The sequence below is a fragment of the Lactuca virosa genome, chromosome 7 (assembly GCF_052849685.1).
Source record: "Lactuca virosa cultivar CGN04683 chromosome 7, Lactuca_virosa_CGN04683_v6, whole genome shotgun sequence".
In the NCBI taxonomy this organism is placed as follows: Eukaryota; Viridiplantae; Streptophyta; class Magnoliopsida; order Asterales; family Asteraceae; genus Lactuca; species Lactuca virosa.
This window is the reverse complement of record NC_136432.1, coordinates 36,358,531-36,430,619: the sequence shown is the minus strand read 5'-3', so window position 1 is coordinate 36,430,619 and position 72,089 is coordinate 36,358,531. Positions and strand designations below refer to the sequence as shown.

The following is a 72,089-nucleotide window of genomic DNA, read 5'->3' as shown; positions in this document are numbered from 1 at the left end:
GATTGTCACATTGAATAAGTAAAATATTTACATCGGTTTGATACATAGTTTGTATACATCAAAAGTATAGAAAGATATAAAAGACGTGACTCTATACGCTCCGTCTTCTCAAAAGCCTGCGGGAGTACCTGTCTACTGATTTCCTGAGAATACAAGCGGTTTTGAAAAGAGTATCAGTATTAAAGCTGGTGAGTTCATAAGCAATGTTTTTGTAATGAAAACATGTTGAATAATCTGTGAAAATGTTTGTATGTTTCCAAGAAAAAACAATATTTTCTTTAGTAAAAGCATGATAATACCAGTTCCTTCTATGACCACTTAGTTCATACTAGTCACGTATAAACCAATATCGAACAGACAATTGATTATGTGGATCTGTCCTAAGCCCACAACCAAACAAGGAACAGGAAATGAGGCGGAAACCACACATTTCACAGTCTATCGGATATTCTTCATACATAACCCAGATGCATAAACTAAGGAATTATAGAATTTACTATGAATGGTTGTTACTGTATCCTGTTGTAGTATATGAAAAATGTTAGTTTGTATGCTTGGTTACTACCAGATGTATTGTATGGTGTGTTCTGTATGAAAACCTCTATATAGAATGTTATGTATGAAAAACCCTGGCTACCACCAGTATGTATAGTAGTTTTTTTACTTAAAGTAAAACCATGTATTCAAATTCCCTGGAATCCTCCAGATGTAATGTATGATAGTTCTATTAATGAAAATAAAACTAATTGAAGAAATGAATTCCATAAACAAATGGTTAGTTTATACTATTGTGAGTTCGTATAACCATGCTTGATATGACCTAGTGACCCCTACGACGTTCTTCAAGTGTCGGATGTTATGACATTTGTCACCTCAGGCATGTCTGCCTAACTGTAGCTAGTAGTTCAGGTATGGGATAGTCAATCCCGAATAGATATCTTCACAAATCTCACGCTCTCCCTCGAGGAGACTCGGGTTATACGGTGTTAGGATTTAGTTCCGTACCTCGAAGGATACAAATTGAATTAGTGTCTCACAATCCTGTATTAACTAGTTTACGCGTAGTGTTGAAATGTTCACTTGTACTTGAAATCGTATGTATACTTTACAGTGTAATAATAATTATACATAAATAATTATTTAGTGTGGTACTCTTGTATTCAGAAAGTAGTAGTGTATACCATAAACTATATCTGTCACAGTTTAAATGATTGCTAATGTATAATCCTGGGATGATAAAAATGTGTATTGAATTCCCAAACTATACCTATTATAGTTTGCATGTGTGTTAAGTACTCGGTTCGTGTATTGTTCTGAAAACTATGCAATTATAGTTGTGAGTTGAAAACTTCCCTTATGCTCAGCATGTTACAAAAGGGATAAAATATCTAAATACTTTATAAAAATGTGGTGATCTTTTGGGTGTACCAATTGCATAAGTTTTAATTCCGTTGAAATTCTGTGTATAAGGTTCACAAAAACTATTTGTGTTTGGCTTGTATTCCCCCGTGAAAACGTTAAAATAGAGAAAGCGTAGGGGTATAAACTCACTGTTGATTGCGTGTAAGTGTCGGAGAACGAGACTGGAAATGAGGACCCTCAAGTTGTTGCACGCGAAGTTAACAAAATCCTAATGATAATTTAACACATATCGTAATTAAATTAGCAAATCTATTAGTTAAAGTGTTAGAAAAAAACTTGCTTTTGGTTAAGGAATGTTACCGAGACTCGACCAAAGTGGGAAAAGTGGGTTTGCAACCAAGATCCACAATGTAGGGATGATTGCGGTCGTGAAGGGATTACGGTCGGGAATTGTTCTTGTCCATGAACGGTTCTTAGCCTTTGAAGGGTTTACGGTCTTTGAAGGGTTCACGGCCTGTTCTTGGTGTTCTTGGTGAAATATGAAGATTTGAAGGGTTTACGGCCGTGAACTCAAGAATGAGGGGTGTTCGATTTGATGAAAGAATGAATGTTTGATGCTCCAAAACACGTTCTAAGGAGGATTGAGTGAAAGATGAAGAGAAATCTTTGAGTTTCCGGTTGATGTGTTTAGAGAGAGAGAGAGAGAGTGGGTTTTCGGCCAGAAAATTATAAATGAGGGTAGGAACACACACACACACACACACACATATATATATATATATATATATATATATATATATATATATATAGGGTGAGGTTCAATAGAGAACCATAATTAACCAAGGAACCAATCTTTTTTTCAACATTTAGAACTTATTTTTTATAAAAAAAAAACTAAAAATACAGAAATTCATAAATTTTTATCCTTTTTCCAATGATATCAAATTCGATTTTTTTTTACGTCAAATTCACAATGTGAATCTTTGAAAATTCACAATGTGAATCCGGATTCACACGGTGAATCCGAAAAATAATTTTCACATTCACAATGTTAATATATGAATTTAGATATTTTTAGATTTTTTTTTCGATAAAGAATAAGCTCTAGAAATTAAAAAAAAGATTTGGTCCTTGAAGAACCAATAATTATGGTTCTCTATTGAACTTTTCCCTATATATATATATATATATATATATATATATATATGTTGGGTTCATGGTCGGTGGTGGGGTCCACCCAACCGTGCACGGTTCACGGCTGTGAATGGTTTACGGCCGTGAACACGGGTGCGGCCTTGAACACCGGGTTGCTCGAGACTTGGCTGATTTTTCGAAGAAAAACTTGATTTTTACGCACGATTTTAGACCTGACACTTATATAAATTTAATTTATATAATCCAAGTTATGTTCAACCCTTACAAGTTTGCCAAAATAAATAATATCCGAAATTTTATTTAACGGGATTTGACTTTCGTTGACTGAAAAAGGTTCGGATTGTCACACGTCCCAAGTGCTATCCTCTCAGATCTATAGTCTTCATTTGCGCTTATGCCATAAAGGTGCCAACTTTATGGTCTTAAGGGCTTCATGCATTCATTAAGTCCTTCTTATGGCTTCTTTTGGGCATTTGAGCTTCTTCTAGTCATGCATGAGTGTAAAGTAGGAAACTTTACGTGGCCATTTAGCTTTTTGGAACAGATCTCCAGTTTGGGGTTGTGCCTTTGGTGATGTAATGCTTAATGATTAAGTCATTACCCTTTTAAGCCTAGGGTTTGGGTTTTGAAACCATTTTGGTGGTTCTTGGGGGTAAAGTTGGAAACTTTACCCTTCTTGAGGCCATTTCCGTTAAGATATGAGTTATGAAGCTCTTAGTTTTGATAAGGTCGGCTTAATGGATTAAGATGTTGGATTTTTGGTGAACTCGACGAGTTGGATCGGTTTCTTCACGACTTTGCAGACTGGAGGAGAAACACGGTGAGTTAAAGGACAACTCGGCGAGTTGGTTCAACTCGGGCCGTTGACTTTGACTTTGATTTTAGTCTTTGACCAAGTTTGACCTATGAGGGGCTTTTCGGTATTTCATGTTGTACTTAAGGAAATCTTTTAAGTTTAGGGGTTGAGTAGAGTCGATATTCGGAGCCGGGATCCGTTCAGCTACTCTTCTATATTCGAGGTGAGTTTCTTACCGGGTTAGCGGGTCGAAGGCACCAATGTCGGCCCATAAGCGATGTTTTTGTAATAAAAACCTGTTGAAGACACTGTAAAAATGTTCGCATGTTTCCAAGAAAATCCAATATTTTCTTTAGTAAAAGTATGATAATATCAGTTCAATTTATGACTACTTAGTTTATGCTAGCCGTGTATAAACCAATATCGAACAGACAGTTGACTATGTGGATCTGCCCTAAGCCCACAACCAAACAAGGAACAGGAAATAAGGCGGAAACTACACATTCCATAGTCTATCGAATATTCTCCATACGTAGCCCTGATGCCTAAACTAAGGAATTATAGAATTAACTATGAATGTTTGTTACTGTATCCTGTTGAAGTATAGGAAAAACGTTAATTTGTATGTCTGGTTACTACCAATCATAGTACGCGTGTATTCTTGTACAAAAACCTTTGTATAGTATGTTCTGTTTGAAAACCCTGGCTACCACCAGTATATATAGTATGTTCTGTTTGAAAACCCTGGCTACCACCAGTATATATATAGTATGTTCTGTATGAAAACCCTGGCTACCACCAGTATGTATAGTAGTTTCATTACTTAAAATAAAACTAATGAATAATGAAGTCCCGTAAACAAATGTTTAGTTTATACTATTGTGAGTCGTATAACCATGCTTGATATGACCTAGTGACCTTTACGACGTTCTTTAAGTGTCGGTTAAATGACATTTGTCACCCCAGGCATGCCTGCCTAACTGTAGCTAGCAGTTCTGGTGTGGGATTGTCAGTCCCGAATAGATCTATTCACAAATCTCACGCTTTCCCTCCAGGAGACTCTGGTTATACTATGATAGGATTTAACCTGTACCCCAAAGGGTACAATTGAAGTGTTGTCTCACAATCCTGTATTAACTAGTTTTCGTGTAGTTCTGTATCGATCAACTGTATTTGTACTCGTGTGTTTAATGTATAAGATAATAATTATACTTAAATAATTATTACTATTGTAGTAATGTATATCATAAACTAAATCTGTCATAGTTTATATGTTTACCCATGCATGTAATCTGAATCGGTAAAAGCTGTGTATTGAATTCCCCAACTTAGTACAAAAGGGATAAAATATCTAAATATTTTATAAAACGTGGGAATCGTTTGACTGTATCAATTACATAAGTTTTAAACTCGTTAAAACCTTTTGTTTTAGTTCACAAAATCATTTGTATTTGACTTGTATTATCATTTGTATTTGGCTTGTATTCCCCCCCTGAAAACATTAAAATTCATAAAAGCGTAGGGGTATGAACTCACTGTTAGTTGCGTACAAGTGTCGAATCAATGAACTGAAATGAAGACCCTCGAGTTGTAGTGTGGCACTTAACGGAATCCTAATAACAATTAAATACATATATGTATCTAAATTAGCGATTTCGTTAGATAAAGTGTTAGAAAAACACTTGCTTTCGGTTAAGGAATGTTACCGGGACTTGATTGAATCGAGGAAAGTGGGTTTTCAGTCTAATGCACCACTTAGGAAGTATTTACGGCCGTGAATGGGGTTTACGGCCGTGAATGGGGTTTACGGCCGTGAAGGGAGTTTACGGTCGTGAACTGTTTCGGCCGTGAACTGCCTCTCGAAGGGTTTACGGCCTTTGAAGGTTTGAAGTGTGTACGGCCGTGAACTGGTTTACGGTCAATGAAGATTTGCAGACTTGAAGGGTGTACGGCCGTACACTCAAGAACGAGGATGCTGTATTCGATGAAAAACGTGTTCTAGATGCTCCGAAATGACTCCCAATGGTGATTCTCGATGATTCCCGGAAGAATAAGGGTGTTTTTGGGGTGTACGGTCAAGAGGTAGAGAGAGAAGGAGAGAGTCTTCGGCCAGAAAAGTGTAAATGAGGGGTGGGGAATCGTATTTATAGGGGGTTTTCATGGTCGGTGGTGGGGTCCACCCGACGTTGGCCGTAAACGAGTGTACGGCCGTAAACTCACTTAGGCCGAAAATTGTTTGGTTTTTCAAGAACATTCGGGTTTTCGCGCGATTTTGGTTCCGACTCGTATAAAAATTTAATTATATAAAACTAGATGATTTTCTAAACGAAGAAGTTTGACGGGAACTTAATAAAATTCAAATTTTATTAACGGAAATTGGTTAATGGAAACGGAAAAAGGTTCGGGTTGTCACATCATCCCCCCGTTAGAGGGAATTTCGTCCCGAAATTCAAACACTGAATACAAATCATGGACTCGGAAAAAGATGAGGGTACTTCTGTTTCATTGAATCTTCGCGCTCCCAAGTGAATTCAGGTTCCCGCTTGGCATTCCAACGGACCTTCACTATCAGTATGCGACTTTGTTTCGTTCGCTTGAATTCCCGATCCATGATTTCTACGGGTTCCTCTACGAAGTGTAAGCTCTCTTCTAGTTCGATCTCATCGAGGGGTATCACAAGTGTCGCTTCGGACAGACACTTCTTTAGGTTTGACACGTGGAAGACGGGATGTACGTTGCTAAGTTCTCGTGGTAGGCGAAGTTTGTATGCTACGGGACCGATCCTAGCGAGGATCTCGAATGGTCCTATGTATCTTGGATTCAGCTTTCCACGCTTTCCGAAGCGTATCATGCCTTTCCAGGGCGAGACCTTCAAAAGAAGACGGTCACCAACCTGGAACTCCAAGGGTTTTCGTCTCTTATCGGCGTAGCTCTTTTGTCTATCTCTTGAGGCCTCTAGTCGTTCTCGGATTTGTACGATATTTTTAGTAGTCTCTTGGATGATTTCTGGGCCTTTGAGAGTGTTATCGGGGACTTGACCCTTGACTAGCTGCGTGTCACCCACCTCAGCCCAGCACAGAGGGGATCTGTACTTACGACCATAGAGGGCTTCGAACGGCGCAGCCTTGATGCTGGTATGGTAGCTGTTGTTGTAGGAAAATTCAACCAAGGGCAAATGAGTGTCCCACGACATGCCAAAGTCGATGACGCAGGCTCTCAACATATCTTCTAATGTTTGAATGGTTCTCTCACTCTGTCCATCTGTCTGTGGATGGTAAGTTGTGCTCATATCCAGCTTAGTTCCAAGAGCCTTCTGTAGTGACTGCCAAAATCTCGAGGTAAACCTGCTATCCCGATCGGAGATAATGGATACAGGTACACCATGTAGGCGGACTATATCTCGAATGTAGATTCGTGTCAATCTCTCCATTTTAAAGTTTTATTTGATTGGCATGAAGTGGGCGGATTTAGTTAGTCGATCGACAATTACCCAGATGGCGTCGTGCCCACTCGGAGACTTGGGCAACTTAGTGATGAAATCCATCGTAATCCTTTCCCACTTCCACTCAGGTATTTCTGGCTGCTGAAGTAGACCTGAGGGCTTTTGATATTCCACCTTCACCTTGGCGCAAGTCAGGCACTTGCCCACGAAGGTAGCGATCTCTGCTTTCATGTTCGGCCACCAATAGAGTTGTTTGAGATCCAGATACATCTTATCTGAACCTGGGTGAACGGAGTATCTAGTCTTGTGAGCTTCGTTCATGTCAACCTCCCTGTAACCGCCGTACTTTGGGGTCCAGATCCGGTCCATGAAATAGTAAACTTCGTATCCCTTGACCTCTAATTTCTTTTTCATTCCTCTCAAGGCTTTATCCGACATGTTTTCTGGCTTTAAGGCTTCCAACTGAGCCTCTCTCATTTGAGCGGATAGATGGGAATGCATGGTCATGGTTAGTGCCTTCACTCTACGGCCTGAATACTCTTTTCGGCTGAGGGCATCCGCTACCACATTGGCCTTGCCGGGATGATAGCGTATTGTTGGGTTATGAGCATTCTAACACTCCTAAGTGTACATGCAACCCTAAATACCTTGGATCTATGTTTTCTCTATTATACATACAATTATGAACATCCAAGGTATTATCCTAATCTAGCATACAAAATAATAAATATAACAAGATAGAATACATACCTCTTTGATGTAGAATGTCTTCATGAAGCTTGAGTGCCTAGTGCCCCAAGTGTGACACCTCAAATGGTTCACACAACACCAAATACACTTGGAATAACTTGAGATAAACTTGAACACTCCTTGAAATCGTCTAGCCCTCACACTCACACATTAGTGCACGATTTCTTGAGCCATGGGATTCTTTTATATGGTGGCTATTAGGGTTACACCATGTAACTCATAACTTTACCCATTCCTTATGCTCCATGGATTTTAACCTCCATGGAGTATCCATGGGTCACCCCATGGACTTAGTCCAACATAAGGAATCTTGGATCACAAGCCCACATATATAAGAATGAATGATTTACACAATCAACCCATATATTTAATTAATCTCCTTTTGATCACTTAATTAATTCCAAATTAATTCTTGATCAATACTAATTAAATAACCTTATTAATATATTAGAACTTATAATATATTAACCAACCTTAAGTGTTATTTCTCTCATTATAGTCTATCCAAATGCATGATGCCATGCAACCCAAATGGACCATGTCGGGTCGGGTCAAGTCTTACCAATTATAGTTATGGACTTAGACATTAATCCAACAGTCTCCCACTTGGATAAGTCTAAAACTATTATTGCGTATGACTTCAGGAACCGATCAGCAATCATAGCTCTCAAAAGCTGCTGTCGAACTCTGACCTTGTCGATGAACTCTGACCTTTGTCAATGACTTGTCCATTAGATAAGGGATCATATATTCCTCCATTCTAGATATCATATGGACTGAGACATGGATTATCAATCATTCTCTCTGTCCATTTGTTGTTTCCCGATTTCCGATTCATGATGACTGACTGATTGAACAAATCAAATCAGTCCTGGCTTGGCCAAGCACTCACATGTATCATCTTTAAATCATCGAGGGGCCCACAGATATCGCTTTTATCCCGAAGGTAAAAGGAATGGATAAACTTCGACTCATATGGCTTGTTCTACTATTTGTTGAATCATACACAAAGGCACGTTTTATAACATCGAGTTACCAATGCGTTTTCGTGCAATCAATGTATAACCAACTCATAGTAACAACTCATATCTCTAGGTTTGAAGAATATAAGATATTATCGTCTCATGATCACTCGTGATAAAATCCATGAAGTGATTCAAATGAGCGCGGGTTGAATCCAATACTCAGAACTTATGAGCACTCATGAGTGTTGTAGCACCACTTTTGTCCACCAACTTGGACCTCTACAAACAAACCCATGACAGTCTTGATTCATATCTACTTCCAACATATGACCGACTGTGGATGGTTTGAATAACTTAATCATTCAGGAAGAGCGACTTAGTTATTCTGGAAGTCAAAACATGCAAAGTGAAACACAAGAATAAATGAATCAAATATGGTATCAAACCCTATGAATATAAATAAACACTTTTATTTATCACCATACTGATTACTCATTATTCATTGTTTCGGTTTTATCAACTTTATACTTGAATTTAAAACAATAGTTGTCCCATGCTCCAAGCATGTACACTATGTTTTCTAAACACTAGTCATGCCATACACCAAGTATGCATACTATGTTTGTCTATGATCTTTACTTTGTAAAATAGATCAATTGAACATCACTCCAATGATCCTCTTTTCACAGTCCCAAATCCTTACTGCAAATGCAAGAATTCCAAATTCATGCCATTTACTGAAATCTGTTAGATTCTAAACTTATATGCATTGATCCTCTTAATGATTATGCACGAAGTCAGAAAGACTTGACAACAATCATTACAGAGCATTCCAAAGGAGATCAGCTCCTTGGAAACATCCTTCTTTCATTAAGTTTCCTAATCTTACACAGATTGAATAATTTCTAACTTTGAAACATTTCCATATTCCATTTTGACTATCACTTCTGAACAAGAGTTGCCTCCTTACAGATTATGTCAATATGGTCCTTCCAGAATTAACATTATACTTCCAACTGTCCTTGAGCAACCAATCTTTGGTAAACCTTAGATTGTCCTCGACAATTGCTTAATCATTTTAGTCATATCCAATTCTAGACCTTTTCCCTTCATAATGCCCCAGGCATTTGGAAAATTTTAGAAAGGATGAATATAGCACATGTAATCGATCCTATATCCGAAGCATATGGGACACGATTCATGATGTCTCACATAAAGACTAAACCAGTCTTTTGCTATAATATTTCCATTTCAATTTGCCAAGTTCTCAAAATTCAGATTATGAAAAGGGATGCCGTAATCATAATCGAATTTTAGAACGCAAATAATGGACCCATATATAGAATTTCCTTATGTTGAGCCATTCCAACATGAAATTCATATATATATCCTTGATTAAATACGATTAAAATCTCAATCTAAGCTTTTAGAATTGAAATGAAGTATAATTTCCTCTCCCTTAATTATAGCAAAACAACTTTTTCAACCCCTGCAACCTCACGAATTGAAACTTTTGTTTTCTATAATTAACATTGCTAACTTGAAACCTTTGTCATAATTATCATGCTCCCACTAACATGATGATTATTAGCATAACACTTATGCTCCCACTAGCTTTGACATGTACTCAGAAATCAGCTGACTTTCTTACCAAAGTTCAGATTTCTGATACTAGATTGTTTTGATAAAACTTTATCAAAATCATACACCTCTCTTAGATAGCTCACATGTGTGTCTAAACAATTTTAGAACTATGAAAAGGGATGCCGTAATCATAGTCTCAATTGTTTAGACCTTTGCCACTTCTCACAAGTCCATGTTAGTGTGCCGGTAAACCACACACGCTCCACTAACGACTTTGAGAATGCAAATATCACAATTGCTATCTAGCTAAAATCTACTTAGTGAAAGTGTTTCCTCACCATCATTTTCATGAATCGGAGAGAAACCTTATGACACTTAGATTTAATAGTGTATGTGTTCTTATCCATGTGGATTTGTCAAAACCATAATCACAAGACAAGGTTAGTGACAAATCCAAACTCATATTGATTAAACTTGTGCAATCTTAAATTCTTGCCATTTGGCAGCTCAGGTGCCTGCCATTGCTTCCAAGTAGTTGTGCAACCAATTGAGAACTCTCAGAACTCCTATGCAAAGCCAACTTGAATAGGCACAAAAATTTCAACACGATAGGTTATAAACCTCAAGTCGTGTGCTAGTGAAGGACTTTAGGTTTTATTCTTGATTAAGTCTTGAAACTTTCAAGAGCTTTAAGACTCCCACTGTCCTCTTGACATATAAGACTCCCTTGTCAAATATTCAAGAGATAGTGCAGATTCTTTATCAAGACTAACACTTTACACAATTGGCCTAAGTTGGTCTCTGTTTTATCCAAAACATCACAACTTACCAATTTCAAATGTACAAGAGTAGATAACCTTTTACTCTTACATTTGACTAGTGTTAACAAACCCTCTTTAAGATATGTCACTCAAGTTACAATCTTGGAGTATGACTCTAAGAATTGTTTTGGAACGAAGTATGACTCATCTTTTTGATTTAACCATTTCAACAATTCATGACTCCTCTTCTTAGTCATAAGAATGCACTAAGATGACTTTAGAGGACCAATTGTGATATGGTATCTTAATCATTAAGATGATCATAAACATGATACTAAAGTACTCTCCCATCTTTTCAGATTTGAGAAACTTTTATCTTTCTGCCATTCTTTGATTCTTCTTATTCGTTCTGTCTCACATTTAAACTTCTCCAATGCTACAGACTTATACTTAAACTTATAAGTATAACCATATTTACCGAACTTAAGTAAATCATGACGAATAGTCTTCTTGATCTTTTGTGGTGGACTTGACCAGTGCACAAGAATGTGTACTCGATCCCTTAGTCCTTTCCTTATTCACATAAGGAATTAGTCTTAATTTTCCAAGCTGAAAGTTCTCATTCATCATACTATACAACTTGCATGATTCCAAGTTTCGGTCCAATTGAACCTTGGGTGATGAGAATCTTTCCTTATTTGGTAATATTAGACACTACCACAACCGAAAGAATCAAATCCATTTTTCCAATATTGCTATCAATGGAATCTTATAAGCAACAACTTTTCACAAATGCCATTGTAAGGATACTTAAAATAAATAAAATCAAAACCTTTTTCTTTTATTTTAAAACTTTGCGGAAAAACTTATCCTTACAATCCATATGAAAACCTTGTTGTTATCTATTCCTAAGCAATATAAATATCATAACTCTTTAAGTAATAGCCCAAAATTCTGATCACCGAACCATGCGATTGAAATCCATCTTCGCGATCAGAATCAGCATGTACTTAATAGAGTTAGACAATGGACTTTACCTGAAGTAGAGCCAAACTTATTGACTTTAACATCCTTAGGTAAATTTGGCAGCTTCGTATCCAATGCCCCTTCCTTTGGCAATAGTTACCTATGGACCCTTGATAATGAGACTATCTCAGACTTCGCCTCTCTCTTTACCATTGGGTCAACCGAGTTGACTATGGCCGATCCCTTTCCATTGGGAAGAGAGAGATTTACTGGATATCCAATGTCATCATTGTCAATGTCCATAGCGTTTTAGGAAGTTGATCTTAGCAAATAGATAAGATCATTAAGGGTCTTGTCTTAGTCTGTTTCATAGGATTCCCAAAAGAACTCACTATGTGACTTAGAAAGTAGTTGAGCCACCAACTTTCTCAAGACTTTGACACCCAACTCTCCCGGCTTGTCAATATGTGACTACATCTCCAAGATGTGATCACACCTAGACCTTGCCTTGCCAATAGGGTTTGAGTGACCTTAAACTTTTTAGGAACTTGTGGGTTAGGGAGAATAATTGGAGGAGGTGAAAGAAGTATGATATCCATGGGACATCATCTTCATTTAGGAAAGCTTGTTTCAAGAGATTTGGGAAGATCATAAATGTCTAGACCAGACATCTTTTTGGGAGATATTCAAGATAGTTGATTTAAAGTCCTTAATATGACACCCAATATGAAATATTAAGGCTAGGACCCAACAAACTATTTTATAACTTAGAAGAGGGATGCCGTAATCCAAGCTATAAAATATTTGAAGGTAGGTGAATGACGATTCACCAATTTCCACCATGAAAAACGAAATAATTTATTAGGTTTTAATTGGATTTGAAAGTCCTAGATCTTTGAGATTCATTGAACTGTTCAAAGGCATGTTTCAATCTCGAGTGTGCCCTTCAGGTTTTGTGACTGGGATGCCGAGGATCACAAAACAAGGTGTGAATAACCATGCAAATATACTTGGTACCCTTAATATTTACCCCTTAATCAGTGTGCCGGTTAACCACACACGCTCCACCGATACTATGATAAATATTAAGTTACCCTTTGCCTACCTTGTTAAGTCCAGGTTAGTGTGCCGGTTAACCACACACGCTCCACTAACGACTTAAGCAAAGTGCAAAGTGTAATTTCATGGGTTAGCACCAAATTCACATTTTCCTAAGTAACTAAGATTGGGTATTAATAAGAGTTTAGTTACTTAGTATTTATCATTAATACTTTTAATGAAAGGAGAATTATAGTCCTTGTCCTACCCGTTCGGCTAACGACCCTCCACCAGTCAAGGAAGCGGTGGGTGAGAGTGGACACCCATTAAACTGCCATTTTATAGGCAGTAACCTTATACCCCCCTTATAGACCGGCTTCGTGAATGAGGCCTACTAACGGTAAGACTGACTTTACTCTTATACATATATATAAATATTATTAACTTATAATATTATAAAGTATAAGGGTTGAATTTTAACTTTTAAAATTCTAAGGGCTAACTTGGAATTAAAGTATTCATAAGTGAAAACTTTTCAAATTCCAAAACTTGAGGGCAAGTTTTGAAACTATTCAAAACTAATTAATTCCATAACTTATGAGTTTAAAGTAGTTTTAATTAAAAAAAAACTCTTCAAGTTCCATAACTTGAGGACAAGTTATGGAAGACTTTAAACTAATTAATAAAAAAAATAACTTTTTTTTTATTGTAACTTATGGAACTAATTAAGGTTACACTTTTTTTTTAATTTAATGAAGAGACTCTTGAACCTCCATAACTTGAGGACAAGTTATGGAGTCATAAAACCATTTAATTAGAACTAGACTCTTCATTTTGTAACCTTTGCCAACTTTTATGAGTTTTATGATTCTTAAATGTGACTTTTCATATAACTTGAGGACAAGTTACAAAAACACACTTTGGAATCAACTCTTAGATTAAAATGGATTGAAAACAACTATTTCACACAACTTTTCTATTAATCTAAGAACCTCATAAGAACAAGATAATTCAAATCATCAATCTTCAAGAAATTAGCATGAACATACAAACTAATACAAATCTTGAAATTATGACAATTATCTTAGAAATTGGATTAGCATGAACATTACCACATCAAAAACAAGTTTATAAGTCCAAAAACATCTTAGGGTAATGTTCCTAGTCCAATTCCAGCCAAAACAATCGAATATATGCATCCAACTCGATTTTTCAGCTACTTTTGCAAGTATAACAAGAAAACAAGCCTAGACTCTGATACCACTGTTGGGTTATGAGCATTCTAACACTCCTAAGTGTACATGCAACCCTAAATACCTTGGATCTATGTTTTCTCTATTATACATACAATTATGAACATCCAAGGTATTATCCTAATCTAGCATACAAAATAATAAATATAACAAGATAGAATACATACCTCTTTGATGTAGAATGTCTTCATGAAGCTTGAGTGCCTAGTGCCCCAAGTGTGACACCTCAAATGGTTCACACAACACCAAATACACTTGGAATAACTTGAGATAAACTTGAACACTCCTTGAAATCGTCTAGCCCTCACACTCACACATTAGTGCATGATTTCTTGAGCCATGGGATTCTTTTATATGGTGGCTATTAGGGTTACACCATGTAACTCATAACTTTACCCATTCCTTATGCTCCATGGATTTTAACCTCCATGGAGTATCCATGGGTCACCCCATGGACTTAGTCCAACATAAGGAATCTTGGATCACAAGCCCACATATATAAGAATGAATGATTTACACAATCAACCCATATATTTAATTAGTCTCCTTTTGATCACTTAATTAATTCCAAATTAATTCTTGATCAATACTAATTAAATAACCTTATTAATATATTAGAACTTATAATATATTAACCAACCTTAAGTGTTATTTCTCTCATTATAGTCTATCCAAATGCATGATGCCATGCAACCCAAATGGACCATGCCGGGTCGGGTCAAGTCTTACCAATTATAGTTATGGACTTAGACATTAATCCAACATATGTTACAGTTCAGCTACTTGTGAGGTGAGTTTTCCTCACTGTACTTCGGGTCGAAGGCACCAAGGTTGGCCATTGGTTTGATAACCTGATATCGTTGAGATGCTGCGTATGGAATATATATGCATGCTAGTTTGATATGCTAGTTGGTAGATCTGTAGGACTACCTGTGATACTGCCTGTTTATCTGTATATGATGTTATCTGTTATATGTCGACGTATTGTGTGGGTTGGGTTGAGATTGTACTGCTCTGTGTTGTAGCCAACAAACCGTGGAGCATACCAGATATGAGCTGAGGGCCAGGGAGGGCATGCCAGACTCATACTGAGGGCTCATGAGCATTCCAGATACGAGCTGAGGGCCGGGAAGGACATGCCAGAATCATACTGAGGGATTAGCGGTATTCAGTCCGAGGACTGATCAGGCTGGGGAGCAAGCCAGACATAAGCTATGGGTCAAGGGCAAGCCAGACTTATGCTGTGGGCTCAGGGGTAATCCGGTCTGTTAGCTGTGGACCCATTGCATGTTGTTATTATATTTGTACTATTTTCTATGTATTGGTATTTTAGGGGAACTTACTAACCTTTGGGCTTATAGTTTTGGATTATGTTTTAGGTACTTCAGAGGATCACGAAAAGGCGAAGGCGTGATCGTGCACCTCCTCATGTTTTGTTTCATGATTTTGGGATTACTCTTATATTGAACTCGTTTTGAAACCTATTTGTAAACAATTATGATCTTTTTGGTTGATTGAAGTTTAAATTTTTATGAGTGTTACATGGACTGCTATTTCTTGCATTTAACCCTAACCCTGAACTTTCCATATGCACACAGCCACTTATACCATACATAACAGCTTAAATTCATTTCTTTCTATAATAATTATGAGTCTTCAACGTTGTACTTTAAAATTTATTTATTCTTAGACACAGACACCACGCCACACCATACATACACCATCTTGACACCAGAGCCTCTAATATACCATTAAAGCAACATCAATTTTTGATAATTCACACCTCAAGTCTCCTGGACTTTATTTGTAATTTTGTTATATGAATTTGAGAGATTTTCTAATTCCACCACTCACCACTAATGTCATTCTCTTGTTGATATGAATTATAGATAATTGCAGTCACAAATGGCACAAACCTAAATGCAATTCAAGATTTCTAGGTCAGAAATCATGTTAGAAACTCAATGAACCAAAAAAAACACACATACACACAAATAGTATGTGTTTGATTGAGTGTGTGATTGTGTGTGTGTGTGAGAGAGAGAGAGAGAGCGAGAGAGAGAGAGAGAGAAGGAGAGAGTAACATGGGAGTGTTACCTCATTGAGTTAAGAAAGAGAAAGATAATAAAAACTGCGACCACATTTTATCTCTTAATTATGAAACCTGTATAGAGGCCTTTCCAGAATGGTGGTTTTCCCCTTAAATCCCATGTGTTTACTAATTTGCCCTCAGCTATGGAACCTTTGTAGACACTTTTCGTAAAAGAGAAAGATAGATCAATGTTACTAACAAAAAGTATAAAAAGCCATACTACTTATACCCTTGGTTAAAAGGTTCCAATTGACAACCATAAGCTCCACCTAAGAAAAAAGCTCAAGAAAGAAGCCTTGCCAATCCAAATGTAGGAATTTTGTTAATGTAAATCTCTAAAATGTTCCTTTTCCAAATATTAGGTCACTATACTCAAGCACTCCATATAAATAAGTCAAGAAGAGAAAAATCACATTACGAAGGTTTCAAACATAAACTGAGCACAAAGAGATAAGAATAGAACCAAGGGTAAAACCGTCCATTCTCCCTATAACATCTATCCTTGACCTGCACATTTGATTAAACCTCCAAAAGCCATTTTTCATCTCAAAATAATCACTTTACCTTTCTAAACCAACTTTACACTTCCATGGAAAGAGAGAACACAAAGCATTGGTAAAATAAACAAACAAATGGGTTATTCTTGTTAGTGTGGCTACTGCGAATCCAAAATTTTCATCACTTTTATGAGATGTTTCTCCTGAAATCTATTGTAGACCAAAAAATTAGGTAAAGAGTGCATGGGGGTGTTGCCGACTTAAACATCAAAAGTAAAATTAAACCAACAAAAATAATCAAATTTTGATGAAACCCAATTAGATTCAACATCAAAAAATTAAAATTTACAGAACTTAAACATAATACCCTTGAAATTTACAGAATTTAAACATAATACCTTAGATTTTATGAAGAAATAACAAAATCAAGTAAAAAAGTATCTATAATCTCGACAATGAAGATCGATTCATCATACAAAATTTGAACACAACCAGATTCTTTAATCATTCTCTAACAGAAAAGTGTTCAGAAAAATGAAGATGAAGAAGCTACCTTGGTGAATCCGAGTAAACGGAGCACACCAAGAAGGAAAGGAAGTTTGGTGGCAGATTAGGACAAAGAAGGCAAATAGAGCAAACTTTCGGCTCACCTGGATGACCCCTCGCACACAAATGCGTAAAACAGAACACCTCGACATTCTCATTCTTCCATTGATTTAAAATATGTACATCAATATGGATTTTTTTTTTATTTTTAACGTATTAGGATGGAAAAGGATGATGAACAAAGAAAGAGGCGTCGTGAGTGAGAGAGTGGGTTGTTTCTTCCTGCATAGAAAACAAAACTCATAAAAACCCGAGATGAAGAAAGTGTAGGAATAGATAACATACATAACAAAATAAAATCAGAAAAAATAAGCATACCCCCTTAGATTATACGGGAATCCAAAGGAACTAAAGAGGAAAGGAAAAACAATGGTTTGAATCGATTAGGGTTTCTTATAGTGAGAGAAATAGATCGAACATGATGAGATGGACCGTGGATGAAAATGGAATTGTTTGTTCCTTAAGATGCACAACAAACAATAATTGACAACACAATCAAGCCTCCTAGTTCTTTTATTGGTGCAGATATGGGTGGTGAAGGCGGCTTTATAGAGTATTTCCACTTACCTATTCAATTGGCAGAAAATACTGGTTCTTCTTTAACTATTGACTAGTTCAGTTTGAAGATGAGAGCTGAAGACCTATTCAAAACGTGAGTAATTCAATAACTTGTTGACTAGCTAAGATTTGGTTTTTTATATGCACAAATTCATTGTACAAATTGCATTTGGGTATGTACATCTTAAAATTCAGCATTTAAACCTAAATGCTTATTAAGGTATATATATATATATATATATATATATATATATATATATATATATATTAACTTAATTAATATAATTAAATACGTTAGATAATAAGATACTTAAAAAGAATGTGAGTATGTCTTCTTTAATCGTACAACGTTAAGTATGTTTTTTTGATTTTTTTTTATAAACGGCAAACTAATCTACTTCTAACTATCACTATCTATTTCTCAAATGAGACTTTAACTCATGAGTTCAATTAAAAGAGTCTCTCTTGTTAAACCGAGTGACGAAGGTTTTTGAGGGCGAGGAGGGGCTATCCCCCCTCCCCCTTGGTACAACCAAAATTAGACAACACAAAAGAGAAACCCACGAGGAGTACAAACGTAAACAATCGACTCAAAAAGGAAACGAAGAGGCCATGTAATGTTTATAAACTATATCTAGGTTCCCAAATCTTCTTATATATTCATTTTGAATTTAAAAATAATTAGAAAATATATGGAAAGTTAAATATTTTAGATATCCAAACATTTTAAAAATAATTATCCGAATATCAAATAAATTTGATTCGGATTTTCAGATTAGATACTCAAATACAAATATTTTCGAAGACTCCTAATGATATGGGAATTGATTTTTCCACTAAACCTTTTTATTAATCCACTGATACGTTAATTTATTGACAATTATACCCCTAGACCTATTTTAGTTTTAGTGATATTGAGGTCGTCCGGTATGGTTGCAACGGGCGTGTTCGTGGTCTAGCTGGCCACGAACCACGACCGTGCACACCATCCCGATGGCAAGTGGTGGTTCGTGGTCGTGAGGAGTCGTGGTCGGGACAACGAATGCAAACGGAAAATGTGATTGGGTGTAGAGTAACGGCCATATTTAGGGTTTAAAATCTTTTTTTTTTCTTTTTTTTTTTAATTTTACTTTTTAAACAACATTAAACCACTTCTATAAATACCACACCTATTCCTTCATTTTACTCATACAATTCTTTTCTCTTCTTCTCACCATCACACACTTCTTTTGCTTCATAAACTCAAAGTCAATGGCTCCTAAAAGGATGAATTGGTCAGAAAATGAAGAAGAGAACTTAACATTAGCATGGGTAGCTGTTTCAGAAGACTCAGAAATACCTCCTAATTTTTGGGTAAAAGTTGGAAACGTTTTCAATGATTTAATGGGTTGCCAAAGTCGTAATCTTGATAAAATATGTTCCAAGTTTCGCGACATGAGGGTAAAATGCCTTGAACTCAATGAGATTTATAACTTTGTTATAAACAACGTAGACGAATGCGACCCGTTTGTTGTGGCCATGCACCAATATGAAGACACGAAACACACGCCGTTTAAACACGTCAAAGCTTGACGAAAATTGAGAGAGTCCCCAAAATTTAGTCATTAAAAATAACGGTTAAAAACTAATTTAAGTTTTTTGTGGTTTCATTTTTATGTTTTTTTTAATATGTTTTTTATTTTATGTTGTGTGTTTTAAATTAATGTAATCTTTGTTTTATTGAATAAAAAACTAATTTAAAAAAAAATATGTTTTATTGTGTTTGTGAATTAAATTTAAACAAAAAAACTAATTTAAAAAAATATATGTTTTGTTGAATAAAAAAAATATGTTTTATTGAATAAAAAACTAATTTAAAAAAAGTATGTTTTATTGTGTTTTAATGTATTTTTAAATTAAATTTAAATAAAAAATGAGGTGAAGTTGTGTGTTTAGTGGTAGGGAATGTGGTGCTGATGTGACACCCACCATATATGTGGTATGTGGTAGGTATACCGGATGGTCTTGAGGAGAAAGAAATTCAAATGTTTAATGCTACATGACTTGTGGAAGACCCCTAATCACATTGAGATGATAATTATCGGTTTATGTTCTTGAAAGTAATAACTTTTTTTATACAAAAAATGAATATGTTTCCGTATTTCAAGCTCACTGTCTAATCCTTGTCCAACGATAATACACCTAATGAAAACGACAACACAATCCCTGCTTCTATCATAAGTTAGATCATCAAAACATTGTGGTCAACACATGTTTCGGTCAATAAAAAAAAATGAAAATGAAGTAGCAAGTCGCTAACATAGACAAAGATGAAGAAATAATGAAAGGTGGTGTAGTTTTCTTTTCCGATTGTTCACAACATAAAGCAAATAAGTGAAGAAAAATAATATGCCATCTTTATTGGTATTCTTACAAAATACAGTAAATTTTAAACGTTTAAACAATTTTGAAAGTATTTAAAAGTACAAATACTATATCAAATATAATTTTAAAAAAATACGATCCTTATTATAAAAGTTATTATTAGTTCCATTGGAAACGAACATAATCTAGACAGCCCTTACAGCTCTATTAATGGCTGCTGATGGACACACATGGGGCATATTGGTTTTTGTCGAAAAAGATAACCCAAAGGTTTTGTCCCCGGGTTATTAAAAAATTACAGTTTTGCTCCACAACTTGAATCTTTAACGTTTTCCATCCCTAAATTAGTTTCTGTATTTGCTTCTTATCTTTTCTGCTGACGCCGTTTATAAGAGGGTTAAGTTATCGCTAATTGGTTATTCTGTTACATGTCGCCGCATTCCAAACAAACCAATAACCCCTTAAAATTTTGGATTTCGCTTTCTAAATAGAAAATATATAACGATAAAAATTAAGAATCAAACCTTATAATTTGGCTGAAAGATCGAGATCTTAATCAACAACTCTAAATAAAATCAAATATTCACTTTTAAAACACTATATGTTGAGATAGAAAACTAACTAAATGCAAATATAAACCTACAAAATTTTTTAACAATCTAGAACCTATATAAAAACTTAAAAAACACACATTTTTGTCAACTTGAATAGTGTTTGACTTTAATGCTAGAAATTAAATGGTTAAAGTAATTATCTATATATAAATAAGGATAAGATGATCATTTTTTTATCATTAATGTTGTGAATTAAACAATAATATGAATTCTGGTTATGTTTGTGTTTTGATTTGTTTATGTGATATGATTCTTAACTATAAATTTAACGGTTTTACTAACAATGACACCTCTCCTAAGCCCCAACATTCATCGACGAGTGCCATCATTGTATTTAGACGCGTCGAGGTTTACGCTAAAAAAGAAACAACTATGAATTGAAATTCTTTATTGCATGCACGAATCCAATAAAGTTTTCCTATCATGAGTTTGATGAGTGAATGTTTTAATGTGTGACAAGTTGTTTTATGCAAAGAGACAAAATCACAAAAAGTTATGGATTTATAATTAATACGTATTTATTTGATTTGTATTTGATATTTTTAGTTTCATAATATAATAGAATATAATAGAGCATATATAATGATGATATGATATCAAGATGTTGTTTTTCAAAATATAGTTTTACAATCATAAAAGAATAACAACGAATCTTGTTGCATATTTTCCTCTTATTTCGATTTAAGTTTATATATAAAATTAACTTATAATTATAATTGAAGTATAAAAAAATGAAAAAATCACAATAGAAACCAAATTTGTAATTTTAATATACCCGCAAGGACTGAATTTATAATTTAACCTTACATAATCAATGGTGGAAAGCCGAATGACAGCACTGAGCTCCTTTAATGGCTGCTGGAATAATATGTTAAATTCCGTCTTTTCAGATATATATTTATTACAGTTTAAACCCTTTTTCTCCTTCTCCATTTCCCCCAATTTTTTCTACTTCAAATCTGTAGTTCTTCAAGTTTCTTCTACAAAACTTCGTCACCAAATCCAACAACGTTAGAAAGAAAATTTTCAGGTGCGACATTATATTCTCTGTGTTCTGGTTGCTTTTACATGCTGCTTTTTAAGCTAAGAGAATGAATCTGCTTTAAAATAATGGAAACCGTTGCAGTTTTTGCAGCAGCGGACATGGATCTAGCTCCAACCACACCGTGGACGCTGCCGGAGGAATTTCTGAAACGAACGTTTTCGTTGATAAGCTCCGACAAGGATCGAAACTCGGTATCGCTAGTCTGCAAAGACTGGTACAACGCTGAGCGGTTGACCCGGCGGCATGTATCCATAAAAAACTGCTACTCTATTTCACCGGAAATCGTAGCTGCTAGGTTTCCGGCGATCCGCAGCGTAACGCTGAAGGGAAAACCTAGATTTTCCGATTTCAATCTGGTGCCGGCGGACTGGGGAGCTGATGTTCAACCATGGCTAAATGTTTTCGCTACTGCGTATCCTTTTCTGGAGGAGCTGAGACTGAAGAGAATGGTGGTGACTGATGAGAGTTTGGAGTTTTTAGCGTTGAATTTTGATGGATTCAAAGCTCTATCACTCTTAAGCTGTGATGGATTCAGTACTCTTGGCCTCGAATCCATTGCTACTCATTGCGAGTAAGCTTTTCCATCTCCCTTTTCGATTCTACAGATTCTTTGTTTTGATAAACTTTCGAAATCTTCATTTTGTAGAAACCTAACAGAACTCGACATACAAGAAAATTCAATTATTGATCTCGGTGGAGACTGGCTAAGTTTCTTCCCAGAAACCTTAACCACATTACAAGTTCTTAATTTCGCAACTTTAAACAGCGAAGTAAGTTTCGAAGCATTAGAGAGTCTCGTTTCTCGATGCAAATCGTTAAAGGTACTAAAAGTTAACCGGAAAGTAAATTTGGTTCAATTGCAAAAGCTTCTTCTCCTTGCTCCACAGTTGACGGAGCTCGGCACCGGTACATTCTCCGACGACCTCGACCCCAATCCTACTTCAATCACCGACCTTGCAAACACTTTCGCTAAATGTCAAAACCTTCATTCAGTTTCTGGTTTTTGGGACGCTACGTTGATTTATCTACCCATTATATATCCTGTGTGTGAAAATTTAACCTTTCTGAATCTGAGTTATGCGAGTCTTGGAGCTGATGAACTCGAACAGATTCTTCCTCGCTGCAAACGCCTACGTCGCCTCTGGGTAAATCAGTGACCTTTTATTTTTCACTTAACAGAATGACTTAATGAGTTAAGCCAAAGTATGAAAGTACTTTCTACATTAAGACATTAAGGAATTGATATTGTTTTCAGGTTCTTGATACAGTTGGGGACAAGGGTTTGGAAGCAGTCGGATCATACTGCCCGTTACTAGAAGAGCTCCGAGTTTTCCCTGTCTTCCCGGTTGACCCGAGTCAACCGGGCGTGACCGAGTCCGGTCTCGTATCCATATCTCACTGCCCGAACCTCAATTACATCCTCTACTTTTGCCAACGAATGACAAACGCGGCCGTAATCACCGTTGCCCGAAACTGCCCGAATTTCACCCACTTCCGTCTTTGCATAATAACCCCCTACGCACCCGATTCCATAACCAACGAGCCAATGGACGAAGCCTTCGGTGCAATTGTCAATTCCTGTTCCGACCTTCGCCGGCTTTCCGTTTCCGGCCTTCTAACCGACCTAACTTTCGAATACATCGGGAAACACGCGAAAAACCTTGAAACACTTTCGGTCGCGTTTGTGGGCGATAGTGATTTGGGCATGGAATGTGTGATGAGAGGCTGCCCGAAGTTGAGGCGGGTAGAGATACGGGACTGCCCGTTTGGTGACGTGGCATTGCTTTCGGGGTTGGAAAGGTATGAGTCGATGCGGTCTTTGTGGATGTCGGCTTGTAATGTGACAATGGAGGGGTGTAAGAAGTTGGCGGAAGAGATGCCGAGGTTGAATGTTGAGGTGATTAATGATGAGGAAGATGGTGGTGATGATTTTGTTGCGAATAAGGTTTATGTTTATCGGAGTGTTGCGGGACCACGAAAAGACGCTCCTCCGGTTGTTGTAACATTGTGAGGGGCGTTTGGTGTGTAGAATGTTATTTTTTGGAGGAATGTAATCGGTTAAAAGAATTGGAATATTATGGAATGTAATATGTCATGTGTTTGGTTTAGGTTGGAAGGAATAGGAATGTGTTGTGTGTTGGAAAAGCTTCTCGATGCCCCGAGTTGTTGGGTCGAAAATTAACGTTGTTATTGTTTAACTTTAACGAGTTCCATTGTTTATCTATGTTTATGTTTTGAGTTTGGTTTTTGGTTCTTTACCTAAAAATTATTGGAAACCCATATTTTATTGATCAAGTTGAAATTTTATTGGAAACCCATATTTTATTGATCAAGTTGAAATTTTATTGATTAAAAGTTACACTTTATCTTAGTAACATGTCATTTATTCACTTAATGTTTTATTCACAAACTATGTAAAAGGAAAAATAAATAAAGGTGTCTTAAGTTGTATCATCATGAAGTTTATTGAGTTAAAAAGTAAGTTAACCACAAATTATTTTTAAAATAAAATGTTTGGTGTATCATCATGAAGTTTATTGAGTTAAAAAGAAAGTTAACCACAAATTATAACTAAAGTACAATGTTTGGTGCCAACTTATGGAAAGATTCGATAAATCACTAGGGCATATGGTTGAATTCGAATAAATGTAATGGGCGACAAGTATGGATGGCCCTCAATTACATGTTCTCTTGTAGCATTGAACTTCAACACCACGATTCCATTCCATCACAGATTGGCCATGGGTATGAGTAGTGTGATTAAGCTACTAGTGGATCTTTGGATTTATGTTTATTTTGAGACTACCACTAAAATATCAAAATTGGTGGTCTTATGGTCTAATAAATTGATAATTTCTTTTGTTCTTTTAACAAAATGACCTAATATTTTGCAATTAGTAAATTGCAAACTTGCTTTTACACAAAAATTGTTTTGTCAAATCTAACAAAAAAAAACTATAAAAATAATATTATTAGAGAAAATGACTTAGAAGAGCAACAAACTTTACATTATAAATTGATAATTTCTTTTGCTCTTTTAACAAAATGAGTTAATATTTTGCAATTAGTAAATTGCAAGCTTGCTTTTACACAAAAATTGTTTTGTCAAATCTGACAAAAAAAAAAATATAAAAATAATATTATTAGAGAAAATGACTTAGAAGATCAAACTTTAAACGTGTCTAAATAAATATTTATTTATCAAAAATTATTTTACCAAAAATCATAACTTAACTTTAAAAGATCTCTTGTTTTTTAGAAAACAAAATTTTGCATCTCTAGTGTTTATATATACAAAAAACATATTTATACAATACAAAAATAGAGTTTAAAATCATTTTTATAAACAAACTAATTTTATTGTCTTAAAATCATTTTTACATAGTGTTATTTCCTATAATTTTAATGCATTTGGAGAAACAACACTTTCTGAATTTGAAGCAACACTTCCTGGAATGATACAACACATTTTAGATAATATACTACATTTTTTTTTACTAAATTGTAAAAATAGTCATTGTGGTTGTCAAAATTATATAATTTTGATGGTGCATCAGTAGTCTAATTTTAAATATTTTTAATGATTTTGGTCCATATTAGAGGTGACAATGAGTCGATCTGGGTTGGGTTTGGCTTCAACCCATTTAATAATTGGGTATAAAAGTTCAACCCAACCCAGTCTGTTTATCTAAATGGGTTGATATTTCCAATATAACATAACCTTTTAGATAAATGGGTTGTTACCGGGTTGTCATGTTTATGTAGTTTCTGACCCAACCTATTAAATAAATGGGTTAAACTTGAGTTAACCTATTTAAAATCAATTAAATAAATTATATAATTAAATATTATACCACTTAAATTATAAAACTTAAATAAAACTTCATATAATTATGACAAAAGCACAATGCTAACTCATATATACAAATAAATTGTTCAAATAACATTAAAAATGTCTAGTTTCACAGTGATTTTGGAAAGTGACCAGTATTATCGTCGCTAAAAAAATGGAAATTAGGATTGAATTTTATTAAATATAGATAATAATAATGCAACATTATAATTTACAAATTAATACTTCGATTAATACATAATAATATTTAAATAATGTTAAATTATATATATATATATATATATATATATATATATATATAATTTAATATTATTTAAATATTATTATGTATTAATCGAAGTATTAATTTGTAAATTATAATGTTACATTATTATTATCTATATATATATATATATATATATATATATATATATATATATATATATATATATATATATATATATATAAAGTTTAATAGGTTGACGGGTTGAAAGCAGGTTGATAATTTTTACCCAACCCAACCTATTTTATTAAATGAGTTAGACGGGTTGAACCATTTAAGTTAAATGGGTTGAAAATCTCAACCCAACCCGCTAATTTTGGGTTAGATTGGTGGGTTGGGTCGATTTTTTTCAACTCTAGTCCATATACACTTGAAATTACTTTTATACCCTTATAATTTATTTTTTCCAATGTTTTTTAGTAGTTATAATACTTAAATATTATAAAATTTAACCTCACTCACCCACGCCACCGTCTTCTCTCTCCTCCACAACACATATCCCACCCTATAATGGAATAAAAGGCCCCCCCCCCCCCCAAAAAAAAAAAAATCTGAAAACGTCCGTTAAACCACCGACCTACACGTCGGAGTCATCAGACTCTTTCCCAAATGTCCCCGGATTTACACCGTTAACGTCCGTTAAACCACCGACCTACACGTCGGAGTCATCAGACTCTTTCCCAAATGTCCCCGGATTTACACCGTTGTCGTAGATCTAAACTAGATGAAAATAAACCATATATATTCTCTGTCGTCGTTTCCACCTTCATCTTCGCAGACGCAAACGCTATGGCTTCGACAATCTCCGCCAGCAGAATGGTGGCACTAGGGTTTCGACAATCTTCGACGATGAGTATCCCCACTAGGAATAATCACCATCTACGTGAAAACCCTAATCCAGAGCTTGAAGCACAACCCTCATCCAGATGAGAAGGGCGGCAACGCTAGGGTTTTGGAAAATAAGAAGGGTAGCGATTTTAGGAGATCTATAAATGTTGACAAATGTGGTGGTGGTGGATGAAAACCCTTATCATTAAAAGATGAAGAGAGGCACCGATGAAGGTGGTTTGGGTAGGTGATGGTATCAGTGAGTTTTCTAGCATGGCATGTCCTGTTTTTATGACTTTCCATGCCAGATCCCGTTTTTCAGACGACGCTAGGCTTTTCTACCATGGCAGGTGGTGGTGTTCGACATGTGTGGTGTCCGACAGATGGCGATGGTAATCCTATGATGGTGGTGGTCCTACACGTAATGGTGTCCGAAAACGATATATATATATATATATATATATATATATATATATATATATATATATATATATATATATATATATATATATATATATATATATATATATATAGAGAGAGAGAGAGAGAGAGAGAGAGAGAATGTGTGTGTATGAGTGAGTGAAAGAGAGATGGAATAAATGTCTTCAACAATGAGGGATGGGTGGGTTAAAAAGAGAAGGGGCGGGTGGGTATGAATTTTCTTTTTTGGTATTTTAATTTAAATAATTAGAAAATAATTAAAAGAAATTAAAAATGAATTATTTAAGGGAAAATTTGTAATTTCAGGTTATGTATGGACCAAAAACACACAAAAAACGCAAACCATACGGAACAAAAACCACACAAGGTATCCAAAATAGACAAATGATGCACCATCAAACATTTTTAGACCAAAATCACATAATTTTAACTACATGGATCATATTTGCAATTTTAATTATTATGATTGTTAAAATGGAAAATTTTGATGTTATCATATATATATATATATATATATATATATATATATATATATATATATATATATATATATATATATATATATATATATATTAGTTGATTATGTGCATAAATTGATAATAGTTTGACCAAGGTAGCTAACATCACCTATTAGGTCTCATGACTATTCTATAGAGACCAATGATAAACAATAATTCTTATTTAGACATTTTCATCGTGAGTAATGGAATATTCTTTTACTTTTAGTTTCTATCATCCTCATACTCCATATAATTAAAAACTTGTCACTATTTTACTATCCCAATCAAATAAAACAATAAAATGACGACAAATGTTTGAATTATATAGAGTATGTAAATGACAGGTACTAAAAGTAGGAGAATATATATTTTTTCTTTTATATAAATCAAACATCCTCGTATCCATCTTCTGTTAATTAGATCAAAACAAATATCAAAATGAAATGAATAATATAGAAAATTAATGGATTTCATATGTCATTTCTAAATATTATTAAAAAAAACCCTTAATTCACCAATGAAACAATCAAGACCATTGATTGTATTTTAATCCTATGTTTTTCACCTTTAGATCAAATCGCTGACATCATCATCATTAAATTTTTGATCAAACACAATTACAACTAATTATGAAATCTTTAAATTCAGCAATTATGTTTTTAATTTAAACAAATCATTCAATTTATCTCTGAGATATTATATTTTTGATCAAACATAATTACAACTAATTATGAAATCTTTAAATTCAGCAATTATGTTTTTAATTTAAACAAATCATTCAATTTATCTCTAAGATATTATATTTTTATCAAACATAATTACAACTAATTATGAAATCTTTAAATTCAACAATTATGTTTTTAATTTAAACAAATCATTCAATTTATCTCTGAGATATTAGTTTCTCGATAAATCTAACCAAAAACATTAATCAACCCATCTTTATTCTTCTCTTTCTTTCTCTTTTAAACCATAATTCCATAATCCTCTTCATCCTCCATGTCCTGGTTGTGCTACGAGGAAAATTTTATAATCCTAAATCTACTCCCAAAAACTCTCTCTGTATTCGTCCATCAGCCATACTTTTAAAGGACTCCCTGTTAGATGGCTTCCAACGTTCTTTTTTCTCTCTATTTCCCACCACCGGTATATGAGCCACCGCCTCACCATGAGTCTCCCACTTTATCTCTGTAGAAATTGGTTCTCTAAAAACCCTTAAAAAAGCAACTGAATTTTCTTGAATAAGATTGGTGATTCATGGCCCTTCCACTACTTGCTGCATAGTTCTTTTCCATCGCTACTCTTACCCGTTATCAGTAAGTCACAAAATCAAATCTAATTTCTTGGTCCCCATTTCTTAGATAAGTTATTACTCGACCTCACCCTCCAACCTGAATCTTCACCTTATCGCACCATCGTCTCCTAACACAGCTTTGCCTTACCAGTGACCTTACTAAGGTTATAGAGGATGTTTGATTCCAAAATTGTGGTATTGCAGATGTTTACTGATCTGATATTTCTTTTTCCATCGCTTTTCTTACCCGTCATCAATAAGTCACTGAATCCAATCTAATTTCTTGGTCTCCGTTTTTTAGATAAGTTAGTAATCGACCTCAACCTCAAACCCGATGACCGCTTTCTTATCAGAGCAACATCGTTTTTTTTTTCTAAATACCCGTTTCACATTCGTACCGGTGAAGTTTCTTTCATTTTCATATTTAAATATCATATATATGAAGGGCATGAAGATTAAAGGAAGTGTTCTGATGGAAAGAGTATGTTTTCATCTTTTTTTTTTAGTAAAAGGCGAAAAAATAGTTCCCTTTGTGCTCACTGGCTACATGAATCAGAATTTTTTGTGCACACTACCTGTTTGATAAAATGATTGAACCAAATTTTATGATCAGCAAATTATGTAACTGAGGCTTTTAGATTGATTTGTGTTCTTGATTGTACAGAGTTTTTTTTTTTGAGTAAGTTTTATGTTTGAAACTTTAATCTTTTTGGGGTTTTGAAATATAATCATCATATGTATTGTAACTTTTCGATTGCATACATCGGTCCGTGATGATAGAAGTTGCATAAGGAAGACATATGATGTACGTTGAGGCAGGGCAGTTGAAGACCTGAAGGTACACAACAAAATCATCAGAATAAATTAATTTGTTAATTCTTTTTCCCTTCTCATTTCGTCTCTTTTTACTAACTTCTTCCTATTCATGTGTTTTTTCTTTTAGGTAAAGAAGTTATAAGAGGGATATATGATCTACTTTCTTGTACATCTCAACTACTCCATTGATCATGACTTTAGTACAAACCAATAAATATCTAGAATCCATAGATGCTTCACGCTTGTTTCGATTTTCGGCTAATTGTAATCCAAAATATTTCTCTTTTTTTTTGGCAGTGTGACCTACTTTTCTGTTGAAAACTTTTTTTTTGCATCGTAATCCCTTGGAAAATTATCACATGTTTCATTCCTATTGATCGACATCTGTTGAAGAATTACAATCAGGCATAAACTCTTAAATATGAGATTATTGATTGAATGTTATATAAACTAATATTTGCATGATATTTTTGCATTTCGAATCTGTAGTTGCTACCAAATGTCTGATTCATTTTATTTGTGGGGTTATAATAGCTAATTAATCGGTTGATTTGAAGCTCTTTCACTTTGCCTGCTACCAGATGCTATCTACCAAGGGTATGTTACCAGATGATATCTTTATTTGGTTCTGTCATCACATTTCTAAATGTCTGATTCATTTAATGGTAGTTTTGTGTTGCTTAAATTTTTTGTTGTTCCTTTTCCATGCATTCTCCTGATGGTTTAAAAGATGATATCACAACAGTGATTGATAGTTTTTCATGGTAATGTGTGTAGATGAAGCAATGCAAAAATAGAAAATCCTTGAATAATAATTTTTTGGTTATCAGGTTTACTAAAAAATTGATTGAATAATGTTTAATCACCTTTTCTCTGTATCACAATACCTAACTATGGGTTGTTTTTTCATCTTTTCGACCATGGTATTTACCCCTCAGCCATTCATGGTTCTTTCTATTATCACGTAGCTATTCGATTTGGTTTAGAAATAACGAGGTAACTTCTATATACTTTCTCTACTTTTGTTTTTCTGCTTTCTCTATCAACATTTGCAATTTTAGTTCCCTGGCAACAATTTACATGTTGCATATTAACAACTGTTATTTTTGAAAAATGGCCAAGTTACATGATGATAAGATGTGGCATTGTTCCTGATTTTCAGGATATATCCAGCCATGAAGGTTGCTTAGTTCGCCAAAAGCCATATTAAGATTTCTTAAGCATGAAGGTGTTTTTTTAATATCAACAAGAAAAATCTTAGGTTTACTTCTAATTTTTGATGTTATTATGTGTGCAGTTACTGGATCTTGGATTTAGGTTCATCAAGAGACTTGATGGTATATTTCTTTCCTGATGTAGTTTATTTTTGTCATTTTTGTTTTTATTTTTGATTTATTGTTGAACTCAAACGAGTTAAGTGCTAATAAAAAGGTTTGTTTCTGTATGTCCTTGATGGTAGTTGAAACTTGAAACTTCAAAGAAGAGTGAACCTCCATGTTCTTCCTATCAATTCAATAAAGTCTAGGTAGTAAAACCTAAAATAACCAGTCTCATCTTATCAACGTTTAATTTATATACAAGTAAATTCTAATTCTAATCATGATTTGCATGTTGCTATATATTTGCAGCCTATTGGAGTCATTTGTTCCATTTGGAGGGTTCTTCTCCATGGCATATGATATCAAGACTCCATTAAGGTTCTCAAACCATTTTGTATATGTGTGTTACATTTGTGATGACAAATTAAAGCTAGAAGTAAATGCTATTTCTAAAGGACGGCAGGTCAATTTTAAACCATTATCGAGCAACCTTACCTTCTTGGCTACAAACTTCTCAACTTTCCATAAACCCTGAAACAAATATCATGCAAACCCAATACAATCCTGTTACAGTGCATGCCAAAGTTGTCGGCCTGCAAAAGAAATGGCAGAGTATTTGTCAACATCTTCATCATTGAAAACCTTACATGCAGATGTTACCTAAAGGAAGGAACATACTTATTTTCTCAGGTAATATTTTTGCACATATTATAGTAAAAGAAAATGCTTAGTCTTTTTTACTTTGTAACCATATAGATAGTGATATCTATTTGTTGCTTAAACTATTTTTCAATTGCTTGACTCAACCAATTATTCTGTAGGTAAATTCTTTTCCATTGTAGCATATGTTTAACGTTCTTTTTTTCATTTTGGAAAAGTTTTCTCCTGAAAATTTCAATCTTGATTTCTCTGTGACACTGTTTTTATTTTAGTGGAAACAGAAAGAATTTTAAGGTTGTCATGTTTAAGCTGCGATTTCAGAAATATAGGGCTTAAGGGGGATTTTATACAAATCCTTTGAGTTTTTTAAGTTGTTGAAGAATATTAAGGTAAGGATCCTTCTTCCTTTATTCAAGTTTGGATTTTTCTCAGTGTTCAGATGCGTACACTAATACTGATTTTAACTTTTGAAATCTTATTTTTCATTTTTGGTAATTTTCCAGTTTGAAATCTCATGTTAATTACATAATCTCATGTTAATTACATTTTCAGCGTTGTGTACTTTTCAAGTTTGAAACATGATGTTATCAAAATGATACATATAAATTTTGAGTGTATTATTATAGAATTTCTATTGATAAATAAAATACACATTATCATATTATCAACATGATGAAATTTTTCTAAATATAATTTTGTGAAAGTATATATATTAGAGAATACAATCATACAACGAGTAATAACCATCCGACTTTAAAAAAGGTAACATGCTCATCATGATTCAGTGCAATTTTAGCTAATTATCTTAATAAGTTTAATTATAAGGTATAACTACTGTAATAGGTACTCAATGCTTAACATTTATTCTAATTTATTTTAAGAATGGATTTGTTTTATGATATTAATTTTTTTAATATATGTTTGAAGAATTTAATAAATTCATTTTAAGCCATTAATGCATCCAATTCGTTTTCTATGAAAAAGTGTGTCATTTATGTTTATAAATAAAACCAATGTGTTTCGATTTTTTAGTGTTGTTTTTGAAAAAGTAGCAATGTACTATTCCTTTTTCCAATAATAAGGATGTAGTTTTTATATTTACTTAACTGATTCGTATAGCATCATCAATTTATCATTTTTACTTAAATATATTGCAATTAAATATGTATTGACATTATTAATAATTATTATAAAAAATTTATACATATAAAATGAATGACTTTTCTTTCATCACACATCTAATACTTAGCACATGAAAGACAATTATCGTACATAGTATAGTATGAATCTTTTTAAACTTTGCCCACATGTTTGTATTCAGTAAGTAGAAACAAAGTTTGTTGCTCTACAAGTGACCATATTTATTCAATTGTATTGCTCATTTATCCGTCTTTTGAAAACCATCTTGATACTGTGTCGGCTTTTTATAACTTTATATGTTTCCCGCGTTTTACACGGGTCATAATCTAGTTATTTTATATAAGTAGGAAGATAGATATGAATAAAAGGTAAGAGAATATTTATTTTTTCCTGTAAAAAACCATATATTTTACTATTATTTTGTTTTAAACTTAATATTTTATTTATTTAAAAAAAAAACTCATTTTTTTCGTTTTAACACTCTTAATAGGTTTTACAAGTAATCAGTAAGTAATAAACAAATTGTTTATATGACAAAAACAAGACAATAAAACCACTATATATTGATAATTTCGCGGTTAAACTGTTGCATTTTATTTTGGCCAATCAAAGTCACATATTTTTCTAAATAAATATTCGGTGTGACCATTATGTTAGTTTAGGAGGTATTAAAATTAACATGGTTTCTTATTACCTACATGATATCATATGTATTCTATGAAATAAAATCATGCTTTTTGAAATGACTTGTCATTTTTCAGTTTAGCAAGTCATACACATACAATATTAGATATATGAGAAATTATTTCAAATTTTAGTAAGTATATATTATGTCATGTAGGTTAATCAGAAGTCATGTCAATATTAACAGACGTTAAACCAAAATTAGGAGGTCAAAATGGAATTTTCTTTAAAAATGGATCATATCGATTAAAATAAAATATAGTGGTTAAATCGCAAAAAAAAAAAATGGATATATAATAAAAACAATATAATCTTGCCGGTTTTGACAAAACTTTTTTTTCTTTGGATCTAACTATTCTTTTCGGCTAATAATTTACATGTCCATTATGATGTTTATTATGCTCTAGGTGGTTTTGAACATTAATATCTCAAGGAAATATTATATTGTTTTTTAAACGAGGAGAAAAGTTTTGTCTAATTTTTGTTGGCAAAATGGATATTATAGGTTACCTAGAGATTATAAGAGACTGTAGTGGGTGAAAAACATCTATCTAAATTGGCTTGGCACATTATATTATTTTTAGAATCATACGTTCTCAAACTCCAATCTATGTTAGCAAATTCTTATCTTAGTTTTTATGTTTTTTCCATTAAAAATATTGTCAATCTCATAAGTGATTTGATTAATAATAATCTCATTAGATTTCTTTGAAACTCAACATTTCCCATCAATAGTCATATGAAAAAAATAGAAGTCAAAAAATTCCTTACTCTTGCATTGTTATTTATTTTCAAACGCAAAACAATTAGTCTCCAAGCTAGCAGATGCAAAACCTTTGGTATCAAAATTATTAGCCGCAAAACGATTTATGATACGATTCATTCAAAGTTAGCAAAAATATAATCTCCGGTCTCCAAATTTGCATAAGCAGAACCTTCGTCCCTATATTAGGAGACACATAATCATGTGTTATACGATTTCATCTAATTAGTAGATACATAACATTCACTCTCCAAATTAGTAAACACATAACTATTTATGATATGATTCCTCCTGTGGCGGAGCCAATGTCAAAGTAAAGGGGTAGCACCAAAAAAAAATTCTGCATAATATACAATAAGAAAAAAAAACCACCATTTCATTAGACATAAAAAAGTGTCAAAGTTACATTTTAAAGGTCATCTCTTCTATCTTTTATTTTCCGAAAGTGAATAATTATATTTTCAGATTTTATATTCTCAAGTGTTTTTTCTACACTACAAATCAAAGTATAATTCATAAAATCTTCACCTATTCTATTACACAAATCGGTCTTCGACAACTTCATTGCAGAAAAACATCTTTTAACGGTTACAGTTGCGATTGTCAAAACCAAAGTTAGTTTTAAAAAATCTATAAACCAAAAGATAAGAGAAGTGCTTCCCTGTTTCCACCAACAAACGAAAGAGGTCCGCAATTCCTTTCAACTTGAAAAATTTCTCATCATGGAGCAAAAAGTGATAATAGATATCATGTTGCCCATTAAGATGAACCCTGAATCGTCAAAATCAATTTTGTATATCTCACTTAGATTCAACAACTTTAATTTATCAAAACTAGAATACGAGTCATAAGGAATCAAAGCCGCCAGGTTCTCTATCAGTTTCGTGCCAACTTCACTAAATCGATCCCCAAATTCTTGAATTTGCATAGCCAAAATCGTGTTAAAAATGACAACATCAAAATGATATTGTTTAGTCATATTAGTCCTACGCTTTCGTGCGATAACATAATATTCCAACATGCCCACAATTTTAATACTAAGTTTTTCACAAAAAGCACATATCTACTTCCAAATTTGTGGAAATCCATCTTTTCTAAAAACTAGTAATGCTTTCGTTGTCCCTTTTACTAATGAGGCCGCTTCCAAATTATCTTGATCTTTTTTTTGAAGATGTTTTGACAAGGTATCGACGAGACCTAGAATTTCCAACATCAAGTGTAAAAGAAACATGAAATCAAGTGTCTTGAAAATATGATAAAATACCATTTTCTTGATTATGGTTATATAAACTAGACCCCTCATCTTTGACATAATTAAGGTTGTGTTTGGCGCGCCACAGCTAGCTGATAAGCTAGCTTATTTTTCGAGCTTTGTATGTTGTCATGTTTGGTAAACCAAAAAGTAGCTTATAAGCTAGTTTTTTGAAAAGCTACTTAGACTAGCTTTTTAGGAGTTTTTTAAAAAAATTTCAAATACACCCCTTAATTAATTATAGAACCACATATTCTTACATGTCATTTTATGTAATTTTATATATTTCAGCTAGTTTTATCAAACATTATTTTTTATAGCTAACTTTTCAGCTAGTACGCCAAACAAAGTCTTACCTCAACAACTTTTGCAAACAAATTCATCAATCTTACAATTGTTCTATAATGTGAACCTTATCTAGTATCTCCAATTCGAGCAAGAAGGGCGAAGGCAACAGGGGTTCGATCGTGCCTTTTGTTTTGTTACCCACGTCAATTTTTTTTTTAATGAAATGGGTATAAGATTTGGATTGAGTTATTTCTTATCATTAAACAATTGGGCTTATATATTTTGGGCTATTTTAAAAGAATGGACTATTAAATTTGGACTTTAAATATTTTAGATTTATAATATAGGGGGTCACACGAGCTACCCGTGCAACAACATAAATCCTCCCCTGGATTCCACCCAAGATACAAGATATATAACATTTGGTATCTAAATTAGCAGAAGTGAAATCATTTATGATATAATTTCATCTGAGTGACTAGACACAAAATCTTTAATCTCAAAATTAGTAAACATATACAATCAAACCTCCATATTCCTCCATAAGACGCCATAAACAACAACAGAAAAAGACCATAAGAATTACGAGACAAAGTGAAAGTTGTTACAAAGAAACAAATTTGTTAAACGTGGGAGTTTTTTTTTTTTTTTTTTTTTTTTTGAAAAAAAGTTAATGTTTTTAGATGAAAAATGTCTCACCATCATACTGCCGATAAATCTACTAAAAAAAATAAAATAAAATAAAAACTAAAAATGTGGGGGTTTTCGAAATATAATAAACATGTTTGGGCTTAAACCGAGAAAAAACTCGAAAGTATATAGTTTTTATATAATTAACCCTATATTCATAATGTTCGAAAATGAAAAACAGATACATAATTCTTGGGTAAAAATAAAATTGCTGATAATAATATCAACGGCGTCTCATGTATCATTTCTTCTTTTCTTCTAATTTTGAAAATTTTCGAAATAAAGAAACTTCTCGAGATGAAAGTCACTGTAATTCATTTGGTATTTTATAGGGTATTAAAAGTTAATCTACAATAATTCATTTTGTTGGATTATCTATAAATATGCATCAATCAATTGTGTTTATATGTTTTGCTTTCTTTATTTATATTGAATTATTCATTTTTAAAGTAAATAAATTATTAGATCAAATGCCAATTCTGTTTTTTTTTTCACAAACCTTTATAATTTATATATTGTACTTAGTACTTACTTTTTTTTTTAAGATTTTGGATTTATAGAAGTATTTGGGATAAAACTACAAATAGGTTAAGGTTGGGTTAAGCCCAACCAAATAGAATTGCAATTTTAGCCTTTTAGATATGAATCGGAGTATTGAGACTTTGGGTACTTCTTATGAGTTTAGCAGAAAAGATAAAAACCAGACAACCAGTAAAGGGGCAAAAAAGACTATTGCATAAAGCGATAAAGCATCTTAAATCTTAAATTCTTAATAAAGACTTATTATAATACAGCCAACTTGTGTATTATTTGATGAAGCTGGATTAATTAGAAGCGAATAATTAAGACATGTCGGTATATTGTGGGTTAAAAGACATTATACTCGTTAGACGAAAAAAACAAACAATACAAATTAAAAAGGATGCATTAATTAGGGGTGTTTAAACATATTAAAATCCGAAAATCCAATCTAATAATTTAAAATCCCAACTGACAAAATTGCAAAAATGGTCTCCGATATGTATTTTTTTGGGGTTTTAGTCAAAACCATGACTTTTTTGGCTTAGTGGTCATTTTGACCTAGTTTCGTTGCGTTTTTGGTCCATCCGAATAGTGAAATGACTGTAATACCCTTGGGGTATTTATTTTCCATTTTTCTTTCATTTCTTTTTAAATCTAATACTATTTTATTTATTTTAATAATTAAGAAAATAACAAGGGTCCCACTCTCTCTCTCTCTCTCTCTCTCTCTCTCTTGTTTGAGTGTGTATTCTGTATGAAAAATATTTCCCCATTTCTTCATCTTCTTGATTCCAATCATCCACCAACACTGATTCCAATCATCTACTGGCAATCTTGAAGCAGCGAAGGAAAATAAGGAATCGATCGATGAAACGTGATATGTTTAGAAGGAGAATCTAGGAAGGGTAATGGTAATGGTATGTACTCGATCGGGTGTGGGTATATGCAGTGACGAATCTAGAACCAAAAACAACGTGGTTCCTTATTTAAATGAAACTGAAAAAAAAATATGAAAGTGTAGATATTTTAGCAAAAATAAGGTAGGTCATAAATTTTTTCTATATATATTTGTTGTATTGAAAAATAAAAAAGGTAGGTCCAAGGACCTACCTTGTGAATGCTTAGCTACGCCTCTGGGTATATGTGATTAAAACGGTTGGTAGTGGTCATGTGTAGTGACTTAGGAACTTTGAAACAATTCTTGGGACACGTACATATAGGTGTGGAAGGTAGTATGGACCGGTACTACTGAAAGAACAAGATCTTACAGGGCCAGGAAGAGTTGAAAGGGTTTCTAAGGAGCTGGTAGATGGTAGAAATGAGGGTTCTTGAGGATTGTACCATTTGAGAAATGCATAATAATAACAACACTATGGGTATGAGATGACATTTATTTTTGTGTTCAACAGCATGCCGAATACTCGACGGGAAGCAAAGTATCTTGAGATTGGTGTTAACAAAACAGAGTTACGAGATTGGATTGTCAATGGGGTTTCACAGACCTTAGTGGAGGAGTTGCCTGGTATCATTGTGCGGATCACCGACATGTTGATTGTCATGATCGAGGAGCGGGTTGCAGTCATTCAAACTGTTGATAAGATTGCCGAGGAGGCTTAAGAAAGGGATCTTGATGCGGAGACACGACAGGGGGAGAGGAAAAGGTCATATGATTCAATATTACTGGCAATAGGCGAAGAGTTCAATGATGCTAACTTGGGTACTAGGAGTCTGGGGGGGGGGGGGGGGGGCTTCGATATCTATGGCAAGTATGGGGAAAACCCATAGGTTTTCATGTCACATGTTCAAATACTTCAAGTATGGAGAAAGAGGGCATGTCAACCGTGATTGTAAGAAGGCTCATATGTGTTTTTACTGTCACCAACCAGTTCACTTTAAACCAAACTGTCCTAAGTGGGCGGTGAAGGGAGTAATGGTCCTAACGCCTATATTCTATTAGGAGGTCAAGACCGAGTCTCAAGAAAACATTGGTATGTATTTTTATCTTTGACTATGTCATTTTGTGTTTATCTAAAATAGGTATGTTCCTAGTCAATGGTGTACCAACTTACATTATATCTTACTCTGGGAGCTTTAGAATAGAACCGGTTGCTTGATTGCATTTTTGATTTTAATGTCCATTCGGGCCTAGGAAACAGTTGTAGTTAGATCTGATTAGGTGCAAGCCTACGTGAGCGGGTCGATTCTAAGGTCTCGATAGCTTTGCTCGAAGTAGCACCAGTTTGTGTCGCGGGGCTAAAGAACGAAGCGATTGTGATGATCGACTCGGGAGTTGCAACCTGAGGATGAGTGTTCGACTGATGGCTTAGGATGAAATTTTCTACAACGAGGGTTATGTTCTTCCATATTTCCGTGTTCGGAGGAAAGAGTGGGCATGCATATGATTTAACTTAGGATGTAAACCCAACATGTGACTAGATAGTCGTGGTTCCTGCGACATGTGTGGAAATGCATAAGAGGATTCTTATGGTATGGTTGGCTTGAGATATTCCAGATGTGGCCAAGAGAGTCATTATTGTTGAGACTATAAAACGATGACAGCATGGGTCTGCTTTTTTTTTTTTTTAAATCAGTTAGGTTACGTTCTGACTAATTGTTTAAGGTAATCATGAAAAGTGAATGGGATTAGCAACTTTCATTGTCTCTGATGTGTCCTTATTACGAGAATGAAGCCTCTCATATTCATGATGATTTTTTTGATGAGTTTCTTGATGATAAATTGTTGGTTAGATGGGTGGTTAGCCCTTTGGTTGATAGCTAGAGATTTGTTACAAATATAGTACTGTTGAAGTTATTACTAGTGCATCTGGATGGGAAACATAATGTTCGAAGTGTTAGTATTGGGGTAAGTTCTGAGGTCTCTATATGAGATTTGGAGTTTCCGTGAGTTTGGTTGGTCTTTATCTGATGGATCATCTCACGTTGTGTTATACATTCCAAGATTCAGGGTTGGTATGTATCCGGTTGAGCCGGTTTGAGAGATGGTTGTTGGCAATGAAAGTTGGTGGTAGTTCGAACCCTAAGTAAGGGAGAACTGAGTAGTCCAATTGGGGGATCAACAGATTGTTTGATTTTGTGGTTATCATACTTTGGGTAAGAGGAATTTGCGGTTTTGGTGTGCGATACTTTTGGCACAATTTTATTGTTGCATAAGAGAAGGAAGGTAGGATACCATCGAAGTGCTCATGGTTAGGAAGTTTTCATATTGCATTTCTCAAGGATCCGTTGGAGTCCTTCATGGTCACAAAGAATTCACGGATTGGGCAGATCGTGAGAAGAGAGCAAGTTACCACTAGGTTTATGTCTTCAGGGACACGTGTGTTATCCTCACCTCGCAAGTTGTTGGGCGAGGAGCTCGTTGTAACCAATAGTTTCAGGAACATCGAGGATTAGGTCAAGAGGCGTTTGGACTACTCAGGTTGAGTATCGATTGTTAAGGGTTTGGTCATATCGTTGTATAGATCCCAATCTATAGTTAAGGATGAGCAGTTGTTGATCTGTTAAACAACTTCAGAGTTTGGTAAGTTGTATTTTTTGAAGAGCTTTGTTCAGCAGTGTATTGGATCATTGGATTAGTTGTTGATCCATTTTTGATCGTTGGTTATTTCGTTCATCGTCAGCAGTTGGGGATTGTAACAATTGGTAAAAATCGGTCAGAGTTTGGTGGTCAAACCAACGCGAACCACTAGGTATTAATGACCGATTGTGTGTAATTTTATGTTTAATATGTATATTAAATATATTATATTTATAAATCCAAATTTCATACGACTAATAGATAATCATGTAATCACTATATATAAACATATTTGTATATAAATGTCATATACGATATTAAAAGACCAAGTCTTGGCTTATCTTGCAATTTTGGCAAGTTCATAATCTATTAAATCTCGATCCATATAATTACATATTATATACATATAAAAATGTGACAAGAGTTAGCATATGAATGCATATGTATTTGACATGAATTATTATTTTGAAACAACACCCACATGCTTGAAATCTAATGGAAACATACTAATTACATGAATATGAACAATTTCTAACCACTTCATGACCAAAATTTCGATCAAACCACTCCTCACACATATATTTTCACAAACTCACTTATACACCACACACATGTACATGACACTAAAGAAGCTATTAATACATATCAACCTAATAGCAATTCAACCAAATACATGAATAGATACATGAAATTAACCAGTTTTTCTCACACACAAAAATATTCACACGTATAAATACAAACCCTTGATACAATACATTCCATGATAAAATACATTGTACTCTCAAAGTCCCTCCTAAATATTTTGGTACACAAAAGTCTCTCAAAAATCTGCATTAGATCACAAATAGCTGGAACAAGTTGTCTTACCCTCCCTGGCACTCTTCCTTCTACAACAATTCACTCCATTCTCTCCATCTCTCTCTTACTCTCCGTCTCTCTCTCATAGTGGAAGAAGACACCACCTGAATTGGAGTTTTCCGACCATCAGCAATCAAACCTCCTATGTTCTTCTTTGTTCCTTTTCCTATCAAACATCAAATTCACAACAGAGTGAGTCCTTGTTTCCATTCCCTGTTAAACACCAAAACCCAAACATCAAAGTTCATCCTTGGTACCTATCAAACAAACCATACAAACACCTCAAATTATCGATTGTTACTACCTGCCGGAGGTCAAAGCAGTTCCGTCGGGGACCTCCTCCATTGAAGGCAAGTACCGGCGAGCCAAGGCGCTATCACCACCATCTTCGGCCTCTCACCACCACAGACAACCGCAATAGCCGACTCTGCCTCCGTTTCTTCGCAAGTCGCCACCAGAGGACCGACTCCCTTCCTTCTTTACAGTCGACCGGAGCAAGCCCTAACTTCAACAGATTGAAGACGCCTTTGGTTTCTTCCTTCTCTTCTCGATCGGACACCATCGATGCCCCTCCTCGTCGGGGTCGTCTTTCTTCCCCGTCATCGAATCGATCAAGCACCGGAGGTGCTTCCCTCTCTGATGTCCCTCCCTTCGTATTTTTCTGTTGACGGATCAAGGAAAGGGACCGACGGGAAGCTGCCACAACCCCTCGCCATTGCAGCCGGCGACAACCATCTACCGACGTACCTACCTGTGAATCACTTGATCATCGTCGGAGATCGAACCCTCATTTCCCACCGTTTCGTTGCCTCTGTTGTTCCCGATCAACTGAGGAGGGAGACACATTTCCCCTTTTCCTTCAATACCCGATCATACAAAATAAATGGGACTTAAAACTCTAACTTTGATAAGTTGGACCACTTAGACGCAATCAGTCCCTCCATGGGATTCTTTTTTATAAAAGCCCTAATTTCATTTAACTTTGAGGAAATAACCATTTCAGCCCCTCCCTTGAATTATTTTAACCAAAGCAGTCTTATTTTTGGTTTATGAAATTGCCAAACAAAATAGTTTATATTTGATACAAAATGGTCATGAGAATACTTCAAAGTTCAAGGATTATGGATTTGCGGTTCACACAACAAGTTTCACAACAGAACGTAATCATCTGATCATCTCTATTACCGACCGCTGATAAGCAATTTGTCGATTTCCTCTTGATTGTCGATTGTCGAAAACATTGTAAGCACTGACTGCCGACTTGTTGACTTCCCTCTAATGACTAAACATTAAAGAGCATCGACGAGTCAGATACTTCATTGTCGATGAAATTCGAACTAATAAAGGCTATTGACAAGTAAGTTTTGATTTTCTTTAAGATTCATGGGGTTTTCAACCAATTTCAAGTATGTGTTTTTCAAGTTCAAAAAGTTTAGAAGCTTGATGATTTGCTAATTTTTTGTGTGAAAAGGGTTTTGAACCAATTTCAATTATATGTCTTATTGCTCCATCCATCGAGTATGGGCCTTCAATATAATTAATTTTAGTGGAAAATGAGGTGGGAATCAAACACCAATATGTTAAAAACCTCCTTGCAATTTCTAGCGCAAGAAAACCATGGAGGTAATATGCCAAACCTTAATTATAAATGTTTATTAAGGTCATGAATATGTAATACCAATGCCCTATAACTAGAAAAAAAGGGTTTTATTTCATGTCTGTAGTAACTATTATGCTTTAAAATCATATATGCATCTATTCACTTTACGTTTCTGTATGGTAATATGTATAATATTTCTTTAAATCTCTTTTGTTATGGAATTTGTTTCTGTAACATGTGTGTGGGTTAGAACCGTGTCAAGTGGGGGAAATACATCTTATTAGTGTAATCTGGAACCCGATGTAATTTATACTATATTGAGGTGTATTCATTTATGATTATGCATTTATTCATTTATGAATATAATCATAAACGAAGGAATCCATATATAATTTGTTTTGAGACTGGCACCATAAGAAAGGGCTAGTGTTTGTTTCTTGAATCTTAATTATTTTCTTAACCATGGTATATGTTAAATTCACTAATTTTTTAATTAATTTATGATTTTTAGTTTTAGTCGTAGATGAAGATGCATACATAATATTATAGTATGTGAATTGTTTTTTTAATATCCTTAAACTCAATTTTGCAGGTGTTAATCCAAGAATAACAATATCAGGTGTATTTATTTATGATCAGAGAAATAACAGGTGTATTCGTTTATGATTAGAGCAACCCAAGATACTTTGGAATACAATGTTGGAATGCAAATGTATAAAAAAAAATTACGGTTTATTCACTATAGAATTCTAGTTAATTATTGTATTCTAGCTTTTGGTTATTAATACAAATTATTAGAAAAATAGCTAGTAACATCATAAAGTTCTTTTTTATTTATTATTCATTTATGAATAGATGTATACTCTAGTTATATTATTTATGCAATGTACTATATTCATTTATGATTACATTTACATTGATTTTTTAATCTCTAAATTGTGTTTTATTCATTTAGATTACAATCGTATTTATATATGATTACAATTTTTTATCTATAAATTGTGTTTTATTCATTTAGATTACAACTGTATTTGTATATGATTACAATGTTTTTTATTCATATATGATTACAAATAATCCAACAAATTGTAAATTTATTACATTTTTATATTTCATTGGCAAAAATAAAATAAAAAGAAAAGTAAGCATTTTTTTGAGAAAAATAATGTTAAATGACAATATTATAATTTTTCGATAATTAATAAATTGAATTTCTATTCGTTAATGTGATCTATAATTACGGAAAGTAGAAGTTACATCTAATAATTGTAGGAATTCATTAATTACATATAACTTATTCATATTTAATTGTATTGTAAAATTCAAAATTCCTTAAACACCCTTATATATTGATTGGTCCATAACTGTTCTCGCATTCTCAACCTTTTACAGTTCTCGATTTACTCTTTCTATATATATATATATATATATATATATATATATATATATATATATATATATATATATAAATGAATCGAGAATTTGTTAATATATTCTTATATTAATTATAACAACATAACTTCATTATACTAAGTTATTTATTCTTATCGCAATAAATAACATGATCGACTTCAGGGCTTAAGAGTCGTTATTTACGAAATAAATACTTGTCGAGTATTGTATTTAAAGACTTTATTTTTATTCTAAATTAAATGTATTAAAAATATTCTCACATAATTGATATAAAATATGGGGAATGTATATTTACGGTTGATCCAAACTTGGATAAATTCAAAAATTAGCTATTATGCTAACACGACATCGAAACCGTATCTAGTATGATAAATTCTTGAAATTATAAGAATTTCAGTTATCGTTTTCCTAAACGGTGAATAATTTTACTTATCTAGTGAATTTAGAATGGAAGATATACGTTTATTATACCTATTTCATATAGGTTTATCATACCTATTCCATATATTCCATATAGGTTTATCATACCTATTCCATATAGGTTTATCATACCTAATCCATATATTCTATATAGGTTTATCATACTTATTCCATATAGGTTTATTATACATATTCCATATATTCTATATAGATTTATCATACATATTCCATATATTCCATATAGGTTTATCATACCTATTCCATATATTCCATATATTCCATATAGGTTTATCACACCTATTTCATATAGGTTTATTATACCTATTTCGAATACCAGATCCAATACGATTGAGTTTCCATTATAAACTATTCCCTGTTTCGCGAAAGCTAAGATCTCAATACTTAGTAGAAACCATCCAATTTAAAACCGTTAATCCGCAAGGGAACGACTAATGTCGGGTGTAAGTGTCATATTATTGCTCTTATACGGTACCATCGCCCACCTGGAGTTTCTAGCTACAACTACGTCTGACGAGATGGATTTTGGTGCTGACGTTAGCATTATTGAACATTACCACGTGTTACAACAGGGTGAATGACTTTAGCACACCCTATTATGGTGCCGGTGCAATAATAAAGTACAGTGTCACGAGTTCGGTTATAACTTCATTATAAAATCCCAGTTTTGTTTCGTTACCGTATAGAATCGATATTCGATTTATACGGGGTTTATGTTCACTTATTCTGGTTGAAAGAAACTATATTTAGTGGGATAACTTGTGACTCAAAGCGATAAGTGTGAATACCAAAAATTAAGTCATATAACACTTAATTAATATCATGACACGACTCGACAAGATTTATTAACTTACATAAAATAAGTTTTTATATAAACCATTTGTTTTTATAAGAAAACACAATATTTACGTGGGAGGAGTTTTCCCCACCGGTTAAGTGTCAGTTTTCAAATTAAGTAAGATAATACTTAATTATTGCCACGACACGATTTTACAAAGTTCATAAATTCAATACTTATGAGTTTTTCATATAAATTATACAAATTCTTATATAAGGTTTCAAGAGTAAAGTTGGTTATTTTATGTTCTCACAAAGGGTAACATTTCCTATTTTTATATAATTTGATATTCAAAATCTTTATATAAAAATGCATTTTGATATAAGTCTGAATTACTTATATGTATTTCCAACTTTTGTACATTTGGATTTGAACGAATGGTATTTATGAATGAGTTATAACACATTTTTATAACTCAATCATTTTATACTTTTAATAGAAAAGTAAATATTTATAAAAGCTGGTCAACCGACTAAATTTTATCAAACACTTTTGGTTATAAAAATACTCTGTGTCAAAACCTGTAGAACTCACCAACAATTTTGTTGACGTATTTTAAATGCATGTATTCTCAGGTTATTTAACAGATTGAAAGTATTCGCTTAGAAGACTCTCTATTAATTGTATTATACATTTGTAAACGCCGGATTGTTAGGCTTGTGTCACGATTTAGTAATATCCATTATCAATGTAATTTCTATTTCGGTTATAATAGAAGATTATATTTGTGTTGTTCAATGTATGTTTAATAACTGTGATTACTGATTTACGTCGCGCACCTCGGCGTTTCCTCCGATGGCTGAGGGTGTGACATGGTTGTTCAAAGGATTTGAGCATTATCAATTTAGAGTGCCATACATGCGTCAACCTTTCGTCAAGTTATATACATGTGTACCATTATTGTGGAATTATTGGTCATAACATGCTCAAGTTTGGCAGCTGTCCTTGGTTATAGGAAGTTCGGATGTTGGAGTGCGTTGTTTAGTCTTTCAGGTGTGACCTTGGATTTGCGCAAAATCCAATTTTTGGTAGGTCACCCTGAAGTTTCATATTCAAGGAAAGATGGTTAGTAGGTTGATGTCATTTTCAGGAATGAAGATTATTAAAGGAATTTTTTTCATCAGTCAGCTTGTGACCAAGGAAGAAGATGCCGCAAATTTAGTGTTACCACTTCTGGAAGGTTTGAAGCATCAATGTCAGCATAGGATAGGGTCCGCGATGGTCTCAAGTCAAGGTTTGCTTTGAGAACCTCCTGTCCCGTTCTTTTCTGATGAAGGCTTTGAGGTTCAAAGCACGATCCAAACACCTGATGGGGTCTAGTAGACTAGGGGTCCGTCGCGTGTCAGTTTTGCTTGACATCTCTATAGCTTTGTTAAAAGACCATGGGGGAGACCATGGAAATTTTAGGGGTGTTATAAGACTACAATTTTGACTCATAGCATTCACTTGCAATGAAATAGGCCCAATAGCTAAAAATAGGTCGTTACATGGGTGATTATAAGACTATGATTTGACCCGTAGCAATCACTTGGATTGAAGCATATCCATTATTTTTTGTTTAGTTATATCTCTGATTAGTCGTGAGGGTTGTTAGATCCGAGTGGATGTGTAGTTTAGTTAGTTTTGGTTTGTTTGATTCTTGAATAAGGTTGCGCTCTTGCGTCTTTTTACGAGGTTGTTGGAGGCGACCGTCGACCAAGGATAATGTGTTTCATTTTATTTGTAGGACGACACAGAGCTAGCGGGATCTTGGATGGATTGGAACTATGAACTTTTAGTCAAGAAGGAGACCGTTTGTTTAGAGTATTGTTCTGACGCTACTCTGGATGAGATTTCGACCTTTGGAATTTTTCCGCTTGGGAATGGACCTTGCGTCTGGATTCAAGATCCTTCTTAACGTAGTTGCTGATCCCAGCTGCTGGAATTGTGTCGGTCCATTTGTAAGGGGGTGAGCTTGGAAATATTCATAAGTGGGTTGGAGGGTGTTTAGGGAGTAATTGATAAGGACAAATTTCAAGGACAAAATCTGATTCAAGTAGGGGAGAGTTGTAACACCTATTTCTAAGTATGATTCTTCCAATCTAAGTTTTTGGAGTTTTGGGATGGCCACGACATGGTAATGGAGTGACCACGATGTGGCAACTTGGTTCAAAAAAGACACATTCGCGAGGCACCACGACGTGGCAAGGGCTTGGCCACGACGTGGTGGCGGCTGGGGTTCAAAAACCTAAAAGTTAGGATTGGTGCCCTATTTAAAGGCACTAACTATTAGGGTTGCCTCATTTGGTAGCCTCCATCCTCTGAAATCGATCCCCACCCAAACCCTAGCCTCTTTGTGTATGTTTTGAGTTTTTGAAGCCATCTTTGTGAAGATTGAAGGAATGAGTCCATCTTGTTGTTTGTGAACTTAGATCCATCATCTTCATCACATTTCTGACCTTTTGGAGGTATAAAGTCTCAACCTTTCTCATTATTTCTCTAGATCTTATTCTAGGTCATTTTATGAGCTTTTTAGTCCTAATCTTCTTGTCCTTGGAGTTTTGGTGAACTCCAAAGTATTTGAGTGCATCATTTGGCTTATAAACCATGGTGTTGGTTGGAAAGTCGTCTTGCATGATGTAGTTTGGTGTCCATGCATTTGGTGCAACTATTAAGAACTTAGGATTAAAGATCTTGACTTGTTGGGATGTCATAATGGATTAAGTTTGAAACTTATCCATTAAGACTTTGAGGAGTTTCAGATATGAGATTTGGAGCTCTTGGGATTAGGGGTTAAGAGCTTAATCCATTAAGCTATCCCTATACAGTTGTGACGACGTGGTGGTTGGTTTGGTTGCGACTGCTTTTTCGTGAAGCTGCCACAATGTGGCAAATGGGTGGCCACGACGTGGAGGTCAGCTGGCATTGGCTTTGACTATTGACTTTTTGACGTGGTCGACTTTTGGTCAAATTGCTAGTTTTAGAGTGTAGATTAAGGTTTGACCTTCGGTTTTTTGATAGATGGGTTATAACACCGGTTTCACGTCTGTGCAAGCTGTGGTATATACGATTCGAGAGTGAGGTGTGTCTTCTCATTATACTATGTAGGATGCTAGTTGTCTTTGTGACTCTTGCATGGAAGACCAGGATTTGGCCCTGGAAACTGTATGATCACCAAGATTCGGCCCTTGGCACTAGTATGAAAGACTAGGATTCGGCCCCTGGAAATTGTATGGAAGACCAGGATCTGGCCCTAGTACTTGTATGTAAGACCATGATCTGACCCATGACAGAAAGTGATTGTAAGACTATGATTTGGCCCATAGGATTCACTTGGAGTTAAAACAAACCCATGATATTATGTATGGTATGTGGTATTATAGGGAACTCACTAAGTTGTATGCTTACAATTTTATGTTTAAATGTTTCAGTTACTTCTGGTTCCAAAGGGAAGAACCCGACTTGATCGCACTGCATCCCTGGAGTTTTATTCCACATTATCTTTTTATGACTCACGTTGATGTTTGAGAATACACTACAATTTGATTGTGTTTTGAACAGAATAAATGAATGATTTTGGTAGTTGAAAAATGAAAATTTTACTTCGTATTTTTGGGACGTTGAACGTATGACATCCAAAATCTTGGTGTAACATTTGGCAAAAGGTTGTATGTGTGTGAGTATGATGCAACTTGGGGAAGATAAAGACACATAAGTGTCTTGGTAACCGATAACCGGGTCAAACTAATTGTTAAGTGTTAACCGATTAAGCCCTCTTAATTGGACCATTTCTTAATGAGTAATGTCAAATGAGTCATAAAACATAGTCGGGGCAAATTAGAAACTGAGTGCAAAATAATGGGAATTTTGTGGCATTAGCCTTATTTTGAATTATATTATAAGTTAGAAATCCATTACAACTGTATAATCTTAATCATCTCAATGGTCTCTACTCGCTGGTTATTAATGAATAAAATTAAATATAATATATTGTTTAATGTTATTTATAGTTGTTGTTATGATTAATTACTTTTTCTTAAATAATATGTACTTAACATTTTAATTTCTATCATTGAAATTATTTAAACAACAAACATTGTTTTTGTTTTTAAAGGTGACAATATAACTTTTTTTTTACATAATGTTATTTTTAATTAGTGTTGTTGTAAATTATTTTTAAGCTACTTATTTGGAAACTCTTAATGATTATAAATATTGTTTTAAGAATTTTTTTTTAATTATTTTTGGATTACATTTTAGGTTTTTCATTTAAAAATACGGTTAGTAACTTTTAATCATTTATAAAATAATATTTGGATTTTTTATGTTTAAATGAAATTTCTATTTATGCTGACTATTTAACGTTATATTTAAATTAACAATTTAAATATTTTATACAAACTATTTAAATTTTATGACTTTAAAATTACAATGGTTCACATACAACAACATATCCAGACTGATAAGATAAATATAATATGTTAAAAGTTAAAGACATGATTTTATAAATAAAAGTAAAAGATGGTATTTAAATATTTAAGTTTAGTTAACTAATGATTATAATTTATTTTTTGCACTTATTTAATATTCTTAACCAATTTGTAATGATTATTAGGAACAAATTAAAAAGTTATAGGAATTTCGAATGCATTTGATGAAAGAAAAAAAAAATATAATGCAATATAGATAGATTATAAGACATTGACAAATTTAAAAGTCTTAAAAACTTCGTATATTTATTGAAAATTTGAATAGTTTTCTAGTTTAGGTTTAATAATTCATACTCGTTAATGTTAAAATATATATGTTTTTGGAATGTCTAAACCCTTGAACATCTGATTACAAAAAAAAAATCTAAAATTTTATTTGTTCAAAACATATATATATATATATATATATATATATATATATATATATATATATATATATATATATATATAGAGAGAGGTAAGTTCAAATGTTTCTCACATCTATTGTATGCTAAAATACACCAATAAGAATTTAGTAAAATTATATGTATATTAAATGATATCCATACATATAATTCCTTTTTATGGACGCTAATTAAATTCGTTATTAATGTCAACAATAATATTCTTTCAGAATAAATTTGTATCTAGAAGAATGAAAATGTATTCTAGCATAATGAGAGTGTATTTAGTAGAATACATTAGGGGTGTTGATCGGGTAACTTTTTCGGGTTTCGGGTAATTCGGGTTTTTCATGTTAAAAAAAACCCGTTACCCGACCCAAATTAAATTCGGGTAATTCGGGTATCGGGTCGGGTTTGGGTAATTCGGGTATCGGGTCGGGTTTGGGTAATTCGGGTATTACCCGAAATATATATATATTTTTTTGAATTTCGCCTGAAAATAAATTTAATGAAATAAATACGTCGTGTTTTATTAGTCTTGTTTATATAAACAAACGAGACATAAACGTAGTTATTCAAGCTTTGAACATTGAGATTTTTTAGTCAATAATACCTGAGATATCAAGTAATTTTTTAACAACTTAATCTAATATAATAAGATGTTAAAAAAACAAATACTTAAAGATCTTAATTTAAAAGTTTAAAATGTTTAAGATAATTATAGCCATAAGTTTTACCATCTTCTGAAGTTTCATCAAGATAATGAGTTTGTTAGTTGCAATAAAAACTATAATCTAGAAACAGTTAAGTTTTAAAGAACATTATGATATATAAACAATTTCTTTTAATATTGTCAGTGTCATATTGTCATAATAAAATAGATTCATGTTTTACAATAATGATAGTTAGTTTAAGCGTGATCAAATACCTACTACACTACAAAGTACAAGCTCTACGAAAAAAAAAGAATTTTTAAAATAATTCGGGTAATTCGGCTATACCCGAAACCCAACAAACGTACCCTTTACCCGACCTGAAAAAAATCGGGTTACCCGATTACCCGAAAAAATTTACCTGATACCCAATTTACCCGACCCGATTTACCCGATACCCGAAAAATCCGGGGGGGTAATTCGGGTATCGGGTATTTTCGACATGGCTAGAATACACTTTTGTTCTTCATATTCTATGCAACTTTATTGTATTTTAAGTGAGCGAGTAGTGAAACAAAAAACGAATCCATACATAAAAACCTAGATGCAAATTCATTCTGAAAAAATGTTATTGATTACATTAAAGACGAATTTAATTAGTTTCCATAAAAATAGAATTATAATTATTAATATCATTTAATATACATACAATTATGGAAATCATTTAATATCTATCTTTAATTAATTAAATAATTATTTAATTTTACTAAATTCCTATTGGTGCATTCTAACATACAATAAATGTAAGAAACACATTAACCTAGCCCTATATATATATATATATATATATATATATATATATATATATATATATATATATATATATATATAGAGAGAGAGAGAGAGAGAGAGAGAGAGAGAGAGAGGGAGAGAGAGAGAGAGAGGTATGTTCAAATGTTTCTCACATCTATTGTATGCTAGAATGCACTAATAAAAATTTAGTAAAAGTTATATGTATATTAAATCATATCCGTACTTATAATTCATTTTTATGGAAACTAAAAAAATTCTTCATTAATGACAACAATAATATTCTTTTAGAATTAATTCATATCTAGAAGAATGATATGCATTCTAGCAGAATGAGAGTGTATTCTAGTAGAATACACTTTTATTCATCATATTCCATACAACATTATTGTATTTTAAGTGAGTGACTTCTGAAACAAAAAACGTTCTCATACATAAAAACGTAGATGCGATTTATTCTGAAAGAATGTTATTGCTGACATTAATGACGAATTAATTAGTTTCCATAAAAAGAGAATTATAATTATGGATATCATTTAATATACATTCAATTATGGAAATCATTTAATATTTATTTTTATTTAATTAAATAGTTATTTAATTTTACTAAATTCCTATTGGTGCATTCTAGCACACAATAAATGTAAGAAACACATTAACCTACCCTTATATATATATATATATATATATATATATATATATATATATATATATATATATATATATATATATATATATATATATTCAATAGAGAACCATTATTAATAAAGGAACCAAAGAACCAATTCAAAGCGTCGAAATTTAAAGCGACCAACGGCAAAAGGAAGGGTTGTAGACTTTTACAATGGACGCACATGGACCAGATTATAACAAAATTCACTTCCTTTTTTTAGTTTAATTTTTTAGGCCATGTTTTTTATCAAAAAAAAAAACGAATATACCATTGTTCGTGATTTTTCGTCCTCTTTCCATAGAGATCAATATTGATATATAAAAATGATTTTTTTTTTCAAAAAACCCATTTCATTTTCTTTGGTTGTTGAAAAGTATGTCTATTTTTTATTAAAAAAAAATTAATAAATATATCACAATTCATACTTTTTGGTACTCTTTGAACATAGATTCATATTGATGTTAAAAAAAATTGATATTTCAGTTCAGATTCACATTGTGAACTTGTTCAGATTCACATTGTGAACCTTTTCAGATTCACAGTGTGCATAATAGTAAGTCAGATTCACAATGTGAATCTAAACCGATCGAGCTTTTTCACATTGTGAATGTCAAAAATTGAAATATTTACAGTTTAGATTCACAGTGCAAATCTACACCGATCGAGGTTTTTTTTTAGTCGATGTTGATGTTTATTAATAGAGTACAAAATATTAATATTTTTGGTAAAATTAGTTTTTTTTTTAATAAAAATAAACTTAAATATTGAAAAAACTAACAAAATGAAGTGAGTTTTTTTCGAAAAAAAAAAATTTGTTTTTTATATATCAACATGGATCTCTATGGAAAAAAGGACGGAAAATCGAGAACAACGGTATATTCGTTTTTTTTTTCGATAAAAAATGTGGCCTAAAATTTTTTTTTAACAAAAAAAAGATATGAGTTTTTTGGTAAGGAGGTGAATTTTTTGGAATAATCTGGTGTGTGTGCGTCTAATGTACAAGTGTACATCTATTTCCTTGGCCGTTGATCATTATGATTTCTGACGCTTACGATTGGTTCCTTGGTTCCTTTTAACTATGGTTCTTTATTGAACCTCAATAAATATATATATATATATATATATATATATATATATATATATATATATATATATATATATATATATATATATATATATATATAGCCAAATTCACTCAATGAGTGAGTCGTCAATCCCTAAAACGGACTATCTAATGCTATGTAATGTAATTTATCTGTTGGGTTACGGGCGGTCATTTTACTAGTTATAATTTACCCTTGCGTGATTCCTGTTGAAGCATATACTCGGGGGCTGGGATACCAGCTTCGAACAAGAAAATATAAACAGATAGATTTTTTAAATCGTTCGACACGAACTTTAGAAACTTTGAAACAATCTAATTTAAATAATTCTAGTTCTAATATTGATAAAAAATTTAATAATAAAGATTTGAGTTTTATAAGTTATTTGGAAGAACCAGATTTTCGTCGATCCGTAATCAAAGGATCTATGAGCGCTCAAAGGCGTAAATTGATTATTTGGGGACTGTATCAAGGAAATCCTCATTCCCCGCTTTTTTTTCCCTCTATATATTAAAAACCGAAAACAATAAGGATTCATATTAAAAACCAAAAATCTAATTATAAAAAACAGTCACACTCATATGTAAGCACTTGTTACAACTTCATAGGCCTGTGTGACATTCCCATCTTGTAGTGCTTAAGTGTTCGAATGACAAAATCGCTACTAAAACGCAAAGAAAAATAAAGAAGACCAAAGATTACATTTTTCACACAACTTATGTAATTGTGCTAGTCCACTGGAATACGATCTTATTTTGGTTTCCCGTGACTGCGTAACAAGCACAACCTACGAGCTTTGACATACCTTATGTACAATGCTATGCACATACTATTTGCAACGGAATTAGCATCTACTTGTTACTTCTGATAGCAACATGTTTATAAGATTCAATTTCTTTGCCTTGATATTAATGAAGTATTTATTTATTTCTAAATTCGAAGGACAATTGACTGATTCTTATTAAATTGGAGGGGCCATGAATATGGAATTTCATATACCCACAAATTGTGGTGGGGAAAATTATAATTGATATCTCCATACATTGAGAATCTGTCAACGAAATATATACAATGATTTATTTTTTGTTTCGTTTAAAATTAAAATATTAAATAAATCAATAAATATCAAAATTATACTTTTCAATGATAGCAACTTTATATATATATATATATATATATATATATATATATATATATATATATATATATATATATATATATGGAAAAGTGAATATGTGGCTGTCATTTATGTAATATTAGGTATAAATCATCAAAACTGACTTCATTTTGATTAAAAAACATAAATTTTTTTCATTGTTAGCTTTTTCCTACTGCTTTTGAGCTCATATTATTTCTGATTTAATAATTTATCCTCAACATCTATGTATTTCGAATGTGTTGTTTATATTAGACATCTAGTAGGTTTTATAACTTTCTTTGACATCTACTATATGTACACTTGCATGGTTTTTTTGATGTGTTATGGGAAGAAGTTTATTGGGTTTCTAATGAACAATTTCAATCTTTCACGATAGTTTTCTATATTAAATTTGAATATGAAGGCTTATAGGTAGTTGATAATATATTCTTATACATGGTTTGTGGTTCAAAATTAAATATTTAAAACTCCATAAAAATGTATAAATCCTATCATCTAGTCTAATAGATGATACAAGAAAGATGGTAGAGAGATTTGATTGCATTTAGTTAAAACTATTTAGTTTTTGATGGTTATAAACCTAATATTAGATACATAACAGTCACATATTACCTAAGCCCAATATATATATATATATATATATATATATATATATATATATATATATATATATATATATATATATATATATATATATATATATATACGGTAAGGATCAAATGAGAACACTTAAAAGGTTGAGAACGCAAGAACCATTCTGGACCAATCAATATATAAGGGCATATTAGTAATTGTATATTTTAATTATATTAAAATAAAACAAAATTCAATCAAAATCCCTTAAATTTAGGATCAGTTACAAAAAAAAGAAATAAATATTTGATTTTTTATTTTTTTTATTAACGGAATATAAAAAACATTTTTACCAAAATTTATTTTAAAACAGAAAAAAATTATTTTTTTTCTTAAAAAAATCTATTTTTTTTCTTAAAAAAATCAAATTTTCTTCTATTTCACGTTTTTTTTTTCAAAACAATGGAAATCGAACCCCAAATTAATACATTTGCATTCACAAATGATTTTTTTTCAAAAAATCTGATACCACTCCAATCACAAATGAATACACATCAATTTACAAGTAATTCATTTCCTTTTTTTTAATCAACTGAAAATAAAAAGAGTGTAAGAATTATCATTTCTTCATAAAAAGAATACCTCTAATCATAAATAAATACACTCATTAACACATAATTACACTGCTATTCACAAATGAATACACTGCTATTAACAAATGAGTACCCTGTTATTCACAAATGAATAAATGAATACCTCTAATCATAGATAAATATATTCATTCACACATGAATGCACTGATATTCACAAATGAATACACTGCTATTCATAAATAAAAACACATTCTAACATAAATGAATTCATCAAAATATAATATAACTTGCATCTAAAAAAATATAAAACATAATACAATTTTTCATTCTCCTCTAGCTCAAATTCTTCACCATTCATCTTGGTCACATACTCTTTTTGTTTGACCATAATCTATTGTAACATTTTCCCTTCTCTAGGAACACTTTCCTTGTGATCTGGTGAACTTTTTACTCCTCTTTTTTTTGTGGGTTCTTATCCTTAAAACCAAATGGTTTTCCATGCTTCAGGCGTGTTTTAGACCCTTGAGTGACTTTATCATCAGATTGTCCATATGGAATTTTCAATTCGAGCTGGAACACTGACAAGTAGTATATATGATTTAGTCACCCTTTTTGTGTCTGTAAATACATCAGGCAATTGATTTTCCATTTTTTGGAAATGCATTATCTTTTGAGCTTCCGTTTCATATTGATTTATGTGTGGGTCAAGATATGATAAGAAGGTCATGCAATGAAATATACTTTTGTAGAATCTTTTTTTCTCCCCTAATGGTGGAAAATTTGCCTCGTCAAACTGGCAATCGTCTAGGCGTGCTGTAAAAAACATCACTTGTTAAGGGTTCAAGATATCTTATGATAGAGACGGACTCATAACATATATATATATATATATATATATATATATATATATATATATATATATATATATATATATTCCCAACCTTCTTTGAGGACCCATTTTTGTCCTTTGTGGTGGTGCAATGTAGACGTATGTTGCACACTTAAAAATTCTCAGACATAATATATTTAGCTCTTGACCAAAAGCAAGTTGTAGGGGAGAATATACATGATATGAACTTTGCCTCATGCGTATCAATGATCCAACTTGTAAGATTGCATGGCTCCAAATAGAAACATCAAGTTTGGTCCTCATTATCAATAGTCTAGCTATTAACTTGAGATGTATAATTAGTGATTCAGATAAACCATTTTGTGTATGTACATGAGTAACTGGATGCTCAACAACAATTCCTACAGACATACAATGGTCATTAACTGCTTGTGAAGTAAATTCACCAACATTATCAAGTCTCACTCTTTTGATAGTATAATTAGGGAAATATGCCCTTAATTTAATAATTTGATCAAGAAACTTTGCAAATGCCACATTATGAGTTGATGATAGGAAAACATGAGACCATTTGCTGGATGTATTTATTAGGACCATAAAGTATCTAAATGGTCCAGATGGTGGAAGAATCAGTCTACATATATCACTTTGAATTCTTTTAAGAAATCTAGGTGAATCCCTTTCAACTTTCATTAGAGAATGTTTTATAATTAACTTTCCAAGTGAACAAGATGTATGTGGTGTTATGTTACTGGATTGAGGGAACTTTTGATCCTTCAATGGATGCCCATGCATATTCTTAACTATCCTTCGCATCATTGTTAATCCTAGGTGACCCTACCTATCATGCCATAAACTGAATGTCGCAGGATCACAATATTTTTCTTTGATTGTCATATTTGATTCACTCATATGTATATATGCGTAATGCATACCAAAATCAAGTTTTGGTAGTTTTACAAGCACATGGTTTTTTTCTATAATATACATATATTTCTTATTTTCAATGGTCACAGTTTTTGTTTCATGTCCTTTGAAATATATGTCATTGAAACTTAGTAAGTTTCTATTAGACTTTGGAAAAAATAAGGCATTTTCTATACCAAAGCTTGTACCATTTGGTAATATAAAATGGGCTTTCCCAGTCCCCTCTATCAAACCTGTAGGACCTAATATTGTACGTATAGCTACTTTTGTTGGTACTAATTTTGAAAAATATTTCTTTGATTTCAGAATAGTGTGTGTACTATCACAATCTGCTATACAAAGATCTTCAACCTTTTCTTGGTGTTGTGCTGGAGTTGGACTCATAGTAAACTTCACATATGAAATAAATAATAAGCCAATAAATATTATCATAATAGCTATTATAAAGAAAGTTTAATTATTTTAGTAAAGACATTACATGAATAACAAAGGAAGGAAAAATAGGTTTACTAGAATAACAATATAAATTTTTAGTTTATGTCTTCCATGTCATTGCAGAAATCAGTAGCAGTTAGTGAAGTGCTTTCAACATTATCAATGAGGTTTGCTTCTTTTCCCTTTCCTTTAATGGACTCTTGATAAAATTGACTAAGATGTGCAGTTGTGCGACAGGTCCTTGAGCAATGGCCTGTTCTACCACATCTATAACATGAACCATCAAATTTTTGTCTTGTCTCAACATCATGCCTTGCTGCTTTGGCCTTGTCTTGTTTATGAACATTGTTTCTGTGTGGAGATTGGTAATTATTACTTTCCTGGACATGATCACGATTATTACCTTGTACACGACTATAATTATGGTTCTAATTATGGATTTGGTTTTGATTAAAATAGTCACGACCTCATCCTCGACCACGACCACGTCCTCATCCACATGTATTGCTTTGATGACCATCACTTTTTGCAGCGTTTGCTTCAGGAAGTGCTATTGATCCCGTTAGATGACATTCATGGTTTTTCATCAAGTGGTCATTGTTTTGCTCTACAACAAGTAGGAATGCATTCAATTTAGAATATTTTATGAGACTTTTGCAATCGATATTGTTGCATCCATGTAATTTTTTATGCATGAAAAGTGGAGCAAGTTTTCTCCAACATATCTTCATCGGTAACTTCATGTCTACAATATTTGTGCTGTGAACATATTCTGAACAATGCTGAGTTGTATTCATTTTGTAACGTCCCAAAACTCAGAACCATTTTTTTTTGTTTTTCAATTAAATAAACCATCAACCAAACATGTTTGCCAAAACCATAAGGTATTTAGAGAGTATCCATAAACATCCCAAAAGTACAACAGAGTCAATAAAGCGGAAAATCATGGTGAGTGCAATGCGATCATCCCGAGCTTTTCCCCTTCAAACCGGAAGTACTTGAAACATAAACTGAAAATCGTAAGCACAAAGCTTAGTGAGTTCCCCAAAATACTGCATACCATACATATATGTCAGCTCAAGGCTGTACCGGGTCTATTTCACCCCGAGTCTATTTCAACTCATATGTGAGCACAATGTTATACCAGGTCTATTTCACCCCCGATTCTATTTCACCCCTGAGTATATTTTAACTCATATGTCAACACAAGGTTATACCGAGTCTATTTAACCCCATGTATACAACAAACAGGCACACAAGCATACAACACATACATCAGGAGTTACAAAGACTACAAGCACATACAATCCCTAGTGTCATATAGTATAGTGAGCAAACTCACCTCGCACAGCAGCTTAAAAGTCAACACGCCCTCAAAATCCCACAACAGGTGCTAAACGCCACCTAGATAACCACACAAGGCAAAACCTTAATCTACATATCAAGACATTAATAGTTGAACAAAAATCCACAAGTCAAAAGTCAACCGTCAAAGTTGACGGTCAAAGTCAACAATCAATGTTGACTCCAGCCGACCGCCACGACGTGGTCTTCCTTGGCCACGTCGTGGCCTGCATATAGGGGTGGCAAATTGGGCCATCGTGTCGTGTTTTTGTCTGACACGACACGACACGACAAGGTTTTATGTAACACGAACACGACAAGGTTTTATGTAACACGAACACGACACGACACAATGTCGTGTTTTTTTTAACTAACACGAAAAAGAACCAATTTAAAAACGAAAAACACGACACGACACGACAAAGATAACATAATATAACAATTAGTTTATTTAATTAATATTTAATTATACATAACACGAAAAACACGACAAACATGAAAAACACGACAAATAAATGCTAAATCATGTCAATTCGTGTCGAATTTTGAACACAAACAAGACACGACACGACATCGTGTTTTTTACACTTGACACGAACACGACACGAACACGAATTCGAATTTCAATTTCGTCCCAATTTCGTTTCGTGTCTTGTATTTTTGTCGTGTCGTGTCAACAATTGCCACCCCTACCTGCATACGACCACACAGTCGGGAAAATCTCATCTGCCACGTTGTGGTGACCTAGGACCACGTCGTGGTAGCTGGGGGTTCCAACAGCTTAATGCATTAAGCCGTTTTCTTCAATTACAAGAGCTCTAAAGCTTAACTTTGGTCCAAAATGTGATCTAGAAGGATAAAGTTTCTCACTTTATCCATTCGGACCACCCATAAGGTCCAAAACCCAAATCCCTAAGTCCCAAAAGGCTTAACAATGCAAGATCTTAACCAATAATTATTTATTCCATAAAGTCTGAAGTCCATCCTTTCCATAAAATACATCTGGTGTAAGATTGAAAATCAGGATGCCAAGTGTCATTATAGTTGCGAGAATCAAAATTGGATGAATCATTTTTATCTTGATAACCTTGAAAAGTGAGAGAAATTATTCTTATGGTAGAAAGAAATATGAGAGTGTTTCATTTATAGTAGAAAATATATTTGTTGTTTTTACCGTTTATCAATGTTGCATATACATAACCGTTGTATATATATATATATATATATATATATATATATATATATATATATATATTAACACATATAATAAGACATATAATTAACACATAATTATATGTTTAATAAGACATATAATTAACACATAATTTCATATAATAAGACATATAATTAACACATAATTTCATTCAATATAATTTTACTAATTAGAAGTAAAAATAAAGGTTAGTAAATGTTTAATAAAATTATGAAGAATATCTAAAAAATAAATAAACATTGGTATGTTTATATAAACGTTAGTCTACATTAATATAAGTTAGTTGCATAATTTAAATGTTAGTATGCATAAATAATACTTAGTTGCATAATTTAAAGTTTAGTATGCATAAGTAAAAGTTAAAACACATAAATAACTAGATTATAACCCGCATTAAACGTGGAGAACGCATAAAAAAAATACTAATGTCAACAAATATTGCATAAAGATTATCTGTGTTGCAGAAATCGGTCTTGGCGGCCGATTAATCAGCGATTAATCGTTTAGCTGCCTTGAACCGATTACGATTAGGGTGATTGATGGAAATTGGTCAAAATCGGTCAAACTCGGGCTTGGCGGTCATTGGCGATCCTCGGCGGTCATAGACGGAAATATTTAAAAAAATCAATTTATTTAATTTTCAAATATTACACCAAAATTTTTAATTTTCAAATTTTTAAGCTTTCAAATTTTAAGATATTATACTAAATTTTCAAAATTTCAAAATTTCAAATTTTTAAATACTTCTTTTTTTAGGATATATTAATTTTTTAAATAATTTAGGGTCCCTGATTAATCGCTTATTAATCCCTGCCGAGTCTGATCGCTTAACGTCAGTCGACTACCGAGCTACCGCCGAATGATTTTCACAACCATGATAATTATTAAAAAAATTATGGTATTATTGAAATGTGTAGAAGATACATTGAAATTGATAAATATCTATAATCATTGAAGGACCTCTTTGTAGACAACAATTTTTGTTTTATTAGTTGAACGACATTCCTCGTCACATGTGAGTACCTTCAAAATCATAGATAATTACATTAGTTTAATTTGACAAAAGATTGATTGGTAAAACATTAGGGACAAGACTTTTAGCTTATTTTTTCGTGAAGAATATGAATCGTCACTTGAATCTATCACTTTGTTTTATTGTTAATGTTGCTTATAAAAGTTAGATATAAATATATAGGCATATTGGTAAGTTTTATTATTTTATATGAGGAAAATAATAATTATAATGGGGCAATATTATCTTAAGAAATAAATGCTTGAAGTATTTTTGGAGGAAAAAAATCATGATCATTAAAAAATTTTATATAAAGAAAATACAAATATAGATTGGGTGAAATTATTGATGAAATTGCTGACGGATATTATTTTGGAGGTAATTGTATTTTGTAAGGTATAATAATATGACAAAATTCGAAATATGTATATTGTTGTGTAGGTTTATAAATTTTATTGTTACTATATAAAGAAAAAACAAAGTAGGTTGGTATGTTATACAAAAAAAAATTAATCACTTTGTTTAATATTAATGTTGCTTATAATATTCTCAGTCTCACTAGAACTTGATTAGAATGACATTTATAGAGAGATGATGATTTATTAGATTATGATATGATTGATAAACTAATTGGAAATTATGAGGTAATAATTTGTTAATATATTATGTGATTAATACATTAATTGGAAATAGAAAATTGATTTTGTTAATTTATATGATTAATAAATTAATATAAAATCAGTTAGAATTAATTAATTATTAATCAGAATTACTATAGAATTAATTCGGGATTAATTGAAGGTCCAAGGGTTGAATTGTAATTGTTTATAATTGAGAAATGAATGAAGATTCTAGAACCCATATAGGTGGTGAACGAAATTAGGAGGGGTGTTAGGGTTTCGAGAAGCCTCGTAGTAGTAAATAAGGAAATGATTTGAATTGGAATTAAATTTATTATTTAATTATTTAAATCTTTCTTTGTCCCTAAGTTACCTAAACTATAAATAGGACCCTAAGACCATCAATTTTCATTCATACTCTTCCAAGAAAGATACTCTGGACGAAAATCTCCTCCTTCCTCTCTCCTCTTGTCTTCTAGTTATAGGGTTTGGGTGTCAACCATTAGAGGCATCGTACTTTTGGTGCTATGTTTTCCAAGACCTACACTATAAGGAGATTGAAGTGATTTGTTTACTACAACAAATCAAAAGGTATGAACTCTACACTTGGTAATTTGGAATTACACTAGGGTTATACTAAGTTTAGTTGTTCATTGTATGTTGCTATCAAGGTGTATGACATAGATCTTTTATAGGATGCATGTACCCTATTAATTGTTAATTTTTTTCCGCGTTGTATAATTTGTTTTCTGTAAAACCCATCAGGCCCAAACAAATTGTAAGAATTGACCAAAAAAAAATCCCTTTAGGTTATCGGTTACATATAGCTTATGGATTTCATATATTTAAGAAAAATATAAAATATACATTACATATTACATAAATCTTGCTGACACAATTAAACAAACACAAAACCAAATAACCGCACCAAGTTGATCAATGGATATATGTACTAGGTAAGCAATCATTTACAAAGTGTATTAGTAATATACATATTACTCATAAAGTGGTCTCACACACACGTGTGCACACATAAACACATAGGCGCGCATATATATATATATATATATATATATATATATATATATATATATATATTCGGTAAAAAATTTGTTTGATAGGAAGGTAAGAAGTTTTTTTTGATCATATTTTTTTGACAAACAAGCAAATGAATAACTAGATGAATAAAAAATAACATGATTCAAAAAAAAAAATTCCAGAAAAAACATCTCGATGATTCGTTTCTACGATGATTTTGTTGATATTCACTAAAATTGTCATAAAAGTGAATTTTTTCTTGATTTATTTAAAATAAATCATGAATGTGTTTTTTTAGATTTTTTTCTTGTGAATCATCTTACTTTTGAATCATCTAATAATTCATTTTGTTTGTTTGTGAAAAAATATGTATATAAAAAATTTCTTACCTTCCTACCAAAATTTTCCTTCTTATTTGATATTGGTTCTCTCTCTCTCTCTCTCTATATATATATATATATATATATATATATATATATATATATATATATATATATATATATATATATATATATAACAGAGTTAAGTTTGGGGTCCCAAATATTATGAGGCCTTGAGGGACGATGTCAAGTTCCATGAACCAACCTTGCTAGTTTAGATTTGGTTAGGGACTAAGCTTGCAACGTTTTTCTATAGTTAGACTAAGTGGGTGATGATAGATAAATGTTAGGGACCATGTAATTATTTTAATAGTAATAAAATGACAAATAAGTAAAAAACATTAATAGATTATATAGACAAATTAACGTTAAATGGGAACAAAACAATACAAAAACCTTAAATTAGGACAAATTCTTAGGTATTTTTAGTGTATTTTAATCTTTTATATGACTATTACATATGTTACTGACAAAATCGATAATAAAAAGACCAAAATAACGTAAATTGTTTTAACGAAAATGTTACTATAGCACATTAAACTTTAGTCATTTGCCCGATTTGGTCACTAATATTTTTTTGTGCAATGTATCATCAAACTCACGAATTACCTTTCAGTTAAGCCATTATTATCGATTTTTAAAGGTTTACCGGTTGTCATTCTTACGTGGATGCCTGATGTGTCAAAGATGCTTATGTGGATCTCCAATGTGGATGAGTGATGTGGTAAAGAAGCTCAATTAGCCTAACAACCTTAATAAATGCAGCCCTCATTTGGACCACTAATTACTTCTTTCTTACCCTTGTCGTGCAAACTCAAATCAAGAAGCTAGATTTTCTTCTGACTGTTGCCCTCTTCACGAACAATGTCTTCGAGCTCATCGAATTCAAGGAATCGGCTCCCACTCGTTCGTATATGTTTTCAAGACGGTGTCAAGAATGTGATTGCGACGTTCTGACTATGGAACAAACCTTCTGGAAACTAACTAACTCAGGAAGCATTCTTGGAATTGTTGAAACAATATGGTAAGCTCTGATTTAGCTACATTCCTTAATGCAAGAAATTTTAGGGTTTCAATCTCGTATTTCACTGTCAAAAACCCTTGTTTTTAGATAAAAATCATAACTTTTTATTTTGTTGATATTGAATATTGATTTTGGTTTGGTTTGGTTTGGTTTGGTTTGTGGTATAAGTTGTTCGATTATGTTACATGTTGGTGATTTCTTAAGCATTTATGATTAATGTAGATTGATTACATGGTGGTGATTTGTTAAGAATTTTCGATTATGTCTTTTTGATTTCTTAAGCATTTGATTTTAATCTTATTGTTTGAAGTTTTCTTAATGTGGATTGATTACAGACTAGGCCGAAGAAATTTAGGTATTTTGAATGGAAAGATGAAGAACGGGAAGAAAGGTACTACAAAAACCTTCTTTATTCTCTAAAGCAGAACCTGGATGTTAAAGAGGATATTTTTGTGACCAACAACATGAGGAAAAGGGTAGTTAACTTGGAGTTTCTCCTATCTAAAGAGAAGAATATGGTGGAAAACATTGAGAATTGGCTATATGATTAAAAGAAGACATTAGGTAGGTTTTAAGATGATGGTTGTATTTTTGATACTTGTGTTGGTGTTTTGTGTGTATAAGTTATACAAGTAAGCTCTAATGTAACTCGAGTAAGTTAGAATGTTAGGGGGGGGGGGGGGAGGGGGTTTGGTTTATGTATGAGGGGTTAGATTATGGTTGATGATATGGGACAACCTTCTTTTGTCAATGTTGTAAGCCACTAAGTACCTAATGTTAGGGAATTTTGTATCTTTTTGTAAAGTCACACTAAAAAGTCCTAATGATAGGGCATTTCGTAAACTCATATGCTAGTAATATAAGGATAAGGGCACGTTTCTATAACTGTCTGATTTGTATGGAACATAAGTACATTGTAGTAATATAGGATGCAGGGAATGTTTCTATAATGAGAAAAGTACATTGTCTGTGTTCCGATAATGAAATATTAGTGCATGTTTTTATATTACTTTGCATTGCATGTTTCTATATTACTTTCCCATGCATGTTTTTTTATTGGAAACCTAAGTACATAATAGACCATGTGTATGTGCAAAAACAAAGTGTGTGCATCAAATGCTTTAAAGAAATGTCAATTGTGGATTACTTTCACTTACTTCCAAATACTTTGGTCCATAGCACATCCCGGACCATGTTAGTCATTCACATGCTTGCATATTTTACTACTATTTCCATGCTGAAAATTTGGCAACCAACTTTCATAAAAAGACCAAATATTTAATAGTAACAAATAGGCAACCTAATTTTGTAAAGACCAAATATTTAATAAATCCAGACAACATTGTTACCATCAACCTAATTACCAAACATAATCGTCATTAAGCACACATACATACAGAAAAACATAAATCCAAACATCATTGTTACCGTCATCCTAATTACCAAACATCATTATCATTAAACACACCACCAAACATCACCCTAATCAATTGTAATAGTCTTTTCCTTTGAGTTTCCTAGAGCATCATCACCACCTACTTTCTTACCCAATTTCAATTTCAAGATTCTGTTTGACTTTCTTCTCCTTATCGACATTAAAATTTCAAAAAGGTTCTTACTCTTATCTCCATTTGAACTTGGACATTAGCAACATCATCTTTAATTCTAGTTGGAGTAACTTGCACACCAACTACCCCATCTTCTATATCCATATCACCATACTCATCTTCCATTACCACACCACTACCTTGCACATCAGTTAGAGTAGCTTCCAAATCTATTGGAGTAGCTTCCACATTTATTGGATTAGCTTCCACCTCAATTGGAGTGAGGTGAACCTCCTCCTATTGTTCATCTTGTGCAACCTCCTCATTTCTAGTGACATAAATACCGTGTTAATTAATGTTAGTAGAAAATCATATGTAAGTACATGTAAAAGATTTTAAAGATTATTACCTGTCCTGCACCTTGGTTGACACCAACTCTTTGTTTTTTATTTTTCTCACATTTAACTTTTGAGGTCTTCATGCAGGACAAGTAGCCTTATTGTGAGCTATATCCTTGCATACACTACATTTGAATTTCTTTCCAGCCTTAGAGACCTTTTGTGTAGCTTGATTTTCTATAGCATCTTCTATTCCTATTAGTAGCAGGTCTACCATGCAACATTCTAATAACAGGAGACAATGGAGGTGTATATTCTATCTGTGGCGTTTGTCACTCTCATTCATAGGAGAAATATTGTACTTGTAACATTTCATAAATGTGATGGTACTAAAAATATTGTCCACAAATGGTTCAACATCCATATTTAGATAAGAAATACAAGCTACATAATGAACACATCCATATCCATTCAATTGTCACAACCTACAAGAAAATGTATTTCTTTCCAGTTCAACCTCATATACCTCAGCTGAACCCCTTACCTCAAATTGGTTTAATCCACTTAAAAGTACCTCATAATGCCTTTGGTGAATTTTAAGGCCATTCACCTTATCCTTTATGTCTGGACATATATGATTTCCCTATTGTTGTCCTTTCAACCTCATATTGTAAAATTTATCCATCATGTATTATCCTAACTCTTCTAACATGGTGATAATAGGATTTTCCTAGCATCCATAATTATAGCATTAAAACTTTTAGACATGCCATTTTCTATAGCATCACAGTACCAAGTCTTTAGATCTTTGTTGTGAGGTATTTATGGGCATTTGGGTTTAAGATTTCTATTTCATTCATTGCATCTTTAAATGCATTTTCAATTGTAGTTTTAAATGCTATCCAAAACAATGTATGATAAATGGCCCCAATGTTTCTTTTCTACAAAATTTGGCAAAAAATGTCTAGCACACTATCTAGGTTCTACAAATGTCATCAACTCCTTAACAACGTCAATCAAACCCTGTAATACAAAAGGATTAGAAACTAGTTCATACTATAAATAAAAATATATTACTACATAATATACTCACTTTATGTTGATTTGACATTAAACTTTAGTCATTGCCTAAATTCAAATTAAGATCATCAATAGAAGATCTAAAAACCACTTCCAAATATGCTTGTTCTCCATACAAACCACCACCCAAGCAATAGGATATATTTTGTCATTGCAAATCCCTCCCAACATTAAAAAAATTCCATATTGCAAATCCCTTTCAAAAAAAACATCAAGACCTATTATCCTTCTATAACCTTCAATCCAACCTTGTTTCACTCCTTGAAAACCCATATAGAATTTCCTGAAATACTTCTTCCCATCTGGTATGTGGTCCATCTCTAGTTTCATAGTAGAACTTGGATTTGTTCTTAGTATCTCTTGGCCATATAACCACAGTTTTGCATAGTGCTCCATAAGAGTACCTCCAATAAGCTTCATTACATACTTCTTGCTCTCCTGCATTTCCCTATGCTAACTTGGATACTAAACTTTTTGATTGCATGTAGCCTCATTTTCCTTACACTCATTTTTTTTCTTTTTACAGTTTTTTTGGTATTGTGACTTCCAATCCATGCATATATCACCAGTGATCCCAACTTAAATTCCTAGTACAATTATGATAAACTTTTAAAGACTTAATATGGAAACTCTCTTCATCACTCATCCAAGAAGTCCATAATCTAAATGTGCAAGCACCCTTACAACACCACACGAAAAGTTTTTTTTTTCTGTCATTTTTTTTAAAACACAACTGATACCCATTAGCCACAACATAGTTGCACAACATTGATTTTACTTGCCCTAGATCCTTAAATCTCATTCCAAGAATTGGTTTTTTTATTCCAGTGTAAAAATGGGATGAACCTACATGGTAGGTTTAATTTCTCTCCCATTATCATCATTTACAATGTTGTTGTCCTCTTCCTTATCCACATCAACACACAATTTACTCAAGAAAGTATCTTTATGTGTCTTGTTCATAATCACTACATCCTTATTGAATTCCACTTCAACATCCATAAGATCGTCATTTTACACACCATCAATCCAAGACTCGTGTTCATCCTTTGGATTCTCTTCATCATCAAACCATGTGAAAAACCGTAAATTTCTATCTTATAAAGTCAATCCAATCAACCAAAAGTCAGACCAAATTCCATTTCCTTTTAGCCTTGTTAAGGGTCATTCTAATGAGTTCTAAGCCTAGTACATTCAAGGATTGTGTGTAGGGATGTGTTAGCTTAAGTTCATTGTGTTGCAAAAGAGCCGGAAACTCCATCACAAGGAGTTTACGGCTGTAAACTCTTGGCAGCCGTGAACTCCTCCCCTTATGTATCAGTTTCCTTCATTTCTTCATCATTCTTCACATATTCAAGGCTGAAACTCATTTCTCTCTCAAGTATCATCAAGAACACTTCCATTTCTCTTCAATATTGTAAGTGATTCTTCCATTGTTTCTTGATATCCTTCTTGATCTTGTGAAACCCTTTGATTTCATCCATGAATTCAACTCTTTTGGGTTAGATCTTCAAGTCATCATCCTTTTCACCAAGAACACCTACTTGTTCTTGGGCCGCAAACACCCTAAAGTCATCCAAAGTATGAGTATCTCTTCTATCATCTCGTTATCCATAAGAAACACTTGATTTCTAGCCATGAAACAAGCAATTAGTGCATGATCTTCAAGCGTTTACGACCGTAAACTCTTCCTTTGGCCGTAAACCCTTCGTTAGATCATGATTTTGGCCGTAAACCTTCTTAAGGCCAAGCTTGGGCCGTAAACACTTCAAGCATTCTTGGTCGTAAACTCTAGTGTGGCCGTAAACACACTTAGTGTGGCCGTGAACTCCCTTTAATCAATCACATATGATTGTAACACTTCATTGCAAGTGTTTCCTAGTTCCTAAGGTTGTTTTCCTTCATGATTAGTTGTTTTAGGCACTAATTATATACATATATGTATCAATATATGTCATTTAGGACTCGTTTGTGCCTCGGGACTTCATTCGTGGAACTTCTCATCCTTACTCGAATCTGCAATTGAATCACCCACATAAGGTAAGTTCATACCCCTATAATCAATCTTTTAAATGTTTAAATGCTTTTAAGGGGGAGGGGGGGGGGAATACAAGTTGAACACAATGATATTGTGTAAATGTTTATCTGTGATAACCATCATTTTAAATGATTTCTTATGCTTTTATAAGTGATCAAATAATTTCAAAAACTATTTTAAAGTTATGTTACTTTGTTGTTTATAAAACTCTGTTTTTAAAATACAATCATAACTCAGTAGATAATTGAGTCTTTTCTACAAATCAGGGACAATACAAAACAAACATACTAGTAAACTATAATAGGTATAGTTTAGGGGTTTAGAACATACAATAACAAGAACAGGAAGGAACATACGATAACGAGAACAAGATAACATTAATGTGAGACTACTTCACAGCTTAGCAATATACTTGTTAGGTCGCGTTTTGTAACCAGAGTCTCCTGGAGGGAGAGCATGAGTTTGTGTATAGATCTATACGGGACTGACAAGCCCGCATCCCGACTGTTCGCTACAGTTTGGCCGGCAGGCCAAGGGTGACAAATGTCACATCAGTTTCGACGCCAACAGGTCGTCGTGTTAAACACTTGTCAATCAGTATGGTTATAACCACATCACATTTTAACCTTAATTAACAAACTGGTTTTAAGGTAGTTAGTGTCTCAGTAGTTACTTTATACAACATTACTGAATATTTTCATTTTCCCGTTACATTCATATAGTGATCTTCTCACATAAAAGGTAATGCAAACTATTTTCTAGTAAAGATAGTCTTAAACTTGGGAAAACTTACATCATTACAAAAGACAAACAGATCAGTCGAGTCTTATTACATTCAGTTAGAAGGGGGCCTATAATGCTAACTTTATGATTCCTCGGTAGATACATCAGGGATATATATTAATCGGGTCTGGCAGACAGTAGGATGTGTGCTTTCCGCTTCATTTCCAGTTCCTTGTTTGTTTGTGGGCTTAGAGCAGATTCACCCAGTCTACTATCTATTCGGTTTTAGCTATATATATATATATATATATATATATATATATATATATATATATATATATATATATATATATATATTCCGTATACGCCAATCAATCATAAGGAGTACCAGGTATGGGTCAGGTCATAATATGCAAATTCAATATAACGTTTTCTAGTACAAAAACATACTTTTCAGATAGAACATTTAGAAGGCTAAACTAGAAACTTATCAATAAAAGGGTTTAATCCATTTTATTATACCAGTATAACTTAAAGGACCTTTAGTGGTTAATTCTATAATACCTTAGTTTATACATCAGGGTTATATATAATTAATATCCGATAGGCAGTTGGATGTGTGCTTTCCGCCTTACTTCATGTTCCTTGTTTGGTTGTGGGCTTAGGGCAAATTCACCCATTTAACTGTCCGTTCGATATTAGATTATATATAGCTAGTATAAACTAAGTGATTATAGAAGGACCTATTGTGGTTACCATTTTTACTAAAGGAAATATATGATTTTCTTAAAGAATGTTTTCATCAAATATAAAGAACTATTACAGTTAACTCCGTAAGTACCAAATGAATACGCCAAGGTTATATACAATGAAGATCTAACAAACAATGGGATGTGTGACTTCCGCCTCATTCCCCGTTCCTTGTTTGGTTGTGGGTTTAGGGTAGATTCACACAATCGATTGTCCGTTTACTCTAAATTGTATATAACTTGTATCCATTTAGTACTCATAGAAGGAATTGTAGAGTCATTTTTACTTTCATTCATCATATCAGAAAATATAGGATTTTCTGGAGGAACAGGCGAACTTTATTAAAAGAACTTACAACTTACTTTTCATCACTTAAATACTTATGAACTCACCAGCTTAAATGCTGATCTACTCTTTCAAAATAACTTGTATTCTCAGGAAACTAGTAGACATGTACGCGCACTGGGATTCAGAATATGGAGTATTAGTAGCTTCATGTCTTGTTTTGTTAT

At 32.9% G+C, this 72,089-nt stretch overlaps 1 protein-coding gene and 2 long non-coding RNA genes across 9 annotated transcripts; 2 read left to right on the top strand and 1 right to left on the bottom strand.

Annotated features, from left to right (window-relative positions):
* The first annotated feature begins 21,638 nt into the window (after positions 1 to 21,638).
* Positions 21,639 to 24,072, top strand: LOC145124713 (transport inhibitor response 1-like protein Os04g0395600). Its single transcript, XM_079060161.1, has 4 exons — positions 21,639 to 21,833; positions 21,930 to 22,419; positions 22,495 to 22,993; positions 23,104 to 24,072. Exons 2-4 carry the CDS (start codon positions 21,947 to 21,949, stop codon positions 23,857 to 23,859), a joined length of 1,728 nt encoding a protein of 575 aa, XP_078916287.1. The 5' UTR covers positions 21,639 to 21,833; positions 21,930 to 21,946; the 3' UTR covers positions 23,860 to 24,072.
* Positions 24,073 to 28,683: 4,611 nt separating this feature from the next.
* Positions 28,684 to 32,427, top strand: LOC145124684 (uncharacterized). 7 transcript variants are annotated; one of them, XR_013715690.1, is made up of 7 exons: positions 28,685 to 29,864; positions 29,970 to 30,439; positions 30,781 to 30,838; positions 31,005 to 31,070; positions 31,140 to 31,179; positions 31,302 to 31,367; positions 31,471 to 32,427. It is a non-coding gene; the product is annotated as an uncharacterized LOC145124684 (long non-coding RNA). The 7 variants fall into 7 exon arrangements; XR_013715689.1 differs by having other exon boundaries at positions 30,781 to 31,070; XR_013715686.1 differs by having other exon boundaries at positions 29,970 to 30,838.
* Positions 32,428 to 41,247: 8,820 nt separating this feature from the next.
* On the bottom strand, positions 41,248 to 42,462 carry LOC145123405 (uncharacterized). Its single transcript, XR_013715122.1, has 2 exons — positions 41,858 to 42,462; positions 41,248 to 41,766 (listed from the first exon to the last, which is right to left on the bottom strand). It is a non-coding gene; the product is annotated as an uncharacterized LOC145123405 (long non-coding RNA).
* Between the last annotated feature and the right edge of the window lie 29,627 nt (positions 42,463 to 72,089).

What these genes read in the sequence shown, in the direction of transcription:
- LOC145124713 (XM_079060161.1), top strand. Translation starts at nt 21,947, where the DNA reads ATGGATCTAGCTCCAACCACACCGTGGACGCTGCCGGAGGAATTTCTG. An exon ending in TCCATTGCTACTCATTGCGA is followed by an intron (nt 22,420 to 22,494) that starts GTAAGCTTTTCC and finishes TTCATTTTGTAG; the next exon opens with AAACCTAACAGAACTCGACA. An exon ending in AACGCCTACGTCGCCTCTGG is followed by an intron (nt 22,994 to 23,103) that starts GTAAATCAGTGA and finishes TATTGTTTTCAG; the next exon opens with GTTCTTGATACAGTTGGGGA.